Source organism: Eleutherodactylus coqui, chromosome 1 (genome assembly GCF_035609145.1).
Source record: "Eleutherodactylus coqui strain aEleCoq1 chromosome 1, aEleCoq1.hap1, whole genome shotgun sequence".
Lineage (NCBI taxonomy): Eukaryota > Metazoa > Chordata > Amphibia > Anura > Eleutherodactylidae > Eleutherodactylus > Eleutherodactylus coqui.
In genome coordinates, this window is record NC_089837.1 from 316,545,258 (window position 1) to 316,617,346 (window position 72,089).

The 72,089-nt window shown below is 43.8% G+C and overlaps 1 protein-coding gene across 1 annotated transcript; it reads left to right on the forward strand.

Annotated features, from left to right (window-relative positions):
- Window positions 1-3,429: 3,429 nt before the first annotated feature.
- On the forward strand, window positions 3,430-31,901 carry PTP4A2 (protein tyrosine phosphatase 4A2). Its single transcript, XM_066575035.1, has 6 exons — window positions 3,430-3,571; window positions 16,837-17,496; window positions 21,898-21,990; window positions 27,590-27,720; window positions 29,121-29,195; window positions 30,045-31,901. The coding sequence occupies exons 2-6, from the start codon at window positions 17,401-17,403 to the stop codon at window positions 30,151-30,153; spliced, it is 504 nt and encodes a 167-aa protein (XP_066431132.1). The 5' UTR covers window positions 3,430-3,571; window positions 16,837-17,400; the 3' UTR covers window positions 30,154-31,901.
- Window positions 31,902-72,089: the final 40,188 nt, after the last annotated feature.

Below are 72,089 nucleotides of genomic sequence, written 5' to 3' on the forward strand. Positions count from 1 at the left end.
TAGAGGCTCTGTGTTTGGAGTATATCCAGCATTAAAGCTGGGCCACAATAGCTCAGCATGCTCTACGTATTCATCCAGGAACATTTCTCCATGCGTGTTGGAAATTGGATGGACCTCATTACAGTCAGTGGGGTCTGTTAAGCGCTGTCTGAGGTCGACACTTTGGTCAAATAGTGGGAAGAAAAGAACAGTAGAGTGTGAACCTAGCCTTACCTGTGTTCTAGTGTTAATCAGTAGTGATCATATTGAACCTCAGCGACAGTAGTACACTTTATAGTCACTGCAGAGGCTTTTTTTAAGAGTACGGGGCGATATGAAGATTTCCAATCTACTCTTAAAGGGAAGCTGTCGGGTTCCTAATGTTGAGTGGGCTGCACCGCTTATTGGCAAGCAATAATTTTGGTGATCTGTTATGTACAGTGAGCCGTGAAAGACCGGTATTAGTGTATCTTGACACCACTGGAAGCTAGGGGTTTGACAGGAGGAACGCCCCTCTCACACCCCTAGCTCCCGATTTGTGCAAGAATACAAGGTCCTGAAAGGTGCTAGGATGCATTGTTGTGAAGCAGCACCACAACGGACGTTGCCTGTCATTGAATGTCCCCTAGCTCAGTGTGGTTCCTGAGGCCATGAGTGACTGTCACCGCTTGCGGTGTAAGGGCTCCCTGCTGTCGCCCTCCTAGTCCTACAGCAGTATAAGGATGCGCACAGTGCCTGTAGCAGCTGTCCCCAGCGCCGCTCAGCAGCGCTGCAATGGGCCGCCGGCTCTGGCCGCTGCCTTCGGCGCCAGAGCTTCAGCCACCCCAGGGACACTCAACAATTCCTCCCCCAAATGCAGGCCACCGCCGCTGACCATATTCTCCCCGCAATGTACCCCACCGCTGCTCCTCATGTTGTCCAACATGCAGACCAGCAACACTCACCATCACACTTCTGTAACTGTGCTTCGAAAGCTGCTGCAACGCTTGCAGCGCACAGATGTGCCGATCACCGGATGGCTGTGCTGGTGGCGTCAAGATACACGAATACCGGAAAGACCTGCTAATTAACATCTGGAGAAAGGTGGTTAGTGGGGTAGCACAAAGATATTAATATTAATGTGCCACATCAAAATCATCTTAAGCTATCAACTTGCTCTGTTTGCAAGTGGTAAAAACAATTCCAACTTCGCAGATAAGTATAAGGTCAGTTTCACATCTGCATTGGACCTCCGGCCGGGGGTTCCATCACAGATGTGGCTACAAATACCAGAAGAAAAAGCGCTGAAAGCAGGCGGACCCTATTATAGTCAATGGGATCTGGCTGGCACTGTTCGGTTGCGTCCACTATTTAGCCACGGGGATTCCCTCTTACCTGCTCCCCGAAGAAAGCAGGAAAGCGATATCCCCAGTGCAGGAGTGAAAAGTTCAAAAATGCAACGATTTTTACAAACGCCTGTGTGAGAGCAGCCTAAGGGCTCACGTCCACAGCCATGTTTTCACCGCGTATCACGTGTGCATTGCACGTACACACGATACGTGGCGCATGAAGGCCATAAAAGTCAATGGACATATGTGTGCAGCATGCTTTATTTCCCTACGTATCATGCAGCGTGAGCCCTATACACTTGCATGGGCTGCGTATGATACGCTGTCCGTCTGCACTACATTGCGTACAGATAGCATTTCCATACGTATGCCCACTCTGAACAGAGCGGAGAATTAACAAAAAGAAAATCACACTATGCATGTTCGTGACGTGAATGTCAATTGCGGAAAGGTCGCGGATTGGACGGTTTACATTGACCTTAAAGTGAGCCGTCCGCGCAAAAAATGAGCATGCTGCGACTTTTCCTCCGCTTGCAGAAACCACAATTGGTTTCCGGAAGTTTGCAGGAAGAATCCATTTCCCATAGCGTGCTAAGGGCGCTATTTATTGCGGATCCGCGGAAAATATCCGCCCGTGAGCAGGAGGCCTGAGAGCACTTCACATGTTGCCAAAATATTGCAGATCCATTACAGAATTTCTGCCGCAGAAATGCAGAAAAATTGCAGGTTAGAGTTCGGCCGCTCTCACAATGGACGCTTTTTACCACGATACGCCGCCATTGATTTCAATGGGGCCTCACAGACCAGCGTTTGAACATGGCGTCTAACTACGCAATTTTCTTGCGCGGTCTGCTCTATTTTTGCGTTTTTTTTACCCACCTCATCACGCATCACAATAATGGGGTGCGTTAAAAAGTGTTGACGACGATGTACCATGCATCCAAAAGCGCTGCTTGAAATCACGGTACAACGGCACGGTTTAGAGCGTTTTCTGAACGCATGTGTGAGTGGCCTTAGGTTGTGTTTGCTAGACATTTTGTTGCGGATCTACACGCAAAATTTGCCCGTGCAGAGTATCGACACAGAAACACGATTTTCCGTGTTGGATTTCCATACGTGTATTTCACCCATTACCGGGGCAAATTCCGTGTGCGGATCCGCAACAAAATGCGGCAGTTTTTACCATTTCTAGAGGCAGAAATCGCACTGTAATTCTGCCGTGTGAACTGATCCAAACTGTAACCTGCGGTTTTGCGTCATTTCCGCTGCAGCTAGTGTTTCCGCAATGTGCAAACGCATCCTAGAGGCGCATTCCAGTTCCATCACGGAAATGTTATTTTGTGTATACTGAATACGTTTATCCCGTGTACTCTCTGTGTGCGCGCTCCTTGCGCCATTTACAACAGATCCGAAGCGCTTTATTCCCTTTACATGTGAACAAGATTGGCTTAAATCCAATTCACTTTAATAGAAAACGTGTCGGCTGCGGTTTTGCGCAGCGTTTCGGCGCCCCCTATAGGACTACTTGGCTGCAGCTCATCGTTTCACTAATAGGGTCACATTTTGCACACTTTCATCTCTCTTCTGTAAACTTTCACTAATGACCAGCCGTCCTCCATGCTGCTCTGCATGCAGTCGCTCTACCATATTAGCTCCTGCCATGGCCACTAGTTATCTGCCCGCAGCAGTGAGTGCTTATCGCACAGAATGTATTCCATGACGTCACAAGTTCCGGTATCACTACGTCATTATCAGCAGACGGAAAATGACATTTACAATAAACTCATTGAGAAGGGATCGGAAATGACGTCAGTGCCGTGAAGCGGTATCGGCAGGAACTGGATCACGTGAATGCGGCGGCTACGTCATCCGACACTCTCGCCTATGATTGGCTGTTACCTTCGCGCTTTGCTCTCACGCTGTTTCACCCGACTCGCTAGTTATTGCGGATGCTGTTGATTGGCTGAAGCACGCCGCCCACTCATCTCGCCCAAAGCCTACATGGATCTTAAAGCGCTTTCCATTGGCTGTAACCAGGGGGTGGAGACACATCCTATTCTGCCTCTTCAGAACTCTGCCAATTGAGAGACGCTCTGACGCCCCCTCTTTCTAGATTCCAATTGGCTTAGTCTGCTTTGTGGGCGGAGCCGGTTAGTGCGTTGTGTCAGAGGTGTCATAGCGGCCGGAACAGTCGGAAGAGAAGTGGTAGATTGGAGCTTATATCGGCCGACACTGATAGCCGGACTTCAATGAACAGCTCGCCTGTGAGTACCGGGGGCCGCTCTTCGACGGACGGGGCTGTGGCTTACGGTGTGGCCACTGGTTAGCGCTGAGAAGTAGGCTAGGGGTGCGTGCCGGCATCTGCTCGGCAGTGTGAGACGGAGTGGGAGGCACGCCCGGTGCGGGGGAGCTATAGTCGAGCAGGCCGGCTGCGCCGCCTCTTGGTCCGGGCTCTCGCGCTGCTGCGCCTGGCCTTACAGTGCTGGTGTAGCTGAGCGACGCTGTCCGCGGCCAGCCATGCCGGCCCTCTGGAGGCAGCAGCAGCGCTCTCAGCCGGTGCGGGCAGCTGCCAGGTCGCGGCACACACGTGGCGTCCGCCTCTGTACTGAGCACCGTCTGGGGGCCTCTGGGCCCCAGTGCCGCCGTGTAAGCCTGCTTGGACGGAGGTGAGTGGTTAGGCCGTGGAGCAGTGTCTTGTACCCCACCATTGGCTGCTTTCACACGGGCAGAGCTCTTCCCATGAACGTCCCAGAATTCCGCACCTCTAAATGCTGGGTTTTGATACAGATTTCTGCAATTTTCATTCTGCATCAAAATTGACACATTTGCAGTGCTGAATATTCTGTAAAAATGCAAATTCCACCAGATTGTTGCAGAATTCCTCCCGTGTGACAGCGCCGATTATATGGCAGTAATGGTGGATCAGCTGTATGTACAGCCTATATAACCCTGCCGACTGTATCTAACCTACTGTCACACCTGTTAGGGTCAGTTCAGTGTTTCCGGCCCTGCTCCATTTTTGGAGGAGAGAAACTGAAATAAAGGCAAAAAAAAAAAAAACATAGCTGAGATGAAAGCCCTGAACTGACCCTAACACCAGTGTGACGGCAGCCTTCGTCATACTGCAGGTTATTTGATGACACACTGTCACAATAATGTAAACTATACCAATAGTCATGATGCTTGTACCGCGGCATCCTCTCCTGTGTTCAGCCTCCTGCCGGCTCTAGTAGGATCTCTCCCGCACTCGGTCCACCATTCTAGTCTAGGCTGGAGCCGTCACCTGTACCTGGCCTTTCACTGTTGGCCAACACTTGATTCGCTAGCTCACTTCTCTCCGTTCACTGATGTTGGGCTGTCATGGTAGACAGTAGGGGGGCAGCTAGATGGCGTGATGAAAAGCTAATGGGCATAGGGGCTCCTTTATAAAAACCTATATGGAAATGAAAGTGATGTGCACCAAACTCTAAAGTGTCCTTTTGCAGTTTTCTGCTTGCTTTCCTTGTTTAAGCACAGATTAGAACAGGTAAGCAGGGGTCTCTGGCTGCAGGAGGTGCATTCAGCCTTGGACACATCTATTGAGATCTGCTTCCTGGAGGTCATTCAGACTCGCTTTGGTGTCAGATTTGGCAGTATAAAGCCAAAGTGCTCTTGGTCGGCCTTTACCCCTACTTCCACTGACCATTCCCATCACTATGCCGCCTTGCAGGAATTGCTGCATGTGACATGGCCAACGTAACTTGTACTTGGTGATCTTGGCCTCCAGCGAGGTCTTTGCCTTGTTGCAGACTCTCGCTGTCCACGGGGATGCACAACACCACAACTCAAGGGTGTTGATCTTGCTTTCTTCTTGTTGCCCACATTTCTCAATTTTTGTCTGCTCCACACTGTCGGGGGCTACTTGCCTTCTAGATTGTTACATAGTGGCAGAAGTGTCCAAACTGTCTTGTGATGTTTCACTGAGTACACTCGAAAGTATTCTATAGCGATGGGTTTCTTGATGCCCTGAACTTTTTGGAAATCGCATCTGATTGTTTGGTGTCACCTTAAAGCATCAGGCCTCTAAAACTCATGGGAAATGAAGAAAGGAGGTGGAGAGTTTTGGGGGATTTTCGGTCAGTGCCTGGGGCATGGAGGTGAGCCGTGTCCTGTGAAGTCTTCTGGCTGGGTTGTGGCATGTAGCTATCATGTGATCTCTGCTTGTACTCTATATGCACCTTTAGTCGGTGACTTGTGCATTTCTTCCTCAGGGCTAACGCTGTCATTATCGTCTAGCAGCACACACAATTAACTCTGTGACAAGAGACTATGTTCCCTAGAAGCAACGTGTTGGCAAAGCGCTAGTCACGTGGCTTCCAGAGAGAATCCAGTGTGTTGATGGATCACACAAGTAGAAGCGTTGGCCCGGCAGACAATGACTTTCTATACTGTGGCAGGCTGATCAACAATTGCAGCTCTCTTCCAGCTCCCATCCACCCACAGGAAGTGGCTGTGCCCTACTTTAAGGCTCTACCTGAGAGCGTGCTGACCTTCTGCATCCAAGTATGACTCAATCACAGTCTTCTTCCTTCTGCAATTATTGCCTCGTCCCTGAGATGACTTTTGTTCTGTCTTACTCACCATTCTTGCTGTATAGCAGCTGACAGGAGCCGAGCGGTGTCAAGGACAAGTCATGTCGTGTTTGACTTTACCTTCGATAAGTGTTAGAGCTAAACCAGTTCTCTACAGCACGATCTTGCTGGCTGTAAGCTGTGACAGCTGGAACACTTGTCGGAAACTAGTGACCTGGTGAATATATGTACAGCGTTCACTGTGTATGGTAGTATGTCGCAACCAAACGTTGGTTATCATGTTATATGTGAGTGGGGTTGAATAAAACCCACATAGCAGATGTGTCCAGAAGTTGCCACCTAGGGCCGGGTTCACACGGCCGGATTTGGAGTACTGATTCCGCAATCGCCGTCCGTGCGGGAAATGCAAGGCATGGAAAGACCTACATTTCCGCTTATTCGTTCACACTTGCGGTTACAAATCTTGTATTCCGTGAGCAGAAGAAAAATTGCAGCATGCTCTATATTGCCGTGGATGGCCTCTATGTCAGTAAAGCCATCCCAACAATCATCGCTCTTGTGGCTGGAGGTGGGGTTGGCTTGGTATACTTCCAGGCTAGCGCCGTCTATTCGCAGTAAACAGGCCATCCCTCGTCGATGAACGACTGCCTGTTTACGCGGACCGGTTGTCATGTTTTTTTTGTTTAGTTTTTTAATGCCTGCACGATCCAAATGACAAACAAAAGATCGTGTGGATGTTTACACTGGGCGATTATTCTGTTTCCTGCGATCCAGCGAGAATCTGAATGATATAATGGCTCAATGTAAGAGGGCTCTTAGGCCTCATGTCCACTAGGAAATTTGGGCCCGTGCGGATTCTCCATGCAGAATCCCTCAGCGGGTCCCTCCTTTCCCGCGGACATGAGGCCTGAAAATTGATTTCTCTTACCTGTCCAGACGCAGCGGATCTTCCCTCCGTCGCAGCCGGATCTTCTTTCTTGATCGTGGTGGATGTGCTCGGCATGCCGGAAGCGCACCGCGCGCATGTGCCGTGCACTCTTCTTATTTTTCTAATTATTTTTATTTATTTATTTTTGAGCTCATGCTCTCCCACGCCGGAGAGCAGAAATTCAGTTGCGGGTGTGCCGCAGATACGAATGGCTTCCATAGGCTTCTATGGAAGCCTGCGGGACACCCGCAGAAAATGGAGCATGCTGTAGGTGATTTCCTGCTCATGTGATCTGCGCGGCAGGGAAAAAGGACATCCGCAAGTATTTACTTACCTGCGGGTGTCCAATGCATCCCTATGGCTGCGTAAAACGCGTGCCGGACACCCGCACAGATTTTTTTAATTATAATTGTCCAGTGGACATGAAGCCTTAGTTTTTGGCCTCTCTTAGGGTATGTTCACACTTAATAAAAATGCTGCAGATCTTCAATGAAAAATTAGCAGGATTTCCTGCTACCAGTAAGTGTGGATGAGCCTTTAAGAAATGTCATGCTTGTGCGGCACAGAACATGACCGTGTAAATGGACCTGCCGGGCAGGCTTACATTCTGCAGCATGTTAGTTTATGCTGCAGTTTTTCAGCCAAAAAATGCAATAAGCAGGTACAATCTTCACAAAAGTTACATGGGGAGTTTGATGTGGAAATTCTGCAACATGTGAACGGAGCCTTAAGGTACCTTTACATGGAATAGCTGTCTGGTGCAGAAGTGCCCCCTCCCCATCTAATGTCCCCTGTCATTTCAGTGACTTCACTGTTTCAAGTTATCAAAGAAGATGCAAACTTTTGGTTTTCAGTGTAATATGGAACGCAAATCACTAGTGTGAAGGAATGCATGTCAGATCGGCATTTCCAGAAGGATTTGGGGAGCACAATGATGTGCATGTGATTTGTGGGACTTTGCTCCACAGTGCCAGTATTCAGCCTTACTTAACCTCATTCGGTATCACATGGGAGCGGCAGATTACAAGAGCCTCATGCTTAGCACAGCGCTCAGGAAATGGGTTTGTGTAGCCTCCTTTATCTGTGTGACTGTAGTGTTGTTGGAACTTGCTTCGGAAATACCACTTCCTTTTTAAGCAAGTTGTGTCTGCTTTGCCTCTAGGCCCCTCGCACACGAGCGTATGGTCACCGCTATAGTGTAATGTGCAGTCCCCTATACATTTTAACTGTGCCTCTCGCACAGCGTGAGAAATGTGCGCTCAAAAAAAAAAAAATCAGCATGCATGATATTGATAAGCTATTGTATGGGGTTTATCAGCAAGCATGTCACTGCGTACGCCCCCGAGAGAAATGTACACGTGGCGCGCAGCAACTTGCACCCATCAGACACCTTAGACTGGATTCACACGGTCGTATTTGCTGCTGAATTTCTGTTCAGATTTTCCGCACAAAAATTCCTAATCCCGGGTTTAGCCTGCAAAAGTTTTTTGCAACAATCCCGTCCACACGCCGTGGCCAATCCTTTGTGGCCAAAGCGAGCGAAAATGGCCATACGGTGTGGAAACTAAAGACGCAGCTTGTCAATTTTGTTTATTTTTTTTCTCCTGCAGCGGCCTCTCTCCTCTCTATGGGGAGAGATGGCCATAGCGGAAATGCTGGCGGTGAAGATGCTCCAAAACCCGCAGCTGCAGGTTTCCAGCGTAATTTTCGCAGATTTTCAGTGCACCCAATCAGCAAGAATTCTTCTGGAAATCCGTCCCATGTGAACCCAGCCTAAGGCCTCCCCCACACAGGGTTGTACAGCGTTTAGCGCTGCCTTTTCAGTGCTGTGCTAAACACTGTACGCTTCCTTTCATTTCAATGGGGCTACTCACACAAGTGTCTATACGCAGTGGGAATGGCGCTTTTTGCGCACTGCAGAAATGAGCTTAATGCATGAAGGCAGAGGCATACCTTGAAGCTTCTGGGCCCCAATGCAAAACCTGTAACAGGGCCCCCAACTATAATGCTTTATTCATAGTACTGGGCTCCCTATATGGAGAAGAGGGGCCTTATGAGCCCCCTAAGGCTCCTGGGCCCGGGTGCAACCGCATCCCCTGCATCCTCTATAGTTACATCAGTGCATGAGGGTACCGACCCAGAGAACAGCTGAATAGAGAGTCCTGAACGACTGTAAACTTTCCCACCCTACTTCCTTCACAAATTAATTTATTGGGATACCCTAAGGGCTCCTACCCACTTGTTTTTTTTAATATGATTGTCAATGGAACTTTTGTAATGTTAAAAACGCATTGCACACAAAATGCGAAGCACAAACTCCTGTCCACGGGCGATATTTCACTGCGTTACCCACAGCGATAATCCACATGCGAGTAACGCAATGACCACTTTCCATAGGATAAGTATGGAAAGCGCAGCCCGATGTACACAAGCCGAAAATCGCGGCATGCTGCAATTCTCTGCAATTAACCTATCATAATGATAGGGTCATCGTGGAAAATTGTGGTGACAGTGTTCTCCCCCGGTGGTATATCGCAACGCCTCCTCAAGTTGTTCAGCCTTTCAAAGTCTGCACAAATGCTATTTAAGGCCTCCTGCAGACGGCCGGGTTGGATCCCGCTGAGAGAATTATCACATTGGATTCCACTGTGTAAACGTACCCCTCTAAACATAGCATGGGGGTCCTACAATACACTATACACATGTGCTATCACTATGCATTATAGCATTGGAGGACTCCTTGTTAGTGGAAGAACTACCACAACCTCAGCAGAACGTGACAAGGAAAATGGATTTTTGTTTGTTGGCTTAAATTTGGAACAAGAAAGCCCTGTGTACCACGGGAAAGAGACAATACAGCGCCCAGAGAAATCTATGGGGCCGTACCGTACCTCTGTATGTGGATTACCAAGTGGCAGAAATAGGAGAAGTCTTTGAATCCTGAAGGACAAAATTGTATAGGAGCTTACGGGGTTAAAGAATTTCAATAAAGTAACCTTGACATGGTGCAAAATATTGTATTGCTGTAAAATGGGCTATAAGAAAAGGCGGTATTGATGGCAGATGCTCTTAATGTAGGCTCTTGGTGCTTAGTGATGCACATTAGACATATGATTACATTGTAGTGTGCGGCTCTTATCCCACTGCCTGTCACTGATGCCTCCTCTGGGGCGGTCTGCTTAATGCTTTGTTTCTTCCCTAGAGACCCATCATTTTATCTGCAAAAACAATTTACTCAGCTTACGCTCATTGAATTTCCACACAGAATAAGTCCTGCCGTTTGGAAGCGCTTGCGCTGTAACGCAGTAATGGAGTTGTCTGTCCTCAGCTCTGTGCGCCGGGCCGTCCTCTAGAGCCCCACAATGTACAGTGCGAGCGCCGACTGCCATGTCTTCTGGCTGTAGGCTTTACATTATCCTGTCTGGCACTCTGAACTTCCTGCTCGCTTCTCCCTTCCACCTCTAATCGGTCTGTCTGCAACAAACCCACTATGTGCACATGGGTTAGCCATGAGAAAAGGAGATCACACCGGATGTGGGGTGGCAATTAGCAGCATGTGGGTCATACAAAAGAGGTGAACCAGATCTACTGCAGACCCTGCGGCTAAGGGGCCGACCACACTGACATGTTCTTTCGTGAAAAGTACTTTTTCTTTGTCGTTTTTGGGCAACAAACAACAGAAGCTTAGTGTTTCACGAATCCATAGGCTGTAATGGGTTAAACATAGTCAAATTATGCATACATATGGCTACGTTTTAGTCTAGTATCCGCTTCTTTTTTTTAAAATTTTTTCTGTCGTGGGATTGAAAAACGTCGCCTACAAGTATAAAAGTATGGAAATGTGCAATCAACAAAAAACGTATGGCTGTACATTATCATACACTTAACATATAACATATGTTTTTGTGATTAAAAGGGGTAAAAGAGCACTGAACTACAAAACTTTGTTAAAAGAGGGAAAAAGTTTACAGTGGGACACGTATACACTTTAAAAAAAATAAGTAAAATGCATGCATTTTAAGCACACCCTTTTTTAAAATCTAATCTGTTCCTGCACCTGTCCGCCATTGGTGCCGAATGTAAGTGCTGCACACATGACTTCTTCGTCCGTCCGGAGCCTCTGACACAGATGTGAATGGAGCCCAGCCACTCTTGCTTTTCGAGCTCCTTTGCTCACAGCTCTCAGATTTCTCTCCCTTCCCCTCTTGTCCTTCTTGAAGCAGATGAACGACCTTGTTTGTTTGGCAGAAGACCTTTTGATGTTCGTGTTAGACAGTCTCACAGGAATAGTAACCCATTTCGCAAGACTTCTGGATATAGAAGTAAATGCGTTGGCCGGGATCACATTACAACAGTGCACCTCTGTTTGTGGGGGTCCTTCATCCACCACACTGGTCCTGAAGCTTCCCTGGATGCACATGTGGATGGTCACTCAAGTATTAACTCCTATGCGGGAGGCTTGACTCTACCTTATGTATCCTCCCTAACCCCGAAAAAGTCAGTGAAAAAAGTTAGAAAAAAATAGCCCTACATGTCACAGAAAAAAATTGCAGCAAAGATAATTTTGGTAGCTGACGGGGAAAAAGATAGGGCAGTAAAATCCCTAAAAAGTGTCTGGTTCCTTTAGGTGCAAAACAGCCTGGTCCGGTCATTAGAAAAAATCATTACTTGCCTATTTTTCTCCCCAGGCACATCTTCTCCAGGCCTGGAGTCAGTCTGCCAGTATCCTCTTGGGATCCATATTTATCCAGTCCCAAGAGTGGCGATCTACCCAGCCTGACTGATGAAGGGGTTCATCCCACAACACATATCTCTTGCTGGTTTTTAATCTATTCAATTAGAGAAGGCCATCAGTTACATCGGTGATGTCCTGTAAACCTGCTACAGAACTCCTACATTAGAAGCCCATGACATCACTTGTCAAATCCCACAGCGCTGGACTGCTGAAATGAGTTTTTCTTTTATATAGTTCAGCCTCCCCCCCCCCCCCCCCCCCCCCCCAAAAAAAAAAAGAAAAAGTATAAATAGAAACAAAATCCATTGTAGAACGTCCCTAGCATTGTGGCTTATCATCCAAAACAAAATCCAGTTCCTCCCTGTTGATCAGGGTGGGAATGCCCCCACAAGTAAGCAGTACTCTGGAGTCCTGAGGTTCGGTGTATTAGTACCAGGATCCCCCTCCACGTCTGGGACGTGCTTGCAGGATCTGCACATTGGTATTATTGGATCCCTACAGCATCTCCTCTTACTACTTCCCCGGTCTTCCTAGAACATTGTGTTTGTGCACGGCTCGTGATTTGAAAAGTGATCACTTTTAGCACCTGCACTTCATCCACCTTGCAGAATCTCAGCTGTTGCTGCCTGTAAGCGGAGCCAGCCGCTGGTCAGTTGTGTATTGGAAGCCCTCCAGCACAAGGTAGTAAAACAGGACCTGCGTGCATGAGGGTGGGGGCTTGAATCCTACAGTCCTAAATTCTTGGCCTTGCGTTCCTCACGTGGACTTTGTGGCACTGCATTATTCACATGTCACTGATACTCTTAAATATGAGAAACCTGATTATTCCGGTACAGACTGCCATTGTACAGCAATAAAATGACAATACCATTACTTCTAGTGGAATCACCGCATGATCTCTCTTAGCTTTGTAGTGGCTGGTTTGGAGCCGCATATCTATTGTCCTACAACTGTAAAGACGAGGCGTATCCATGATACAAACAGGTCTACTTGGTGCTAATCCTAGGTTGGCACTCCAGATCCCTCAGGCTAGGTATTGTCACATGTTTTAACCTCGCTTCATGAGTTCTTAAAACTAGTTGCTGTTTTATCAAGTCGTCTGCTGTAAAGTCAGTTTGGGAACAAATTTGCATGAAGATCACTCTATTTACGAGATCTCAGCAAACGACTAGTGAACAATCACTGTGTATAAGCAAACAAATGACTCGTTTGTAGGTTTGTCTTTTCCAATTAACTGAACGATAGTCGTTCCGTGTAAAGGTCATGCTGAAAAAGTAGCGTGCTCCTATTTTCCTGTGAATTTTGCACCAAGGGTCCCCATAGAAGTCAATGGGGGATATATGCTAGGTGATGTATATGATGTATACGCTCGTGTGGATCTGGCCTACAGTGGGTTTACACTACGCTTCTGACCTCCAGTTAATGTATACACCGGAAAATGCTCCCACTATATCCATTAAGTGGATGCCTGTGGCTGATGCTTCTACGCTATCCCATTCCCGAAGGACACCAGCCCAGACAGTCCAAGCAGACACTATTCTGACCCCTGCCTGACGATGGACCCCAATGGACACATCTAGTGTGTTCGTCATTACCGTTCCTGACATGCACACTAAGCGAAGGGGGGAGCCGTGTCAACCCAGCCTTACTGTAATGTACATAAAACTCTGATTCTCTACCTAGAAAGAAATAGATGCCCGGAGACTGTATGGTGGCACTCTGCCATCAGTTACATGTTGTACCGCTGTACGGCGCAGTGTGCTACCATGTAGCATGCATCATGCACTGGATCATGTGCCCGCAGCTCGTGTAATAGCAGCCTTATGAGGATCATCCAGTAGTGATCATCTAAATTAAACCACTTAATTTGTTGCATAATCTATCAGTTCCTAAAGAGATCTGTGGTCAGTATTCTCCCAGAGACTATTTCACCAGGATGGAAGAATACCTGCTGCCGATATGAGGGGAACTCCGATGATAGACCCCATTATAAGTACTGTTGTAGGGAACAGAAGCCACACAGCGGATGTGATGTCTTCTTATATGGCAGATATTAGACCTAAGTGGGTGATGGGGTCCGCTGTGTCTTTTACTCTGTAGTGCTTTTTAAAAGCTGTTTTCTAAAGAGGAAAGAAAAGCTCCATTTACTGAAGAGAGATTCTCTTTGGAAACTTTTGTGATTAAATTACAGCTAGTCATAAATCATCTGATCCTCTCTAATGATATAATTCCCCAACCTCCTTCCTGCATATCAATACTATGGTTAACCACTTCATGTGTGGGTTCTAGCTTTTCAGCTGCACGTAAAGGAACTATCACCATTTACTGTATATAGTCGAGTATAAGCCTAGTTTTTCAGTTGTTTTTTTTTGTGCTGAAAAAGCCCCCCATGGCTAATGTTCGAGTCAGGGAAGGCTTAAAAAAAAAAACAAAAAAAAAAAACACCTCCATACTCACCTCCCAGCCGGCGTCTGTGTCTCCGGCAGCAGTGCAGTAGGCTGCTTGAATTCTCTCTGCTGTCATCCCCCGCCGTCAGCGCTGTGTAAGAGCTGTGATTGGATCGAGCGTCAGCCAATCACAGCCGGTGCTCGATCATTCGCAGCCAATCAAGCTGCTTTGTCATCTCCCTGCTCTGCTTTCAAATCCCCTGCCGTCAGTGCTGTGTAAGTAAGTGCTGTGATTGGATCGAGCGCCGCCAGCTGTGATTGGCTGGTGCTTAATCCAATCACAGCGCTTACTTGCACAGCACTGACAGAGCCAAGCAGAGAGAACGGCGGGGGATGACAGTGAGGAGAATTCAAGCAGCTTGTCGCACAGACGCCGGCTGGGAGAGGAGTATGGGGTTTTTTTTTTGTTTGTTTTTAAATCTACTTGAGTATAGCTCTGCTTATACTCGAGTCAATAAGTTTTCAGGGTTTTTTTTTTTGTGGTGAAACTTTTTGTCTCGGCTTATACTCGGGTCGGCTAATACTTGAGTATATACGGTATTTATTTATTTAATAGCCAGATGAACAAATTTCAGTTTTCTAATATGTAGATTTTAAAAAAATAAAAAAATAAAAATGTATCTGCTTTTTCACTATGCGGGTAAAACAAAATCACAAAAATTCTTAAATGTTAATACGAAATTGTGACTGATATGATAGGTGTTTTGTGATGCCACCTCCCTGTGGAGGTTGCATGTGTATGTAATGCACTGTAATCTTATTAACCTTTCCAGCTGATTGAGGAAGAGCGCAATGACAGTGAGCCATGTCTGGCAGGGTGATTCCTGGCCTTTCTTGGCCTGTCTGTAGGCCTCCTACTCACTAACCTATTAAATCATTAACTTCCTGCTTTGCCATTGACCCGTTACATGGATGCACAGGCTATATGAGCAACAATGTCATGGGTCATAGTACGGCGGCACGTAGCTGGTGCTTCTGGGAATTGCTGATACAAAAGGGTATCTGTTCTGTACATATTCCTGTTGGTGACTCTTGTCTGTAACTTATATTGACACTTGTCTAGATGTTTAGTGTTCAGTTGTTTTCAGTCTCTTGTGGGTGTTTACTGATAAAACCTCTTTACAGAAGTAGTTTCTAATTCCTGTTCCCTCTGGTGTTTTTGCTGATTGCTGGGCTCTTCCTTTTTACCTTCGATGGCATTTTCTAGGTTAATGTAATGTGCTTTGCATAGGGCATTTCTGTTGGGAGCTTTTCTAAAACACACAAAGATGATCGTTCAAAATTTGTCAGAAACTGGCAGTTTTGAGCGATCATTTTGCGTTTAGTAACTAACTAGCTTTATTTGCATGTATTTAGAGAACAGCTGGTAATATGTTCTCTAAATATATCTGCTTTGTTCTCCTGCGGGCTGCCAACTGCATACAAAGCTATCAGTGCTGCCTGTGGAGAACACAGCATGCTGTCCCTGTTATCAAGGACAACTGATTTCATGCTAACCTGAAATCAGTGATGAACGAAGAGTGCACAATGGGCGTGCATTTACACGCAATGGCTATTGCTCCAAAGCCATTGTTTGGACAAATTTTGAGCGATAAGTTGCGTGTTAATCAGCCTTAAGTGAACATGTCATTAGAAAATAATGGGGCAGATCTATGAAACTGTAAAAGAAAAGCTAGTTGGTATGGGCAGCTAAGTCGGTACTGGTGTATCTTGACGCCACCAGGAAGTCCTGGTGGAGACAAGATTTAGAGGGCACTGACTGCACCAGTACGTAATTGACTGCAGAGCTGGCTGGGCTGCAGGTCCTGGTAGCCCACTAAGGTAATGCAGTAGCTCTGTAACCACGTCCCCCGCAGCAGCAGCGCATTGCCCCAGCACAAAGGGCCCTCAGATCCCTTCCTTGCCATGCACAGCCCCCGCTGCAGGCATGCATTGCCCCATCTGAAAGGAACTTCCGCGGCGGCAGCACTCCCCCTCCTTCCCCTTACCCTGTGTGTTAAAGTGCAGAGCGGGGTCCGGCTCAGGTAGTGCAGAGCGGTGTGAAGCTGCTTTGGCAACGCCTGACAGCAGGGAGGCAACAGCAGGGGGACAGGCGACTAACACACAGGCACACGCGCGTCAGTGACCTCCCACGGCGCTTCAGGCAGAAGTTGTTTTTCTTTGTGCACCTTCTAGGACCTTCAGCTATTGATCCAATCGGGAGCTAGGGGTGTGACAGGGGCGTTCCTCCATCTCAGCCCTGTCAAACCTCTAGCTTCCAGTGGCGTCATGATACACCAGTACCAACGAAGTCAATCAGAGCTCAGCTTTCATTTTACCAGAGCAGAATACAAAATAAAAGCTGAGTTGTGATTGGTTGCTATGGTAAACTGCAATAGATTTCTTTTTTTAAATTAAAATTGTACCATTTACATAGAGGTAACTGGAGAGAAAAATAATATAAAAATGATGAAATAGGAGTTGCTGGACAAATTTGTAGGCATTCATATAGTACAGCCAATAGATATGTACACCATTCAGCCTATTAATGACACCCATACTGGTAGCTCAAGCGGCCTGTCCTGCACTTTATAAGTGACACCCACAAGGTATATGACCCATAACGTGGTTTGTGACAGCAAAATATTAACAGTAGCAGATATTTATTGGTGTTTTTACAGGAAGCAGACTGGCTGGAGTGTCAGTAAAGGTGTAGGCAAGCCTGCCCGGTCTAGCACTATGGATGTCATTAATGGGCTGTAACTTTAAAGTGACAGTGACATTCAAGTTTAGTAATTGTGACCCACAATGCATATATAACCGCTTGATTTATGTTCTAATGGCATTTTCATTTTTTTTCTTGTTTCAGGGTTACTCTTGGAATATATGTCGAACATTTATGGCGATTCGGCGTGTAAGGACAGAATACTGCCAGGCTCAGCACAGCATTGGTGCAGACAAGTGAGCTGAGAGGCTTCTCAGTTGCCATCCTAAGCCCACCCCTCCAGTCTCTTGTCGGCTTCAGAAAAGCATATGGGAGTTCTTATTTATTATCCGACCTCAAAGCTCAATTTTTTTCACTACTTAATTTTTCCTTTTGTGAAGGGAAGAATTTTGAAGGGAAAATCTCCTTTAATACGTGCCTCACTGTAGTGGAGACCTTTGGTTGCAATATATATATATTTTTAAGTCCCCTTTTTTCCCTCCCAGAAGTAATGTGAGAGGTTTCTTTTGGATGCTTTTCTGCATCCCAAAAGTGCTTATCTGTAAGAAATAAACCTCTCATTTGGGACTTTGCAATAATTTTTTTTCCCCCTCTCCTGCGAAAATATATATTTTTTTTCCTTTATAGAATTTTTTTGAATATTTTGCTGTGAAATTTTTCAAATTTTTTTTTTTTTTAAATAAACCTTATTTTTTTAAACTTATCACAATGAACCGTCCAGCTCCAGTGGAAATATCATATGAGTGTATGCGTTTTCTAATCACCCATAATCCAACTAATGCCACGCTCAACAAGTTCACAGAGGTATGTAGTTGTTAACTGGTTTCTTGGGGCCAGTGAATGTTTTAAATGGTTTCAGAGTTGTTTCTAAACTGACATGATTTTTTTGCAGGCCGAGGGACCGTTGCCACTTGTTTTGGCTAAATTACAGGTTCACAGATTTACTGTATATTTTAGGAGGAGGTTACACCAGTCAAGGTGTCTAAGTGAACTTTTGTAAGTTTTTGTAAGTGTTAAGGCAGTAGTAATGCAGTCCAAGCTTCATAACCTGAAGGTTGTGGGTTCAATACCTGCATGGTTCAGGTAGCCATCTCAAGGTTAGCTCATCCTAACAAGGCTGGTAAAATGAATTCTCAGCTTGGGGGGGGGGGGGGGGGGGTAATCAATGAATTACCTGAAAGCGCTGCAGAATAAGTTGGCGCTATACAAATAACATTTATTTATACGTATTATAATATATATCCCTGTGTTATGGGCTTGGGTACCTAATGTTAAAAGCGTTTATGAAAGTCTTAAAAATTGATGGTCTAGCCTCATGATAGGTCATCAATATCAGATTGTGGAGGTCCAACTCTCAGAACACCTGCCAATCAGCTGTTTGAGAGGGGCCCCTTCACTTGTACAAAAGCCGAGGCCTCTTCAATGTTTACGTCTGTCCTGTGATGATCAGTAGGGATGTAGCTGCTTACAGCCCATGAGATATACTGTAATCTTCATCAGATACTGACATACATTCTAGCTGAAATCACCAACCCATAGCTGGCATAGATGTCAGATTGGTGCATCTTTGGGCCGTCCTTGCACCATAAATGTATTCAGAGGTGATTGTTTTTCACTCCGCCGTACTGTTTACGTAACATATAAAAGGCCTGTCTAAGTAAATCTCCGTTGTCCTTTCATAAGCTCTCCTGGTTTATTTAATGATGGTAGTTGCGTAAGTAAGAACAAATAATCCAATTACGTAATTGGAGACGATACAAGCTTTACAATAGAAAAAGTTCGATAAGGATAGAATAGTTTAAGCTTGTGCGTTGATGTCAATCATAAAGGGAACCGATCATCAATTACCTAGAATTATTGCCTACACCTGTTCTATAAACAGATTTTCCCACGGCTCTATAAATAGGCATACCTGAGGAATCGTTTAAAAAAAATTCCTGCACCATATGTAAATCGTGCACGGCAGTCCAGATTAGCTCTCTCGCCTGCAGGCTTTTCCCCCATGTCCGCCTCTCTCTTCTCCTGCAATGCTATGTTTACTACGCTGCACTTCAAAATCTTGCGGCACAGTAGATGGCGCATGCGCAGATGAGCGCTCCCTCTTGTGGGCAGAAGCATCGCACTCATCTGAGCAGTGTTGAGAGTTTGAAGAAGAGAAGGGAGGACATAAAAGAGTTTACAGACGAGCTCATCCGGTCTTCCCACTAGACCGGTCTGCATGATATACGTACAGTGGGAATTTAAGTGGGAATGTAAAGAGCCATGGGAAAAGTTAGTTTTCAAAAACAGTTGTAGGTAATGATTCTAGCACTGGGTTTAATTTAGCATAGTAAGAACTGATGACAGTTTCCCTTTAACGTGCATTTGGATCCAAGGGCAAGCGGATGTCTTGCTGATCTGCCTAATATTCCGGATCTGAACAAGACATAACGTGCAGGATGATCTGGATTACAATCTGACCTTATCGTGATCACGGTAGACTCTTACTATTGCACCTGCTGAGAGATGCTTACACTCCTAATCCATGCCAAACGTTTTACAGAGTAAATATAGTTCACTTCAGATTAAACTTCATGGTATGGCTTATGTAGAGTTACCGAATTCTGTTCATCATTTAATGGATAACTTTATTACTAAGCCTGTAATTGATGCGTTTTATCAACTCCATAGGTAAAGGGCATGGCTGCTAATATATACCTAATGTATATTTTTCATAGCTATCAACTTTATTGGCACCCCTGGATATTATGAACACTATGTAAAATATCTCTTGGAATGAAGTGTTTAGTGTAGCTGCTTGGATATGTATAAACTGATGTTTGATACAGAAACACAAGACACAAAGATAACAAAATAAATACTTTGCAGGCAAAAAGTTACAAAATCGAAAACCATGTCAGGACAGCATTAATGTCACAAAGGACAAAAATCGGACTAATCTGTTATTGATTAGTAATGATACTTGCTGGTCCATGCTCACGTGATTTTAATTAGCTTGTGAATGGTGGTCTTAATGCTTTAACCAGTTTTATTCTACTCATTGGACTGTCAAGAGCCCTTTAGGACGTGGTGCAAAGAGGGAAAATTGATGAGAAAAGCCCATGCAAGTTGGTTCCAAATGTGTCAGAGAAACCACATACAACATCTGAAGAATTGGGGCTGAGCTGGAGACTTCTGAGTGATAGTTTCAAATGCCGCCCACTGCAAGAGCAAGAAAACTAGGTTTGAGTTGAACAAAATGGGTCCTACAGCCAGCTAATAGCCCGAAGTGAACATATGAAAGTGGTAAAGAATGGGTTAAGAAGGGGAAAAAATGGACTTTTAGACTGGATAGGAATGAGTCCTGATGTCTGATTGAAAATCTTTTAGGATCTGAAATCTGCTGTTGGAAAAAGAATCCTGTAAGCATTCGAGAAGTGCAGTGAAGGGCATTACAGTAGACTGTTGTGAGAAGCTCACAGATGGCTGCAAAAAAGACTAAAAATGTTTGGTGGCTATGGCTGCCAAAGGCTGTATAGTGCAGTACTAGGGGAGGTGACTTTAATCTTGTCTGTCATGTCGGAGCTTATTTACTAATGCTGTATAAAAAGTAGTCCTAAAATGCGCCAAATACCATGGAATGATACATTTGGTATATTTAAAACGGGTCTCCGTTTAGACCACCTATTGGCTTAGTTTATACAAAAATGTGACAGTTTTTGACCTAATTTAGGCCACGAACCTTGTAGTTCAAGCACATAAAATAGTTTTCTGGTGTAATTTGCGCTAGAAAACTGTCGTAATCTTTAATAGTGAATAAGCATATGCATGTACAGTATGCATCATTATGCCCAAATTTGGTACATATCCACTTATTTCTCAAGATATTAGTTTTCTTATACTAAATAATCAAAGGTGCCAATAATGTTGACCGCAGCTGTGTATAGAGATGATAGATTTGTATAGAGTGGGTACTGAGAACACTTACAACTGACTAATATATAAAACATATAGCCACGCCCCCTCACCTTCTCTGACTACTCCGTCCTTCAAATGACCTCTGATAGAGGGACGTGTGGCATGATCAGCGGCTCCTTAAAACGCACTAGGTTTGCACGAATTTCCTACTTGTCCTGGAAGGGAATTGGCACAGTACATCTCAGTAGGAGCCACTGATGGATGGGTTTGTTACGTGCCCCATTTACAGATATCTACAAGACAGTGGTCAGGGGAGAAGGTTGGGGGGGGGGGGGCAGGACCTTAGAAAGAAAAGAAAAGCTGCTATTTTGAAGGTTGTATATGAAGCTGTAAATGTTCCCAGTGTCCTGACATGACTATATACACTATAAGGCGGCCGACCTCTTAGGCTGCATCCGCATGGGCTACAAAACATCACCAATGTGAAAGAACCCATTGGAGACCATGGGCTTCACATTGTAGGGATGATTTTGTAGGCCGTGCGGATGCAGCCCAAGTCTCTTTTGTTTTTTGCTTTGACTGTTCCTCTTCTGCATTGGAAGTGAACCTGCTGCTAGTGGCGGCATGTGTGCTATTACTATGAAATCAATTTCTATAAATTGCATGGTTACATGGAGCTCCCTTGAGTGCCAACCGTAACTTAGTGTTTCTCCACTGCGGGAATTAAAGGGTGAGTAACCCTTTTTAAGGTTCTAAAATCCTAATCCGTTATTTTTAAATCTTTAGCAGCTTTTTTAATGCAGATTTTTAATCGTGTTAATGTGGCTTTTAGTCCCTTGTGCTGTTCTCACCAAGGGCAGCATAAAGTTGTCCAGCGGTCTGTCTCACTTCTAAGGTAATGTGCAGGAGTTTTAATCTCTTACAACTTATCTCCCAGCAAGAGGGGTCCAGCTTATTCATGAGCTGCTGCTGGCTCCGCCCATCCGCTGTGATTTGCATTTTTCTCATGAGGTGTAAGGACAGTCAGGGTGGATGGGCAGGGCTCAGTGAGTACAGGGTAAAGTTTGACGGGTTCCCTGTAGCTACTTTAATGAAGGGAGCAACTCTAATTTTATTTTTTTTATATTTACAATTATAATACAAACAGACTTTTCAGGGTTCAAAGGGAATCCACCTACTGGTTTATGACTGGTGAAGAAATGGCTCAGTGACCAATGAATGTAGACATGTAAAGCATTCTAGAATCTTGTTGATTGATGCATTTTCTTTGTAGTAATGTGATTATTTTTTTTTCTTTTTCTTTTTTAGGAGCTAAAGAAATATGGAGTCACCACTCTAGTGAGAGTTTGTGAAGCCACATATGACAAGGCTCCGGTGGAGAAGGAAGCGATTCAAGTGCTAGTAAGTAAATCTCCTATTCTCTATGCTCTTATCTTGCATTTGGAATACTAGACCTGAATATAGGAATGCTGAAAAGCTAAGAGAATGACATGGAAACTTGCATTGAACGAAAAAGGCTTATTCTAAAATGGACTATCATGTAGCCACAGGGCAGGTGATACTTCTAGTTGGTGGGGATCTCACTGCTGACACCCTATTGATCCCAAGAACAAGGGTCTCATGTACCCCTCTCCCTCACAGCAGGCTCACTGCCATGAGGATGAGATTGAATGGAGCACCAGTCGCATATGCGCAATGCTGCTTCATTTCGCTTTAATTGAACTCTGAGATGGCAAAGTGCTTGTGATTGGCCATTTCCTTCAGTGTTGTTGAAATTAATGGAGTGCTGCTACACATGTGAGACCATCTCTTCTCACTGTGTAGGCGCAAGCTTACAGTGGGGGGCATGGGACAATTGTTTTTGGGATTGGTGGGGGTCACAGCAGTGAGACCCCTACTGATCAGACTTTTATCACCTATCCTGTGGGATAGGTGATACGTCCGTTTTAGGTAAACTCGTTTAAAGGTCCACTTTTTTTTTTTTTTTTTTTTTTCTTCCATTATGTAGCTATCCCCAGAATATATGTTGACTAGTGTTTATTTCCTTTTATCTGAAACTCCTGGCCTCTTCCTTGTATTGTCATGTGATCTCCATTCTGACCAGCTCAGATCTACTTGGCTTTATGCTCTTGAAAAGTAGCTAGTTTCTCAGTCAGAATAACTCTTGTGAAGAATCCGACATGCATGCTCTGCAGAGGGGGACACACTGCTATCACAGTTACTGATGATGATCACACAGCTCCAGTCACACAGCGCTAATAGAGGAGTTCACAAATCATCCTCCTGACTGTATACTTATGGTCTGTAGCTTATTTAGGTGAATATAGAATACAGATGCCAATGGCAGGGTTTACCCTGTAGCAGAACTTGTAGTCTCTAGCTGCTCATGTAATGCTGCACTGATTGCATTATGGGATTGATGGCACAGAACAGTGAAAGTGAAGGCAACATCAAGCTGGTACCTGACAAGCATCAGACAGGAGGCTGCACTGCATGCAAGTGACTGCAATATACATAGGAGACACTCATAGTGTGACAAGCAATCTGATGAGGCGGCAGAGATGGAAAAATGTGTTTTCGCCAGAGTGGCCTTTAAGAGAGAGACCTAATGACTTGTTGGTTGGAGAAGGGATGCTGTTAATACTGTGCTACCAAAAGATTAAATACAAAGTGACTTGGTCACCATCACTTCCTTTTGTAATTATAGAATTAACTTCCCTACATTCGCAGATAACATTCAATCTGCATAGTTTAAATTCTTACTCTATCCTTATAAACTCCCTGTATAGACCTGCAGCCACCACTAGGAGCTTATCGCAGTGTTGGAGATGGTGTAATTCCCCAAAATTGCTGCAAAAATGTTAGGTTTTTTTGGTTCTTTTTCCTGCAGTCTGACTGTGATGTGCATTTTTAGACACTGAATTCTATCTATATTCACAAAGCTGTAAGCTCCTTAGTGCCCTCTAGTGGAAGCTTTAGGCAGCCAGTGTGTTAAATCTTAAATGTGTGTATGCCGGGGATTTGGAAATCTATCAGGGAAGCAAAGTTCAGACCGCTATAACCTATATGAAGAAACTAATCAACATAGAAATTTGGGGCTAAAAAAAAAAAGGTAGTTTCAGTTAAAAGCTAACCAGTCACTGGTGACCAGTAATGGTGGATTAAGGCTTTGCTCACATAGCGTTCTAGCTCATCACTTGTTGTACACACCAGGGAGATATCACTAGGACTCCTGCACACTTGCCGTTTTCTTGCGTGTTTTTTTTTTTTTCCACACGCTATCGCTGCTTTTTTTTTTTTCACGAGATTGTCAATGGGACTTTCTAATGTTAAAAACGCATCGCACAAAAATCGCAAAGCACAAACTTGTGATGCGTTTAACATTAAAAAGTCCCATTGACAAATGCGTAGAAAAAAATGCAGCGATATCGCGTGATAAAAACGCGCAAGTGTACAGGAGCCATCAGGCGTCACATTCCCCACCATATAATGCAGTGTGACACTAGCAGAAGGTGTACGATTCATCTGAATGAAGGCGATGGACTAGAATGTGCAGACTGATATATTTGCTGAATTGTTTTGTAGCCTCTTGTTTACTGGGGTTGGGGTTAAATGGGTAACATGGGTCTTTTTCCAATAAGGATTGGGCCCAGCAATTACTATTAGTCCCATATGAGGCTGAAGCTCCTAAGTAAAACCCGCTTGGTTCTCTTGCTGATGAGATGCACAGGTAAAGGAGATGGCACCTATTTCAGACCTTCTTTTTCCACTTTAATGTTTTTATAATGGTGTAAGGTATCTGTCATGTCACTGAATGTTGCATGTCTTATCTAAATTGTACAGACCTATTTGGCTATTAGTAATGCATTGTCACATCCTGCCTCTTGATCAACCAGCAGGTTTGTAGATGTATTGGTTGTCAGTCATCTTTGAATCTCCAAAAAGTTCTGATTTAATGGAGATGCCTAATTGCCCATTTAGATTGCATGATTATCGCTCAAATTCCTTTCGGGTGAACGAGTTTTGAGCGATAATTCAAAAAAATGCTCACTATTTGTTTGCGAGTGGTTATCGCTAACTTTAAGTCAGCAATAAACCGATCACTGGCTTCCTGTTGCGTGCAAACGCTCAGCGCTGCACATAGGAGGTGAAGCGCTGAGCAAGGACCCAGAGATCCAGCAGTGAAGTCTATTTAAACGCTCTCACGGGCACGAACTACCTTAGTTGCTTAGCCAACTGTCGTCCCATGTAAAAGGGCCATAAGACAGTATGGCATAGTGATGACTACCACACTGCTTCTCCCATTCACTGCTGTCAGTACAGTGCCTATCCAGCTGTGAGCTAAACTGGCGAATAAAGGAAAAAATTCCAATTCTGTCATTACCTTTTTCAATTACTTTTAGTGTTCAGCATGCAAGAAATAATACTTTCACTGTCTGGGTGGTTAAGACTATAATGCCTATCCTTTTTTTTTTTTTCTTTTTTTTTTTCCCTTATTGCTATTTTATTAATTTAAAATGTGTTTTTGTGGGAGAAAATTTTTTATCTTTTTTTTTTTCTTCTCCAATTGGATATTTTTCTTTAATTTAAACTTTACTGAATTTTTTTTTTTTTTTACACACTGTTTTAGTCCCTCAAAAGGACTTGAAGATACGATCATTCGATCACAAAGACAGTACATTCCATTACGTATGTAGTTCATCCTGCTTAGCCTATGACAGCAGCCTATTAGACTGTCAAACTGAGTCTAATAGGCTGGGTTACATGGCAGACATGGAGGCCTTTGTTTGGCTTCCAGCTGCCATGGGAACCAATTGTTACCTTGTGATCGCACTGTGTGGTGCCGATGGGTGACAGCAGCCCCTGTCCTCTGCGTACATGCTGCTGTTGCTATTGATTGCGGCATGTAACTGTCAGAATCTGAGATTTCTTCTTTTCCTGGCAGTTACAGCAGGAACTTGGCTGTCAGTCAGCCAAGCCACTGCCTTAAAGACTTATTGTGCAGGTTTAAAGCCCATTAGTGCGGTCAGTGTAAAAGGTGTCTTGGCAGTCACAAGGGGTTAAAAAGAGTTGAACCACTCTTACTTTGGACCTCTAACTTGCACGGGTCTGCCTTAAAGAGAGGAACTTCATTCCTAGATTCTTAGTTATAACAGGTAGTGTGGTCACATGATTACATTACTTGACCACATGAATGTGACATCACAAGCAAGTCACCATGGCAGGATTAAACTGCTAGGACAGACTTGGTAATATTTATGGACTTCAAGTGAAGCGGTCAGTCCCCAACACTGTGGTGGCTGTAGGCAGTATAGTGACAAAGACGGTGATCTCAGGCCTGACACTTATACCGATATGTCCAGCAGTTTTGTAATGCTTTGTAAACTTGCAATGGCTAGCAGAGAGGAGTCTGATGCACCTCATTAATATTCATTTTGCACTATCCTCCCACCCTGTCACTGGTTGACAGATCTCCCCATATTACTGTGCATATATGGAGACTACCAATTATTAGGAAATTATAGTACCAGTGTTTCTGGTGGCGCCACACAGCTGTGCTACATGGTACATCCATTATGATCCCCACACAGCTCTACTACATGGTACAACCGTGCTGATTTCCAGACATCACCAGCTCCGCAAACTCCTGGATACAGTGATTAGCCCCTGGTCATGTGATCCTTGACTCCACCCACACAGGTGATCACATGATGGTGACATAACAGTTCCTGGTGGCTGTCAGCTTATCCAGTACTTGCTACCAAACTGCACACTGGCTCCTCCCACAGCAGTGACATCACCGTAGGTCCTTCTGCCCACCAGATCTCGGTGGTGGTGGTAGATCAGTGTCGTCTTCTGTCGGGACCGCTGAGTTGTGTCTGAGATGAGAACGGCTTAGTTGTATTCTCACTTTATTTTTATCCTCTCCCTCCAAGAGCCCAAACTTTGTTGTTCTTCTGTCGGTCAGGCTCTGTCTTTTTATATATGTCGTAAGACCTGCGATGATGTCACCAGGGGCGGAGCATGAGAAGCACACAAATGTATACTCAGTCAAGTTGTCATTAGTAGTTTGCTCCAGTTGATTGACAAGTCAGTGAATATATGAATATTAATTAACTGCATTGAACTGATCTGTGGAGCACTAAGAACTTGCAAAACTGCTGGATTTAGTGGTTTAAGTCAGTGTTTCTCAACCTCTGTTCTCAGGGACCCCAACAGGTCATGTTTTCAGGATTTCCTCAGTGTTGTACAGGTGATGTAATTATTGTCGGTGCCTCAGACATTACCACAGGTGTTCTTACTATAGGATATCCTGAAAACATGACCTGTTGGGGGTCCTTGAGGACTGCAATTGGGGTGGCAGTTTTCTAGCAAGCGCTGTGACTTCTTTATTGCTTACTAGGCACAGCTCCATAAACCTTGAAGTACCTGGTACTGCAGCTCAGTCCTGGTCCCCACTAATCTAATATTGCTGCACTATTCTAAGGATGCCTCATTAATACTAAAATGGACCTGAGTTTTCAAAAAAATTTTCATAAGCAGCCTAGGTTCTCATTGTGGTTCCTACTTTGTTACTATTTGCACCCAATTTGAGCTCTATCATTTCTGTTTTCCATGTAGATTTGTGTATTTTACTGCTGTCCTGTTTGCAATTCAGTTGTTCTACGACCCCCCCCCCCCCCCCCCCCCAGTGGATTGCACTAGAGACTGGCACTTCAAGTGAGACTCCACCCAGCTGTGGCTGCCAATAGCTGCACGAATTTGCCAACCTTATCAGTAAAATCATTAGTAACCATGGCTGGATGAAATGACAGCCACAAGCTGGTACTCTAATGTGGGAACACAGCCTAAAGGTGAACTGCAGCTCACATAGTATTTCCTGCTTTTGGCCAATCTGTTAACTTTTTTGGTTTTCCATTAGTTATTTTGGTGTATTGTTAATAATTTTGCTTCCTACTTACCTTTTTCTTTATACTACTTCTGTGACTTTCCCATCTAGGACTGGCCGTTTGATGATGGCGCACCACCTCCTACACAGATAGTAGATGATTGGTTGAATCTCTTAAAAAACAAGTTTCGTGAAGAACCAGGGTGCTGCATTGCAGTACACTGTGTGGCAGGACTGGGCAGGTGTGTACATTGTCCCATTGTATTATCCAGATATTTGGGAGGGAGGGGGTTGCATAACATTTATAAAATATGAAAATTGGTAATGTGTATGTAGAGGATATTTGATTGTGACTCTACCATACACCCTCCTGTATTTTGTACCATTTTAGACTCCATGTGTTCTTTTGCATTCATACAGTATTTTTAAGATTTCTGTTTTTTAAAGGGGTATTCCGGGCACAGACTAACACTTTACAATTTAATGTAATAGAAAATGAAGAAAGTAGCTAGGCCAGGCACAGTGAATTTATCTGTCACGTGACCCTCCACCTAAAAAATATCTCCACTTCCTCTGACATCTTGTCCGCATTTGCTACTTCCTCCCCGGTCCATAGCCTCTAACATCCTGTGAGCAGTGCATGATGGGAGGACAGGAAGCACTATTGCTCATGTACAGATCAGAGTGCCGTAAGCTCCTGTCTGTCGGCTTCAGCACCTTTCTCAGCACTGTGAGAGGTAGGTTGGTGCTGGTAAGTTGTAGGACCGGTGAGCTGTGGGCGGAGCTACAGAGCTGGCGGTAAACAAGCTCTATGCATGCTGGGAGTTGTAGGTAACAGTCTGCTGCTGTGTTTACTGTGAAAGTGATGCATATATACACAGCGGCAGACCGGTGGCTACATGTGATGAAGAGGGATTCGGATAAAAGGTACAGATGGCCACTACATAGCTATACCTACTAAATATCAGCATTTGTAGAATTTCCATTTGGTGCCCAGAAAACTTCTTTTAAGCCCGAAGCGGTGTATTGTAGTTCTGTATGACTGCTTGCGGGGCACGGCTTGGATGCGTGTAGGATAATGTCAGACAAAGAAATTGAAGCAGCATCTGGTGGGTCTGTGATGGATAATTGGTGTGCCATGGATCTGTTTAATTAGCATACAGCAGTTATTATACCAGAGCTGGCAGCACTGCCTCGTGGGCACAGGGGGCTCTGAGTGTTTGTAGAAGGGGATGTGGCAGGACTCAGACTGGCAGCTTGGTAAGATGCAGATGATAAAGTGTCTGGCAGCAGGAATGAAGAGATCTGTGGCCCGGGCTGCACTCATTCTGATGCTTCTCTGCAGTTGACTTTATAGGATGTTAGCAGAAATCCTCTAGTCTGAAGGGCGGTATGCAGGGTGCTTTAACCCTTCACAGTACGCTGGTGTATGTGAAGGAACACTAAAGTGTCAACCATTTACATGTCGCTTTTTAGACCCAGCCAAATGATAAAAAAAGGGCAGTCAGGCTGAAGAGCAGATGTGTCGCATTAGATGTACTGCGCTCAATTGTTTTTAATGGAATGAATCCTCTTTCCCTGCGCCTGCACGGATCCGGTCTGACTTGTACATACCACTAATCCTTGCACTGTTTCCTTGCAGGGCCCCGGTGTTGGTCGCTCTAGCGCTGATTGAATGCGGGATGAAGTATGAGGACGCCGTGCAGTTTATCAGGCAGTAAGTGAGCTCATTACCAGACGCTCTCTCCTTCGCCCTCCCCGTCTGGCTCTGACGTTACCTCCTGAGACCTCTGCTCCTGGTAAACAAGGCTCTGCAGAAGCTGCTTATTAAACCCTTTTATTCAGACGTGCCTTGCTTAAACAGGGGGGCGAGGATCTTCCTGGAGACGTGGAGCTGCACCACCCGCTCCGATGTGTGGTTGGCTGCTGTGTATGCCTCGTACATTAGCTCTGACGTTCTACAGCCAAATCCTTGGCTTATCTTAGAATACACAATCTGTTTGTCGTATACACATCCACAATTCTGGTCCAATTTGAGTGAAATTTTGCATGAGTGTTTTTCAGCACCTGCTGGCAAATACTGGCGGAATTAAAAATCAAAAACTCACCAACTTTCCCTGTCATTTTTGTTGCCAGTAGCAACCAATCACAGCGCAGCTTTCATCTCGTATACCTCTGAGGTAACATAAAAGCTGTGATTGGTTAATATTTCCTATACCACTGCAGTAAAATGAAAGCTGTGCTGTGATTGGTTGCTACAAGCAACCGTTTTTTTTTTCTTCCAGACAGCTTTCATAGCGGTGCTGGGCTCATTGTTGTAGCCCACTTTGTATATTCCGGGACGGTTAGTCATAAAATCGATGTGCAACGCACCGGTATATCATAGTATAAGCTAAATGTAACCGTTGTAAAAACATTTTCTTAAACCTTTCCATATATTTGTGGTTGCTAAGAAATTGGCATTGAAGTCCATCTTGGCTCATGAGTTACGAATTGTGTTTTCTCTTGGAGACGGTGAATACTTGCTAAACCAGGTAGTTTTAATTTTTTTCTCCCCTGCTGTTAGGAAAAGAAGAGGAGCGTTTAACTCCAAACAGCTGCTTTATCTGGAGAAGTACCGACCTAAAATGCGCTTGCGATTCAAGGATGCCAACGGCCATTGCTGTATGCAATAGAACGCGAATGGAAACAACCAGCCGACCAGACTCTTGTGACCAGGGCAATGGATCAAGTTGAAGAATAAAAATAAAAATGTCCAACATCCGTAGACTGGTCTCGCCTCCGTCCCATCAAATCCAAAACCACATTAAGTGCCATGATAGGCAAAAAAAATAATCACAGCAGGCTTTTACACTTTTTATTTTCTTCTCCCCCTTCAAGCTTCATTTAGTAGATGACCATACGGGAGAGAATATAGGTCCATGTGCAATTCACCTTCAGTGTCCCAATGTACCTGGGGAGAGCTGCAGAGGACTGGTGTTGCTGCCATGTGTCTTTGCTCCAGTATTAAACATCAGCAGGGCACCAACATGTATTTTAAGGACTTGTATAGAGGGTAACTGCAGAGCACATACAAAACACCTGTATTTAGGCAGAGGATACCGGGGTGGTTGACTGGACCAAATGAATGTGATGCTGGCTTTTTTTCCCTTTCCTTCGAAAATGTTAGTGCAGGTGGGTGAGCACTTTATATGTGGGTTGTTTTTAGCCAATTTCCAAAAGGTTAGTCCTGTCTGCTGTGTCTACAGCAGGTGATCCAAAGTAAGGGATACAGGTGATGGAGAGGAGTACTGCTCAGGGCCCTTCACATCTCTGCTGCCCCCCACAGCTCTAATGATGCTTTGTTTGAACACTGCCTCTAGCCTTAAGCCAAATCCTTTTTGCTATCTGTTTTTTATGGCAGCTAATAGTCCAAATAACATTAAAATACGTCTTCTAATCCTCCCTCTCTTTAAAACAGTTTCACGTTCAAAATGGCATTTATTAAAGGCTGATGCCAAAAAAAATGGGTGCATTTGTGAATTTTAGAGTTGCAGCCATATTTTGCACTGTCTGTATCTAAGCTGCTGCTTGAGACAAGTTTGTGTGCGATTTACATCTCAAGCCTGTCCATTTCCTTTTTTTTCCCCCCTTTCTCCTTTTCTTGGATTTGCTAGCTGCAGTCTAATATAAAATGTATTATCTGTAATCCACACGGTATGGGGTAACAGAGCTTTTTGTTATAACTTCTAGTTAAATTATCTTGTGCCGTTTTACCTTTTCGGCAATCTGAATGGGATTTAGTTTATTAAGCCCATTCTCGTTAGTAATAGAAAGCTGCTGTTTTGTATTCCAAGTCAGAAATGCAATCTTATAGCAGAGCCTGACTAACAGGGCTGCTCCGTACATTAAGCAGTGCAGAATTTGTGTGCCTCAGACTCCTATCCCCAGTTCCTTGGTGAATACAAGATTGTATCATATGTGCAAATACATAAGTTTTAATGTTGCAGTGGATCCTTACACTGTTCGAAAACCTTATGGACTTGAAAGAAAATATATTGCTGCTCAAAAACATCAAGGGAGTGATGCCTATGTACTTGTATGTGATATCAGTCATGCAGGTGGTCTAGTCCAGAACTGGCTGCATATTTTCTACAATAACTATGCCCACTTTAAATTCGAACTAGTCTTCTCCCTTGTACTTCAGACAGTGGGAAACTTGTGCCTAAATCCCCCTTTATTCCCACTTGTGAGGCATTATGTCATGCAGGGGTCGATTAACAATTTTAAAGTCCAATGTAACTTTTCACACTGTTTCCTGCTTCAAAGATACATTGAGTGAAGGAGGTGTCGAGACAGAAGTGATCTAAGTGTAAATCATTAAGTGCTGAAATTTCCTTGATCTCATGACATATATGTTAAATAAAATATTTTACACATTCTATGCTCCAGTCCTTTTTATTGTATTTTAATATTTTTTTATTTATGTGTACATACTCTGGATACAGGTACCGGCATTAAATATTGATGAATTGTTTTTAAACAGCTCTTCTCAAATACACCAAGATGACATGCATGCTATATAGTGCTCAGAGACCTGATGGGTCATGACTGCGTGCCGCCATGTAGCACTCACCACAGTGTAAATAATGGACTTTCTAAAGTGACTTAGTTGTCTGTAGCAACCAGTCAGGAGTCTCGTTTTTATTTTCTTAGTACCACACTGTTCAGAATATTAAGGGAACACGAGGCCCTTTTTAAATATGTATCCTTAAAAAAAAATCATCTAAATAGGTGAAATTAAACGATAATTGTATAGTGTAAATGGAGTCAAGGATAACAAATTTGTGTGCTTACCATTCATAGTTCATGTCGTGTAAGGATAAAAATCCTGGTTGGCTTGTTCAGTTTAAATACCGATCAGTCATTTGTTCTTATTCACTGGTACAGTCAACGATTTATCTGCCTGTGTAAACAGGATGCACGAGTGAGCTCTGACATTGTTTGCTCCTGCAAATGATAAATTGTTAGGTGTAAAAGGACCTTTAAGCATCTCAGTATAACCCGAAGTCACTAAAGCTTCAAGGATATCAATCTCTCTATTTAGAAAGCATAAGTGATTGTGACTCAATTTCTCCTGCTTTGGTGCAGATAAAAGATGCCCTGGAGAGGCAACAGCAAGACAACCCCCCAAAATGGACTGGGTTTGCAGGTAGTGGCCAGACAATGACTGTTTATCCTTTCTGAAAGATTCTTCTCTAGTTTTGCTTGATGCCAGTTTCCTTGGAACTACTGGTGGTATCTGGAGCCCAATCAGGTAGTCCTGCTCCTCGACGTGCCATCACAAGGTGGCTTGCTGTGTGTCTCAACAGGCTCAAGCATGGAGAAGATAACAGGCAATTCCACAAGATGTTGACAAGTCTCTAAAAGAGCATTAATGGAGGATCAGGATCGGTATCGGCTACTTTGTGCAAGGAGGGGCACTGCCAGAGCCCTACAAAATGACCTCCAGCAAACTCTTGGTCTGTAGCTTTCTGACCAAAATGTTAGAAACCGACTACAAGAGCACCCAACATGTTGCAGTGGAACTTGTACTCACAGCTCAGCACTGTGCAGCTCGTTAAGCATTTGCAAGAGAACAGAGCAAAATCAGCTCAATCGACAGTTTGAGTGACCGTTTTGAGCGATCATCTTTGCACAACTCTTAGCTACTTAAAAGTTAATGCAGGTGGAGCGAAATACTTCCTTGATGGCTCAGAACAAAGCAGCTGTTTTTGTATATGCAAATGGCTGCATTGTTCTCAGAGCTTTTCAGCTGAAAGAATACCATCAGCGCCGCCTGGTGAGAAAATCAGCATGCGGCACTGATAAGAGTCATCCATGATAAGCTAGAAATCACTGATGAATGAATGGTGCACAAACTGCGCACTATGGCAGCGTGTTTAGACGCAACTGTTATTGGTCAAAAGATGGCTTTTGAGTGGTGATCGTTGTCTAAATGGGCCTTAAGTCACATTTTGAATTTCTGTGGTGAAATTCATGCAAGTTCTGTTTTAAATGGTTTTCTTTATTAATTTCTTCTTGAGCAGTGTATTTACAGCATGAACTAAATGGTAGGTTCTAATTAAGTACGTTTATAAAATTCTAGTGTTAGATTTTGCCAAGTCAGTTGTAAGTTTTATGAAGTAGAAGCCACTCGGCCATGAAGTACTATAGCTCACACGTTTTCAGAACTGCATAGCCTGTATAAATAGTCTGTTCATGACATATTCCAAAGTGCCTCTAACCATTAATGCTGGTTTGGCTGGAGCATTATTGGAGATTTCTAGAGTAGCCCACAATGCTAGCTGTTATCAGCGGTTTAAAAAAAAAAAAAAAAAAATTGTAACTTGGTACGAAAGCAGAGGAAATGCTCAACATCTGAAAGTTTTAAGGTCTAATCTGGGTTTGATAAAGATGCTAGACTGTTTCCTGACAATGTGTAGAGCTAATGCAAGTTTTGATAGAGGAAGAATAATCATTTTAATCCTTTTTTGTGATGCTCAACACACGTGTCTTCTGATATCATATGATATGCTTTCTGTGAGGAATCTGAAGCTTGGCTGTCATTGGACCTTCCAATAGGACAATGATCCCAAGCATACCTCAAAGTCTGTCAAGGCTTTGTTTTGGAAGAAGTCCTGTAGGTTCCGGAGTGGCTGTCAGTCGCCTAATTTGAACCTCGTAGAAAATCTTTGGTGGGATTTGAAGACACTGGTTGCAGCAAACATAACCGAAAATATTAAAAGGAACCGGTCACCATCTCCCCCCTAAAACTAACTTCACGGGCTGCCAAAGGATGAAGAAAAAGTCAATTCTAATGCCTTCTTTTCATAATGAGTCTACCTCTGCAATTAGGTTCAAAAGTTCTCTATCCCTTGCTACATGCAAATCAACCGAGAGGAGTTATGCTGATTCATGAGTTGCCAGGCTTAACCACAATTCTTTCTCTTAATAGACAGTTTCTTGTGTATTAGCTGATGTAATGAGCTGTCTATAAAGCTAAAAGTGGTATGGTTAGCATGGCCCCTCATGAATCAGCCTGACTCTTCTTAGCCAGATGTCTCTTCTCTTTTCACTTGCATATGGCACAGAAACCATTTGGAACCTGATTGTGGAGGTACATTGGCTCTGCCTGATATCGCATTTGTCAATGTGGTTTTGTTTTTAAGGCAAAACTGCCTTGCCTGTGTGCAGTCAGCCTAAGGTCTTATTCAGACAACCATATTAACGCTGGTCTTTAGCCGCCTTAACCCCTTAATGACTCCCCATTTGAATTCACGTGCTAGGTGTTTGGGCTTTAATCTACAGGGCCATAAAAACATGCTTGCCCTGTAGAGTAAAGCCATGGGATCTATATGTGACAGTTCCCTGCTATCAGCTGGCAAACGTAGCCGAGAGCCTGGAGCTGTCATCAAGGGTCGCAGCGTGTGATCGCTGTTAACCAATGGATAACAGTGCTTGTATAAAAGTAAAAAAAAAAAAAAAAAGTTGAACTTGCATCTCCCCTCACTCTCCTCCGTGATGTCCCGCAGCGTTCTGGTCCTGCAAGGGCCTGACGCCATCTTCTGCGCATGTGCGCCAGATGAAAAATATCGGGCACATGCGCAGAAGTCCAGGGAACCCGGGCAATTTACCGTCAACCATGGAAACTAAAAAAAAAAAAAAAAAGTTAGTTTCTTCTCCCCTCAAGGATTGTCTCTGTGAGGGGAGATGAAATGGGTGCCTAAGGCCCCCCGTGATCGTCTCTTTATCTGCAGACCTTCCCTGGCTTCTGTGCATGCGCTTGCTGGCAAAATGGCAGAAACATGCAGAAAACCCGGAGAGGACCTGGGAAATTAAAAATCTCCTTCTTACTGGCTACCAAAGGTAGCTGAGAGCCTGCAGCAGTGACCAGAGGCCTCGTTGAGCGGGCCCTTGTCGCGGGATAAAAAGGTAGCGATCTACCTTAGACCGGATAGGAATTGCGGATGCCCCATGCGCTTGACACAACTCCGCTTACATTAGTGTCAAAATTATGTAATCCACTCACAGAAAAAACAACGCAGCATGTTCTATTTTACCGCAGATATCGGCAACATAAAGCCCCATTGTGCTCGATGGCTGTGCATATACCTGCAGCCTGTATGCAATTACATTGTGTACGGACTGCGGGTACCCATCTCATCGCTAAGCAACGGTGTAGTAAATATAAACAAAACAAGGTGTACTCTGCATGACCGCCTGTGTGAGTACGCAGTACATTACATGGCTGTACGCAGGGCCACAGCCGGACTTACTACTGGGATCCGCCACAGGCGGATTCCACATTTTGCCGTGTGAGTCCGGCATTATTTAGATCGCTACCTGTAATGCCTTTGCAATTTCCAAGACTCCCCGGGAACGCTCAGCTTCCTGCGGTTCCAGGAACAGCTTGTTTAACGCCTTCTGTGTGAGACCGCCGCGCCTCAGCAAGATTACGAAGTTTCACAGAGCGCAACTTTCTACACCCCATCCATGCCACTGAGGTCAAGAAATAACACCCCCCCCCCCTCCTCCCACATGCTTTATAATTTTGCAAAAAAATGGATTAGAATGCTCCATACACTCCTAGATAAATGGGCTAAGGGGTCTAGATTTCAAAATAGGGTCATTTTTGGAGGGTTCTCTGTAGTTTTGGCAGACTAAGGGCTCTACAAGTGTGCTATGGGGCCTGAAATCCACCGGCTGCTCCTTTCGGTTTGGGCCCCGTTGTGCATACAAACATAATATTAGGGCCACAATGGGTATGTTTCTGAACACAGGACAAACAGGAGCATCCATTTTGGGATACAAATCCTCATTTTCATGTGCACTATAGAGAAAAAAAACTGTCCTTTAAAATGATATATTTGCAAAAATATGGTATTTTATGTTTTCTCCTCTAAATTGCATTAACTCCTGAAAAAAAAACTCTGGTATCAAAATACTCATGACACCCCTTAGTGAATACATAAAATGGGATCATTTTGGGGGGTATCTATCATTCTTGGCTTAGTGTAGAAGAACAAAATGTTACTCAAAATGTTAATTATTGTTAAATTCGTATGCCTCCTAAATGGTTAAAATAAAACTAAACAGATAGAAATATATATCTTTGCACATATTTGAGAAAATGTGAAAAAAAAATTATTTTTTTTTTCAAAGTTTTCCCAATTTTGGTGCTTTTAATAAATATACGCATACTCTGTGGGTCTTTTTTTGCTACCAAGAAAAATATGTGGCAAAAAAACAATGTCAGAATTACGTGGATATGCAAAACCTTTACGGAGTTATGTTAAAGTGACATATGTCAGATTTCCAAAAATTTGGCCTGGTCATTTAGGCCTCAGTCAGACGGGCATTTTTTCGCGCGTTTTGCGCATTGCATGTCGGATGCGCATGCGCAAATCGCGTGACCGGAGGCAAAAAATCGCGGGAAAAATCTACACCTACCCGCGTTTATCGTCGCTGCAAAACGCCCGTCTGACCGGAGAAAAATCGCCGTGCGCATCAAAATGCGCATGAAACTTCGTCTGACCGGCGAAAAAAATGATTTTGGTGCGCACATAAAACGGCGAACGCAGATAGGCGCGATTTGCGAATCGTCGTGTCCTATAATTTTTCGCAAAAGCGGACATGTGACCGATATCATAGCGAACTATTGGTTCTATATATGCGCGAAACGCATGCGCAAAACGCGTGAAAAAACGCCCGTCTGACTGAGGCCTAAGGTGTAAACAGGCGTGGTCACCAAGGCGTTAAAAAAACACCCAAAAATCGTGACCATCCAGAGCATTGGATTCCATTGTGTTTATTCAAATGAACAATTTTTGGGCGTGTTAAAAAAAAATAAATAAAAGATAAAATCGCGCCAGGAAAAATAGCACATATGCAAGCGGTTTCAGACACTTATTTTATACGCCGCATCAAATGATAGATCTTGCCGTATCTTTTGCTGAGATAGGCTAGAAGCTCATAGGCTTCAATGGGAGAGGGGAAAAAAGGGAGGAGGGAGTTACCCTGCGTACAGAGGTGGGAAAATAACACAGCCTGCCCAATTTTACCCATTATTAGTCATTTTGAGTATGTTACAGCAATTGATGGTTTTCTTCTTTTTTTTTTTGCCAATACACAGCAGCAGCCGCGTGAATGGCTGACAATACGCGGCTTAAGTTCGGGACTCAATTGCAGCAATTATTCATTCATGAGATTTTACGGCACGTATGGGCGAACGTAAAAAAGCATACAGTCGTGTGAAGGAGGCCTAATGCTGAGATTTCCCTCTGCCTTCTTTCAGTATTCTGTGCTATCGATCCCTTGATTCATCAGCACAACATCACGTGACCAGCAGAGCCAGTACCATCTCTGCTGGTGTCTGGCTATGCACCATGTTTGCAGCAGGTCAGCCGCAAAAAAGTGCTCTACTAAGGCTGCCTGTCCACGGGCGTTGCAGTATCCCGCTGTGGATCTCCGCCACTGGAGCTGCCGCCCGGGAGCAGGAGCCTGCGGACAGATCTCCGCGGTCAGTGTATCTGACAGATAAGCTGACCGCAGAGAATCACAGCAATTCACAGCATGCTGCGATATGCTGGCCGTGAGTGGAGAATCGCTATGGTTCTGCACTCGTGGACAGGCGGACTGCGCTTTTCCATAGCAACGCTATGGAAAGCGTGCATTGTGTTCCCCGTGGCCGGATTATTGCCGTGGGGAACGCAATCCAAAAACGCCCGTGGACAGGCAGCCTAAATAGTAAAGATGTTTGTCGTGAAGGGGCTGTAGAATTGTGAAATTGCGGTAGTCAAAAAATTGCACTTTTTGTGTTGAAATTGGATAAATGACTGGTTAGTTTGAATTGTTCTTGACTTTTTTTTTTTCTTTTGCAAACTGGTGAAAGTTTGTAAATTTGGCAAATAAACCTAACTTAAAGGGGTTGTCTCGCGGCAGCAAGTGGGGTTATACACTTCTGTATGGCCATATTAATGCACTTTGTAATATACATCGTGCATTAAATATGAGCCATACAGAAGTTGTTCACTTACCTGCTCCGTTGCTGGCGTCCCCGTCTCCATGGCTCCGTCTAATTTCGCTGTCTTCTGGCGTTTTTAGACGCGCTTGCGCTGTGCGGTCTTCTGCCTGGTGAATGGGGCCGCTTGTGCCGGAGAGCTGGTCACCGCGTCGTCATCGTAGCTCCGCCCCGTCACGTGGTGCCGATCAGCCAATGAGGTGGCTGTATCGGCAGTGGAACGCAGAAGAGAGAAGAAGAAACTCCACGGTGCACCGTGGGAGAAGACCAGCGGCGCCATCTTTAAAAGAAGAAATGAAGAAGCTGCAGAACGCTGATGCAGGTAAGTGCAATGTGCTTTTTAAAAACTAACAAATGCTTTCTTTTTCACAGGGCATAATGCAGGGGTCCATTTAAAAAAAAAAATTCGCTTTCGCCGCGAGACAACCCCTTTAAGCTTAGGCCTCTTTCACACAAGCGTGCTTTTAGCGCAGATAGGTGTGTGAAAACAGCACTTTTAAAAGAATTAATGGTTTCCTATAGAAGCATTCACATGAAGGAATTTTAGATGCGCAAAATACTCGCACCTAACAGAGATAGGACATGCGTGACTACAATGCCCGCATCTAAGGTCTGTGGTGCATGAAAAGACAGGACCTGACCTATCTTTGACTCCTATGGGAGCAGAAGTCTATGGAAACTCCTGCTCAGGAAAATAAGATTACAAATCTCATTAGGAGAATTTCTGCTGACCGAAGGAATTCCCAGCTGCTTACAGCGGGACATTTAAAACGTGCCGGCCTAAAGCACATTTTAAATACCCCGCTGTAAACTCCTTTCAGCCCCCGCGGGGATGAGGAGAAGCCCCGAGGGTTCCCTTCTGGACGGCACGTTTTAAATGTCCTGTTGTAAGCAGCTGGGAATTCTTGTGAGAAGCCCTATAGCTACGCCCCCCTCTCTCTAGCCCCGCCTAATTTCTCTGCGCTATGGGAATATGAGAGAGAGAAAAAAATAAAATAATGGATTTTCTACATAAAGCTCATGCAGAACTCGCACAGAAATAGGACATGTAGTGATTTTTCAAACTCCAAGTGAAAAATCATTCGTGTACATGAACCAATTCAGAAGAATGGGCTTTTCCCTTATGAGTTCTATCCGTATCACAATTGTACGGAACTCGCATGGGAATATTGCCCGTGTAAATACACCATTAAGTAAACAGGAGTGAAATACAGGTTAAACCTAATTCTGGAAGCTTTAAACAAAAGTCCACAGGATTAATTTGGGCCACAATCTTGAATGGTTCAATTAATTTCTGAGCTTTAAATTACTTATGTAAAGCCATACTTTATTTCCTACCTTTATAAGGATGAGATTTTATGAACTTATTCAACTTGAACCTGTAGCAATCTTGGGCTTCGCGCATAGTTTTGATCAACTTTGCATGAACTTGCTAATGGCAGGATATGAAGAAGATATAGGGAGATTAGGGCTGAAACTGGGATGGAAACAGAAATTAGCCAAAAAAAAGGACTCTGCGAAATAGAGGAATGTAGAGAGTTGCTATAAACAAATTCCACAATATGCAGGAAGTCAATTCAATCATCCTGGAGATAACTTCTGTAAATACTGTTCCTAACTTTGGTTGGTATGCTCAGTCTGACCACTAGACAGTGGATGAAAGGCGGATGACAAGTTCACTTCAGACCCCAAGAAGGCACAAAAGCTCTTTCAAACTTAGAAGTGAACTGAATACCACGATCAGCAAAATCAAACTATTCACTGTAGGGTTCGAGAAGAAAACTAGTTTTAGTTTTCTTCTCGAACCCTACAGTGAATAGAATACCACGATCAGAAACCACATTGTCAATTTTGCCATAGAAGTGAAAAACTTTGTGGATAAATAGTTCTTCAGCCTCTTCAGCAGAAGGCAGTGCCTTTGCGAGTATAAAGTGAGCCATCTTGGTAAGATGGTCAACTATTACAAAGATAGTGTTCATGTCCTTGGAAGATGGTGGTTCGAAAATAAAGTCTATAGAAACAGAACCCCAAGGACCAGTGGGAATAGGAAGGGGGTGAAGTAACTTTAAGCTTCTTATTGCTAGTACATAATTGTTAAGAAGAAACATATCACTGGATATGAGTTTTATAGCTTGGACACTAAAAAGAATGAGATAAAAGTTCCTTAGTTTCATATACTCCCATGTGACCTGCAGATCTAGAGTCATGAGAAAGATAGATGTAAAACTTCCAGTCGAGCAGTCTTAAGGCCCTTTTATACGTAACGATTATCGCTCAAAATTCCTTCAAATGGCCAAAAGTGAGCGATAATCATTACATGTAAATGCAGGTACTCGAGCACTATTTGTTCAATTGGGGTTTAGGGCTGGTTTTAGAGCTGTTCAAAAGACTTATCAGTGTACTCATTGTGTTTGCTTTGCATACATAATGAGTTCACTGTTTACTCTGCCAGAAGGAGAACAATGGAATCTGCTTGCCAGATGTTTGCTCAGCTGGGCATGTGTTTATGCGATAACCATGGCATAAACACACACCCAGTGGAGCAAACAACTTGTGGAGGAAAATGCAGATGAGTAAAGACATTACCTGCAAGAGTAATTTTATTAAAAAATGCCGGCAGTTCGTTCAGTCGTGTGGTTATTTAAGCGATAATTATAGCATGTAAAAGGGCCTTTAGAAAACATAAAGACAATGACCACAGGTCCAGTCTCCATCATTGAAAGTTAAAGGGTTTGTCCACTTACTGGACAACATTCCTCCAATAGCTGTATTTACCCCTTCTCTGCTGCTGCAACTCAGTGCTGTAACTTTGCTGTGGTCCTGGTGTTAATTGTAGCAGATGATGTAACAGAAAGTCACCTGACCACTACAGCCAATCGGAGGCTAAAGGGTCACTCTTCTGAACTCCTGGCATCATGGCGCCCATGATGTGAGTGCTGATGCCAGGAGAACGGCCGGTGATGCTGCAGCCTCTGACTGTCTGTAGTGGTCACCTGCTTCTGGTGACGACATCAGCTACAAAAAACACTGGGTGGACAGTGAGGCTTCAGTGCTGGACTGTGGCATCAGAAATGGGGTAAATAAAGATCTTTTTGTTGTTTTAGCACAATTGCAGCTATTGGGGGGATGATCTCCTGTAAGCAGTCAACCCCTTTAAATATATGTATTTGGAAGGATTATATAAGAAAGGATCTCTGTTATAACCCTCTTTGATGTATTGTAGTATATCGCTGGGAAATATGGCCTCAGAAAGTGCTTAGTAAGTAGAATTGAATGTCTCTGATATAGAATCTTGTGAGGTTACAGGGAACATCCTAGACAGAGCATTTGCCTTTCTGTAACCGAATCCAGGGCTGTAAGAAATCATAAAATTAAATCTTGTAAGAATAAAAGCCCAAGGTGCCTGTCTGCCAGAAAGTCTCTTAGTTCATCTAATAAATTCGAGATTTCAAGCTCAGTGGTTAGTACTGCTGCCTTGCCGCACTGGAGTCCTGGGTTTTAAATCCTACCAAGGGTACGATCTGCACGGAGTTTGTATGATCCCTCCAGATATTTTGGTTTCCTTCCACATTCCAAAAGCATACCAATAGGTGATTCAAAAATGTGAACCCTAATGGGGACAGAGACCAATATCAACTGAGAACACTGTGTGTACAACAATGCAGAATATGAATTCAATATATAAAAATGAGCAAAATAAATTTTGATGGTCAGTAAGAACAGGATGAGAAGTTCCTTCAACAAGATGTGTCCATTCCATAAAGGCATTCTTTAGATTGCAGGTAATTTTTAGTTCCCTGTTTCCAATGCCATGCTTTCTGTCCGAGAGTGACATTTGGCAAGAGAAAAAGCCACATAGATGAAGTAGCTGCTTATCACCAACTCTTTGGGACAACATTGTTCCCACCCCTGAATCTGAAGCACCCACTTCAATAACAAATGGTAAGTCTGGAATAGGATGACCCAAGTTAGGAGCAGAGGTAAAAAAAAGATGTTAATTGGGAAAAGGCAGCTTTAGTACTTGAAGACCGCTTAAAAAGAATTCCTTTCTAAGTAAATTGCATTCATAAGAAGTTTCTAATAAATTTTGCGGTAGGAATTGGCAAGTTCTAAAATCTTTGAACCTCCTTCACAGTTTTGCGTGTTTTGCAGTCTAATATAGCTTGATTCTTGCCGGTGTTTATGCACAATCTCTTAGGAGAAAGTATAAACCTCAGGACCAGAATCTCTGACTTCTCGAATTTTTCTGATTGGTGTACCCCAGCCAATCAACTATTAATGACCTATCCTGAAGATAGTATTGCCCTGGAAACCCCTCTAAGCTCTGACTCAGAAAGTGGGTAACTGTGTCCAAAAGTTATGTCTGCACCAGGTAAAAGTTCAAAAGGACAATCGTAAGCACAATGAAGAGGTAGATGGTCAGCATTTTTTTGTTCCGAACATCCTTAAATCTTTTATACTGTAGGATTTGGGCAGTTGTATTGAGTTGGTAGTTGATTCTCCATAAGCTCCCAGCTGACATAGAATAGAATTCTTCAGCTGACAATTTATTTAACAGAATTCAGAGGTGAACATTAGTTCTCTTGTTTTGCAATCAAATGCTGGATTTTTAAGTGAAAACTTCTCATAATTAGTGGTGAGCGATTAGTCGAATAATTGGTTCATGTTGATATCATGAATCGGGACGGTCAATTCTGACTCCCAGTAAAGTTAATGGGAATAAAAATCGGGAGCACTAATTTGCCCTCCAGAAGTTCCTCAATGCAGCCCAAATGCCCTCCAAATTGCATGGAAATACAGCCACAAATCTAGGGAACACTGTGCTCCTCCCAAAATTTGTCAAAATAGCGTACAGTGGGGTAGGGGTCAATCAGAGCACAGGGATCTCAGTGGAAACAAAAGAAGGCCCACATTGGGTCTCCTAGAACAAGAATTGCACCAAGGTAGACAGCAGGTATATATTTTACAAGGACAAAATCTGCCAGATGAACACTCAACCATTGCCCTGCTCCAAGAAACAGCTGTAGAGCTACCAAAAATTTCACTCTGCGAGACAACAGGTGTGTTACTTGTTTTAACAGCAATGTTATAAATTTTACAAGGATAAATTTTGCTGCGTGAACACAGCACTCAAGCATGGGCTGATTCCTCCTCCTCCACGGAGAAGCAGTAGAATTATCAAAAGTTATGCCAAAGAAAACAGCAGGCAAGCTACTTGTTTTAAAAGCAATGTCATAAAGTTTACAAAGGACAAATTCTACCAGGTGAACAGAACAGCCGAGCACCGGCCTTCTCCAAGGAAAAGCTGTTGAGCTACCGCTGTTTCTTATGCTTTCAAGAAACGTTGTTTTGGGAGAATGATGAAGGGGAGGAAATAGAGTGGAAGCAGGTGAAGGAGAGCAGCACCATGACCACTAGCAGCAGTAACAGCACCTTAAGGGCAGAGTGTGCTCATTATGGAGCCATGAAAGCTGTAGCTCCATATTTCCATATTAACCTGTTTTTCATTTTGGAGGTAAGTAGGAGGAAACATGGTGGAAGCTGGAGAGGGAGCGCAGCAGCGACAGCACCTTGAAGGCATTGAGTGGTCTTTGATATAAATCTATGATCAGTCATATGTGAGTAAAAATTGCCAGTGTGCTAACTAATCAGTAGAATCTGCTATGGGGTTTCAGAAGTAAGGTGAAATCCAAACCTGGTTCATATTTATAAACATTAGGCGATCCACATTGTCTATGGACAAACCCCTAACTATGCTGAACATCCTTTCTGGCAGTGGGGCAGGCAAGCATCTCCAAAGCATGTTGTGCAAGCTCTGCACTCGTTCAGCTTAGATACCCAGAAGTCAAAAGGGCTACCACCATGTGTTAGTACATCCATGCGTGAGCTGACATACTCATGGGCCATCATGAATAAGTGCTGCCTGTGACTGTGAGTCCTTCCCTGTGCTGTTGCTGCAGGCTGCAATGGGCTGAAGAAAAAAAACTATTTTACCTCTGTTGGACTTCCCCTGCCACCAGTGGTAGTACTGTTGCTGCAGCTTCCTGCTCATCTGCCATGAGCCACAGAGCATCCCCACAGCCATGGAGAAATGCTCTGCCCAAACTGCTTAACAGTCTGTTCTGATACTGCTGCATTTTGAGGTCTCTATCCACTGCCAGAATTAGATTCGTCATTTTGGCTTTGTATCTGGGATCAAAAGGGGTGGCCACTCAGTAAAGATCTGATGTTTGGTTTGTTGGCTATGCGATGGTCCTTCTGCAAGCACTGCAGTATAACGTGCCTAAGGGTAATGACCCTCATTCTGTGGGGTCAGGCCCCAGAGTGTTCTTCGGCTGGTCCCACCATCCACGTAGAATAGCTGGGGTTAGTGATGGATGGAAGGAACATTGCATAGCCGCTTCTGAACCTATATAATCCTCCTCCTCTTCCTCATGCTCTTCCTCATACTTCTTTTATGGGTGGAAAAATGTGTTGGAAAAGACACACCCTTTTTTGCCCAAAGCCACTCTCCCTATGATGTTGAGTAATGGTGGACTGACCAGACAGTTGGGAGATTGGTATCCCTTCCTCCTGTGACAACAATACATGGTTATCCCTGAGGCCTCATAGTGTTTATTCCAGCAGGCAGACAACAGGGATGGTCATACTGATTAGTGTGTTATCATGATTGACCATCTTTTTTTATAAGCAGGCTAAAACAACAAAGGCTAAAGCAACATGTTTTTGATCTGCAATTCTACAGCCGTCAAGTGACCAATCTCCATACAGCGCCTGCTAACGACATACACCACCTGCTACTCTGTTATTGCTCTCTGCTGCTGGCTTATCCTCTGCAACATAACCAATGTGGAGTTCCAGCATGTAGGTATATCACAGATGAGACGGCAGGGTGGTAGCCTGAACTGTCACTACACCTCCACCAGACGAGAGGTAGCTTGTCGTGAATGCTGAAAGTGTGAGCACAGTTTCCTGACCTTTTCCAGCACTGCATGTAAACATTGGTAATTATTTAGGAAGCTCTGCACTACAAGATTCATCACATGGACCAGACAAGGTGCATGTGTGATTGCAGAGGCTAAGGGCTGCCAGCAGGTTGGCCTCATTATCACACATTACCTTGCCTGGCTTCAGATTGTGGTGGGTAAAGGCCCATTTACACAGGACAAATGTTGGGTAAACAATACCCGACACTCGTCCCTGTGTGTCCGCGCTCCCGTGCTGTCACATGGGAGCTAGTATTGCTGGCTCACTCACAGAGCGGCCAGCAGGGGGGGGGGCAGTGCAGGAGATTTCTCCCCTTGCTCTCCCCCGCCCCTCTCCATTCACTTAATACAGCGGCTGTTCAATACTGAACGGCCGCTATCTATACTGAACGATGAGCTCATTGTCCATCGTTTATGCTGCATAAATGATGGATGATGAATTCATCGCTCATCATGCAGTTTAAATAGTGGCCTTTCAGTACTGAACGGCCACTATATTAAGTCAATGGAGAGGGGCGGGGGGAGCGGAAGGAGAGAAATCTCCTGCACTGCCCCGCCCCCTGCTGGCCGCTATGTGAGCTACACGGGAGAGACGGTAGAGCCACCTTGACAAGGCTCAAACTATACCCCGCTGTCTCCTGGGCCGTGGCCCGCTTCTCTGTTAGTGCATGGGAAACAGAGAGCAGAAGGTGAGCTGCCACCATCACCACAATCTTTACTGACATTGACATCTACCCCATATTCCAGCATGTCCTAGGTCAGCAGCCAGCTCTCCATCCCACAGCTATATGAATGTAAAAAAATATATATATCACCCCAATCATCCACGAGCACAGAGCCTGAACGCAAATCCTCTCCCGTGTAGCTTCCGTGGAGGAACTCCTGGGTGACGGAGTAAATCCACACACACATGGGTACTGTTTAAGACACAGCCTCTGGAAACGAACAGGTGACTGGTCGTTTTACTTAACTTCAAGGACAGAAACAGTTCAGCAGCTTATTGACAAGCGATGTGACAGGGAGAACTCATGGGGTAACAGGAGAAACCACAGGCATGGTTATCTGTAGGTCCTGGCCCGGTACCACACTTTTCCCTCTCTCTATCAGTCTCTACTGGTTCACATTCACGGACGAAAACACACTGCAGAACTTCTGGGGAATAGTCCCCAATATTCACTAGGCCATCCTCTCGGCCTCCTACATTCTGTGTCTGTGGTTTGAAAGTACCCACAGACAGCTGCCTTGTACTGCTCTCTCTGACCGAACTTGACAGAACTCAGAACAGATTCCCCTCTCTCACACCTTGCAAACACCTATATCAAGAATCATCACGTGACAGACAAAAAAATACATTTGCCAAGCAGTCAGCTCACATACCAGGCACTTAACTCATTCAGTGCTGCAGCTATGCAATGCACACCATTCTTGCAACATGAATTGACAACACAATACTGAACATACACACCATTCACGAGAAGCACCCTTGTACTGAGCCACTACAGTTCCCCCTACTTAAAAACAAGCCACCCCGCCGTGCATCTCTTAAACAGAGTGCAATTGTCTAGAGTGAACTAGCTTTCAGTGTGCTACGCAATAACATCTGTAGCAAAATTTACACAGTCACTGAGTGTGCAGGGCGAAACCTGTTAACACAACTCACCCTCCGGTGCTACTTTAGAGCTTACCCATCAAAGTGTACTCATGATATCATGTTTTGTGTCTAGCCTTAATTTTTATGATGGTATGTGTGGAAAGTGGTATGGCCATTACCATAAAAATCTGTTATACTGGACAGAATCCAGGATGCATTAACATTGCCATGGGGCACGTACATAATTCTTCTCCCCAAGGACTAGTAGAAAGAGAAATAAAGCATCACACTGCTACTAGTCACAAAACTGAGAAAGGATTGACTGGTAGTATTAACACAGAAAAAGTGGAATGATTTATCACTATTTCGGAAGACTATCTCATGAAGGGTAGTAACCTTAGATAAATACTCCCAACTGAGTGAAAATGAAGATGTATATTGTGGATGCTTCCCCTGGGACCAGTAAAGAAACATGCCAGCACACCTATGCAACTAGGAAGACTCATAGACAGGGAACTCCCTCTCGATTTGCATACAAAAGCTCTAGGAAGCAAACATGAGAGAGGCAAGCAAACTTTTCTTGAACATTATTAATGTTGCAATGAGATTAGCAGATAAATGCAATATAAATCACATTACTAACGATTCTTGGCTAAGAATAAGACAACTTTCAGTGCAATAGAAATTTTCAGTAGCGTTCTCCTATCTCTGAGCTCTACAGGCAGCTATTTCCTCCTTATGGCTTGATTTTGGCTCTGATATGCATTGTGAGCTGTTAGACCTTATATAGAAAGGAGCGTGTCTTTTAAAATTATGTCCAACCAATTGAATTTAGTACAGGTAGACTACAGGTAGAATGCATGTAAATGCAGTACATTCAGTCCCTGACAGGGAATTGAATAATTTTGATTGCATCTGTATATACACTATTTGTAAAAAACATCAAGCACATAGAAGAAATTGTCATTTTGCTGCAAAACTTGGCATGCGGGAACTTCATTGTATAAGACACAAGAACTTTTTAGCAAGAGTTTTTTATTGTTAAAATTTGTATCCTATAGTCCACAAATACAGTATAATATATAATTAAGTGAAAAAGTTTGGTATAAACTATTAAGGAGATTGGAGAGTGTGGGTTTCACAGAGACTCTGCTCATTAAATGCACGCAAAGCTCGATTACTGACAAATTTTACCTTCTCAAGAAAAACTGGTGAACCATGCCTTGATGCACACAACTTTCATAAAACCTCATAGGATGTGTTAGTTACAGAGACAGATGAAGTTGAAAAGTCTGAAAAAAGCATTTTAAAAAGTTAGGTCTGTGTCAGTGCATGGTTATACAAATTACCTAGAAATAGAAAATATTCATGACTGTTGCTACTTTCCTTATCAGTGGGCTTACTGTTAAGATCACCCCAAGAGCACAATAGACAATCCTAAAGAAGATATAAGTGAACCCAAAAATAATGGCAAAAGAACTACAGAAGACAATACAAACTTCAGATGCATCAATTTATGTGTGAACAATTAGAAAAGCACTGAACAAGAATGGTGTTCATGGAAGGACGATGGAAGCTGCTGCTAACCATACAAACATGCGGCCTGTCTCAAGTTTGCCTGAGATGACCTGGGTATTCCACAATGCTACTGGGAAAATGTTGTATAGAGAGATGAGATAAGGTGCATCAAAAGATTTTTATTGTGGAAAAACCTAAAAAAATTTAAGAATTTTGGTATCATTGCAATCATACTGACCCGCTGAAAAAATGTATTGTGTCATTTATGCAGTGTGATTAACAATGTAACCCAGCCAGAAAGAATCTATAGCAGAATTGATGCGTTTTCTCTCGCTGCTCTCATAAAAAAAAATAAAAGTTTTACAATATAGTCTATGTACCCAAAAATGGCACCAATAAAAACTACAGTTCACCACGCAAAAAACAAGCCCTTTACGGCCCGTCATCACTCTGCCCCTGGTGACATCATCGCAAGTCCTACAACATATATAAAACACAGAGCCTGACCGACAGAAGAACAACAAAGTTAGAGCTATTGAAAGGGAGGACAAAAATAACAAAAGGAGAATAGAACTAAGCCATTATTATCTCAGCAGTTTTGACAGAAGACACTGACCTACCACCACCAATCAGATCTGGTGGGCTGAAGGACCTGTGGTGATGTCACTGCTGTGGGAGGAGCCATTGTGCAGTTTGGTAAAAGATTCTCAAGGAGCTTGACAAAGACTGCGGCTGTGCAGTCAAAACATCGCTGATTTTATGCCTATGGAAAAATAAAGTAACGTTCCTAGGGATGTAAATTCTTATTATTGCACCAAAATGTGCTGTTCATCCTTTGCTTTGCCTGGATTGATTGTTGGGGAAGTGGATCCAACCCCATTTGGTGAACGTGCACACAACTTGCCACAGCTGGCATATGTTGCCTGAAAATAGGTGCTGCTGTGGAACTCTCTATTTACATTGGACACCACCAATTCACATTTACCGTCTTCCAGACTTTCACCGTAGAACCAAGAACAGCGGCTTGGACTTCATGGTAGTCTCCTCTCATCCAGCTCAGGAAGGACAGCAGACTTTAATGGCTTGGCGTTATGTTTAGATGTCACAATACTGGGCAAACGTTTTAGGCAGTTGCGGAAAAAATGCAGCATTTTGTTAATTGACGAAAATAAACTAATCACATTTCTATTTTTGAAAGCATTCTTATTTTGCAGCATTTTTCCCGCATCTGCCTATGGCTCATTCACTTGGGCATAAATATGCTGCACATTGCAAGGATATTTTTTACGCGTGTAATACGCTTTGAATAGTAAGTGTTGATTTCTATGGGTTTATTCACTTTATGCAGTGTAAAAAAATGCAGCATGCTCTATTTTGTTAGGTATTATATACCACAATAGCCCATATTAAAATCATTTGCGCATTGAACTCAATATATGGCAAATAGAGATGAGCGAACCTACTCGACCACGCCCCTTTTTCACCCGAGCGCCGCGATTTTCGAGTACTTCCGTACTCGGGCGAAAAGATTCGGGGAGCGCCGTGGGTGAGTGGGGGGTTGCAGCGGGAAGTGGGGGGGGAGAGAGGGAGAGAGAGAGGGCTCCCCCCTGTTCCCCGCTGCTACCCCCCGCTCTGCCACACCTCCCCCCGCCCCCGGCGCCCCCGAATCTTTTCACCCGAGTATGGAAGTATTCGAAAATCGCGGTGCTTGATCGAGTAATTACTCGAAACGAGTATGTTCGCTCATCTCTAATGGGAAAGATATGCAGGTAATTATTCAAAGCCATGCATTGTATAAAGCAGCAAAAGCATTAAATCCTAGATAGTTTCATAACAACTGCCCAGCAGAGGTCAGAGTTGATCATAAATACAGTAAAACTAATAATCCAGCACACGCTTATCCAATGTGTTGCTGGACTGTTTCCTCAGACCAGCATATATTATTCCCCAGCCGCAGGCTAGTGTCCTCCTCACTGATATTCACGTTCTTAACACTTCCATGTTCAGACTCTGACACTATGTTATATCTTTATTATACAAGCAACAGAAGAATGTCACTATTTTTGTGTTGTGTTATACATTTTTCAAAAGTATGCTGTGTTTAGATTTTTTCCAGCTGAAGTGGGATGTAAATAAGCTGCAGCGTTGGTTAAAGCAGCAAATAATAACCCCATAACATTTAGGAAGTTTGCGGTCTTAGCACTTTGTGTGGTGTACTAATAGTTTGCTAGGAACCCTCAAGTGCAACTGATTGTTTCACAGATATGTAGCCCTTTAATAATAGCTAATTTACCCCTTGTCGCTGCCATCTTCGTTTTTTCATGCCACATCCAAAAAAATATAACTTTTTAAAACTTCTCTTTATAGCCACATGAGGGCTTGGTATTGTAGGATGAGTTTTATTTTTTAATGGTACCATTTAATGTACCGTATAACGTACTGGAAAACGTTTATGGGTTTCTAAGTGGGGTGGAATGGAGGTAAACTCAACATTTTTTTTATGGCATTCACGGTGAGTCGGTACAGCAATACCAAATTTCTATCATTTTTTATGGTGCACTACTTTTAATTAATAAAAATGCCATCTTATGAGACCCATAACTTTTTTATTGTTCCAGTTTTTCGTGTGGCGAGCTGTAGTTCCTATTGGTACTATTGGGGGACATGGAAAGCCCAATGACAGTGGCATCTAATGGTAAAACATGGTCAAACATTCGGGATCAAAGTTATCCCCGATCCTGGCTGCTGCGGCTGCATTTCAACTGTGTTTTACATACTATTGGAATCAGGTTTTTTTCTATAAACATATTTCTAAACAATGTATGATGATGGGGTGTTTTTTCTTTTCTGTTTTCACACTAGCCACAAGAACAGACAGATTAGAATAACACAAGTTAATGAGAGTTTTATTGTATTGCTGGAGATCTAAATAAGGTAGAATAGTATAGGAGTCCATACATATTAGATGATCCCATCCCGAACCTTAAGCCTGTCCATCTCTTGTAGCCCAACCTGGTCATTTACAAGTGACATCATGAACAGGATGGGCCAGGGGGCAACAGAAGCACCATGCCAGAGAAACAGGGAGCTACTGGACCGTCATGCTCAATGCCCCAGGCGGACTACTGCACTATATGGAGTCCAACGAGCCATGGCGATCTGATTATATGCTTGTGACCGAGCCAGTGCATGATCTCTGCCATTAGGAAGCAGAGGCTTCTCTGCAACATCAAAAGGACATTTCTGACTTCCGCAAGATTTGAGATAGGACTGAGCGACAAGTGTGGGCATATCTACAGTAGGCATCTTCAAGGGAAAAGAAAACGTACCAAAGCATCAGAATTTCTATGATGAACAATATCCTCAAGGGTTATGGGTTTATTAGGGAAAATGAACACTTGGACATTGTTTTTGTCTATTAGGGCGCAGCATAAAGGAATGGACGTCACATTGAAGTTAACAATTTAGCTGCAGGCAAGTGAGTTTATTATTCCTGCATGGTGGAACCTAGAGGTATCTAAGCAGCTATGGTTGTCTACCCTCATGAGGTTGGAGGAGAGCTCCCTTGGAGAGATGCTTGGGAGGATGCTGGATTAACTAATTGGCCTCAGAAAACCAATCGACTGTACCCAACATGTCCCCTTGCAGGGGATTGGCATGCCAGCTTTTCTATGCCCTACCCAAGGCAGCGAGAAGCTGTTTCCCTTAGGGAAACCAATATCTCACCCCCAGGTAGTCTACATAGGGCTTAGGGCAGACAACAGGGTTAAAGTGGCTATTTATTCTAAGTGTGCTGTCCTTCCCACTACAGCTGTGCCTGCAATTACCAACCCAGTCCACTGCAATGCAGGCAGAGCTTCCAGCTTGGTCCATACTGACAACGGGCCCAATATTAGCTGAGTGGGGGTCCCTGCCAATTAACTATCAATGACCTTTCCTGATGATTGGTTATTAATAGTAAAGTCCTAGAAAATCCATTTTTTAAACATACATTTGCTACAATATCAAATTGTAAAGTAATTTAAAAATTGGGAGAGGTAAAAGAGGAGGGGGAAATGAATAAAGAAGAGGGAAAACTAATATTCCCATAAAAAGTGGAAATAAATAAAGCAAAATGGTTACATTTGCTGAAGGAGAATCCTGTAACAGATTTCTATAGTCCGCATATACTTGGAACTCCTTCCAATATTAGAATGTTTTGAAACACTTGTCCTAGGTACCATGGGGAGAAGATACATTTTTCATATACATAATGTAATTAACTTTGAACATCCAAAGGAAAATCAAAGGAGCCTCCCTCGTTTTTTCAGGTAATGGCATATACAGTATGCTTGTGCTGCCATCACCAGGTGGCACAGCAAAGATCATTTGTAGACTGAAAGTGGGATCTTGCAGTGGTGGAGAAGGAACAAAATCAGGTCAAGTTCAATAGATATACCTGTTAATTTTTGAATCACTTGTATCACCTTTCTCCAGAAGGGGGATAGGATTATGTAAAACGAGAGGGTATGAGAAAAGCGCCCTTGCCATCACTGCATTTCCTGCATGCAGGGTCAATCTCTGGCATGAGAGCATAGAAGAGTAGTTTATACCAGCGATCCCAGGTAAGAAGAAATAAAAAAATGTAAGGGCAGAGCGCTTCTATGGGACCATGGACATAATGGTGGTGGATGAGCAAAAGGATGCGTATTTTTTAGAGATGAGCAAGTGTACTTGGCCATGCCCCTTTTTTGCTCGAGCGCCGCGATTTTCGAGTACTTCCGTACTCGGGCAAAAAGATTCGGGGGGCGCCGTGGGTGAGTGGAGGGTTGCAGCGGGGAGTGGGGGGGGGAGGGAGAGAGAGAGGGCTCCCCCCTGTTCCCCGCTGCTACTCCCCGCTCCGCCACGCCGCACCCCGGCGCCCCCCGAATCTTTTCACCCGAGTACGGAAGTACTCGAAAATCGCGGTGCTTGATCGAGTAATTACTCGAAACGAGTAGGTTCGCTCATCTCTAGTATTTTGCTTAGAGTAGGTATAAGTGGAAAAAGTGCTGCCAGCCAAAGCAGTTTGTAATTAGCAGTTCTGCTCTTTTCTCTTGTTTTATGAAGCCACACCCCATTTGCCAAAGACGTCTTCTTCCGGAACAGCACTATCCTGAAAATGGCTTACATGCAAAGCCCTTCCCTGAAAAAGAATGCAGGGGTGCCGGCAGACCATTGTTTTCAATTGAGCCGCCGGCAGCAGCCGCGGCTCCGTTGAAAACAATGCACGGACCTGCATTCACGCATATTTTTGCACCTATGTACGTGCAAAAACACGCTTCTGTGAAGCCACCCTTTGTAGTAGTTTTTATTCAGTAGTAGTAGGGTGGTATTATATCAATACTATGTCATGGTAATATGTGGTCATTGTGTGCTGTATAATTTAGTCTTCATACAGTGAAACTGCCCTTAGCTCTGCCCCACCCCACCCCCTCGCATTGCACAGAAGGAGCAGGGAGGAACAAGAGGTGAGCCTGCGATGGGGAGGGTGCATTTGCACCCGCCTCACCAAGCCATATGAACAGGAGCACAAACGTTTGATTTTTGCGCCTGTTCACCAGTTTTCTCTCCCGAAATGTAGCGTATATCGGCTGGCCGTGAAAATGGCAGCCAATATGAGCTCGGGGGAATAAAGCCTGAGGCTGCCTGTTCATGGGCAGATTTGCATTATGGAATCCACAGTGAGCATTGGCAGCATGTTCTATTTTTGAGCGGATTCCGCACGGACAGCTTCCATTGAAGTCAATGGAAGCCGTCCGATCCGCTGCTGCCAGGGCCGGATTCTGCTGTGGGATTCCGCATGTGGAATCCGACCCGCCCATGTGCTGGCGGCCTTAAGGTAAGGCCCACGTGTCAGGTTTGCTGTAGATCTTCTGCAATAAAAAATCTGCAAAGGCAAAATCCACAGCAAATGTGTGTGAATTTTTCTGCATATTTCAGCCCCTATTTAAAGGAGTGATACATGCTGTGAAACTGCGTAGCATAAATTGACATGCTGTGGATTTAAAAATGCACAGTGTACGTCAATTTATGCTCCTAATTTTTTACATAGCGTATGGATAGGATTTCTTAAAATCCCATTCACCATTTACAATGCTTATACTGCAAAATGCTGAGGATTTTCTACAGCCAAATCTGCTAAGGAAAATCCATGACGTTTACGCAACATGTGGACATTGCCTGTCACCACCATCTCATCCCTCAAACTGATTTCATTCAACTGACAGAGGATGGAAACTCTATTACTTCTAATGCCCTCTCTTTCTTCCTAATGAACCTGTATACCCCCATAGTTAGGTTCCAAAGTCATCCTGCTCTGTATGCTAATTAATGGGGAAGTGTCATCTTGCCAAGAAGGGCCATGCTGATTGATGAACTGCCGATCTAACCATATCCCTTTTCTCTGGATTGACAGGATTTCCTGCTTGACAGGGGATGCGATGAGCTGCCGATCAAGAGAAAAGGGGCATGGTGAGTTCAGCCACTCACAAATCATTGTTACTCTTCTTGGCCACATAACTCTTCTCTGCTGACTTGCATACAACATTGGATAACTTTGAAACATAATTGTAGAGGTACATTAGGAAAAGGGAGGGCATTAAAAGGGATTGATTTTTCATCTCCTATTGCACAAGGAAGTCAGTTTTAGGGGTGAGATGGAGGTTACAGGTTCATTATAGCATTGGGGAGTAGGGGGAGTAATAGGCTGAACTGGATGGACATATGTCTTATTTCGGCTTTACATATTATGTTACTATGTTTAAAGGAAGCTCCTCTTTTTTTCATTAAATCAATCATACAGTATTTGACTTTTGAACCACAACCGCTTTTACTGAAACTACAAGTGTCAAAAAGTGGTGAGAAACTTGATAAAAACTTGGTCTGATACTCTAATAATATTTTGTCTACCCCTGACCTTTTGAGATAATTACTATACATGATTCACTGGCGTAACAATAGGGGATGGCACAGACCCAATGAACACATCAATGTTTATACACCACACAGAACAAACATGCAAGCAAAGAAAACCCGAGGGTGAAGGGAAACTCAACATCCTCTGTTCAGAGAGGCTGGTATATATGAGCAGTAGACCAGGGGGATTGGCTGCCTGGAGAAATCCACATCCAGCCAGCTCTATTAACCCATACCTGTGAAGCTATGCTGCTGGAAACCTGTAGAACAACAGGTCCCAGCAGTACAACCTGACAGGTGTTTTCACATAAGCTGAATATTTCTGCAATGCACACCTAAAGACACAGAAGATTCCACACTAAAATCTGCATGTATGCTCATACATGAGGATAATGGAGTGGAAATCCACAGAAGCAGATTAAGCTCATTCTTTAAATGCAGATTGCGGAAATATTTTCCTCATGTGTACACAATAAAGTGGTATATAAGCCATGCACGTATACCAGGATGACAATACATTTTCATCAATAATGTCTTCCTAGACAACATAAAAGCAAATTATATTGATAAATTTAAGTGTAGCTAAACTTTTTAAAAAACTTCTGAAATATGTAAGATGTCAGAAGTTGTGATCGGAGGGGATCCAGGTGCTGAGACACCCTCTGATAGCTCTAATAAAAGGGCAGAAGTGTTCATCTGAATGCTGTGCTTGATTGGCTGTTTCTGGCTTTGCTTGGAGCTGTGTATGGGTTCCATAAAAAGTCTATGAAGTCAAGCACTACTACACACGGGTACACACACACTCAGCACTGCTAGACGCAGGCACACACACACACACTCAACAGTGCTACATGCAGGTACACACACACTCAGCACTGCCACACGCAGGTACACACACACTCAGCATTGCTACACGCAGGTACACATTCAGCACTGCTACATGCAGGTACACACATTTTGCACTGCTCCACACAAGAACACACATTCAGCACTGCTCTACATGGAGATACACACAGTCAGCACTGCTACACGCAGATAAACATTTTATGTTTGTGTAGCGAACATCAGGTCAATCTAGTAAAAATAATATTAATAATCTTCATACACGCTTGCAAGTGACCCACTGCTCGCAGTCAAGTGGCACAACAAAAAGGACATCTACATGCTCTCGACTGTGCATGGAGACACCTCGGTAGCAGTAAGGGAGAGAGGGGCTGCCACGGATAAAAAAAAAAACTGTCTGCATCACGAACTATAATAAATTTATGGGTGTAGTAGACCTGTCTAACCAAGTGCTTCAGCCATACTTTATTCGGATTGCTACCTATAATGACTATATAATTTACAAGAAACCCCGGGAACGCTACCTTTCCTGCAGTTCCAGGAGCAGCTTGTTAAATGCCTTCTGTTTGAAACCACCGCACCTCAGCAAGCTTACGATTCTGAGGAGGTGTGAAGGCTCATAGAGCGCCATTTTTAACATCCCTGCCACTTGTATCAAGAAATACCCCTCAAAAAAGTGTCAGGTTTGCAGTAAGCATGGAATGAGGAGGAATACGTGGTTTTATTGCCCCATGTGCCTATCTGAACCAGGCCTTTGTAATTACCCTTGTTTTGAGACATACCACACAGTTTTACATCATTAATTTAATCTAAGATTTAGGAAATGCCAAAGGAGGGGGGGGGGGGTGCGTCTCCCAAGTTTTTCCTGCTATAAAAAATGAAAACTGTCATGAAAGAGACATATTTGTGAAAAAAATAAAGTTTTATTTATTTTTCACCTGCTTCATAATACTTTTGCAAAAAACTGCATGGTCAGAATGCTCAGTACATACCTAGATAAATGTGTTAGATTTCAAAATAGGGTCATTTGTGGGGGGCGTTCTATTGTTTCGGCAGCTTGATGGCTCTACAAGTGAGCAATGGGGCCTGGAATTTATTCAGTTCTGCCCTAAAAGCCAATGGGTGTTCCCTCCATTACAGGCCTTGCCATGTATCCAGTAAACAGATTAGGGCTACACTGTAGATGTATCTGAACACAGGACAAACAGGGGTATCCATTTTGGGGTGCAAGTCTTCATATGTGTGCTGTACAAAAAAAACTGTTTTTAAACCCTTCCCTCCCCATGATGTAAGGGTACGTCATGGGAGCGGGGTACTTCCCGCAAAATGACGTACCCTTACGTCATAGGGATAGCGCGAGATCATAGCAGATCTCGTGCTATCCCGCAGCAGGAGCCGGCTGTCGCTAGCATTTTGCCTCCCAAAAAAACGCAATAAAAGTGATAAAAAAAATGTGTGTACCCCAAAATGGTACCAATGAAAATTACAGCTCGTCTCGCAAAAAATAAGCCCTCAGAGAGCTCCATCCATGGTAAAATAAAAAATTTATAGCACTTTGAATGCAGTGAGTTTAGAAAAAAATTATAATTTCCAAAAAAAGGTTTTTTATTGTGGAAAAGTGGAAAAACCTAAAAAAATATAAAAATTTTGGTATCATTTACCATACCGACCCCCAGAAAAAAATGGGTTGTGTCATTTATGCTGCATAATTAACGCTTTAAAAAAAACCCAAAAAAATAGAGTTTTCTCTCCCTACGATCATAAAAAAAATAATAAAAGTTTTACAATGTAGTCTATGTAACCAAAAATGGTACCAATAACAACTACAGTTCGCCACGCAAACAACAAGCCCTTATACGTCCGCGTCGACGGAAAAATAAAAAAGTTATGGCTTTTGAAAAATGGAGATGAAAAAATACCAAATCGTTTGATCCTCAACGCCAAAATAGGCCATGTAATTAAGGGGTTAAAATGACACAATTGACAAAAAATGAAAATTGTAAGATTTTCCTTCTGCTTTGCTTAGATTTATTCAAAAATGCAGTATACACCTAGATTAATTCGTTAAGGGGTATAATTTTCAAAATTAGGTCATTTATGGGGGTTCTCTGTCGTTTTGGCAGCTGAAGGGCTCTTCAAGTGTGCAATGGGGCTGGAAACACCTTCAAGCTAAATTTCTGTTCAGAAAGCCATCGGCTGCTGCTTTAGTTTTGTGCCCTATTGCACATACAGACATAATATTAGGGCCACAATTGTTATGTTTCTGAATATAGAACAAACAGGGGTATCCAATTTAGGGTGCAAATTTTGATTTCCATGTGCACTATAGAGAAAAAAACTTTAAAATGACATATTTACAAATATATGGTATTTTATTTTTTCTCCTCTAAATTGCATTAACTCCTGAAAAAGACCGTGAAGTAAAAATACTCATGACCCCCCTCAGTGAATACAATAAGGGGTGCATTTTTCAAAATGGGGTCATTTGTGGGGGTGTCTATCATTCTGACACCTATGAGCCATTGCAATCTTGGCTTGGTGTAGGAAAACAAAATGTTCCCCTAAAATTTTAAGAATTAATGTTAAATTTGTACGTCACCTAAATTGCTAAAAACCTAATTATTTTTCAAATGTGCTTCCAGAATAAACTAAACAGATGGAAATATATATCTCATCAAAAATTTGTATTTATTTGATATATTGCAGTCGAAAATGTGAAAAAATGACAATTTTTTCAAAATGTTTCCAATTTTAATAAATATACACAAATTCTATCGGTCCATTTTTAACAGCTAAGTGAATTATAATGTGTGGCCAAAAAACAATGTCAGAATTACTTTAAATTTGGCCTGGTCATCAATGCGCAAACAGGCTTGGTCACTAAGGGGTTATAGAAATATTTACTAAAATCAGCCTTTCAAGATAGCTAGCAAGTTTTCTATAACAAATCACATTTGTAATACAGAACATCAGAGAAAGTGGCCAGTAGGCAGCAATAACCATAGATGCTTCAAAAATGAAGTTATAGTGCATAATTCAATAAATCAACCAGGTAATTGAAAAACAGTCTTATGTAAGATGCATACAAGCCAAGGTGAATAAATCACACAATTTTAATTATCTGAAGATGTCCATTATTATCTTATCTAATTGTTGTATTGAATTATGTCCATCAGAAAATTAACAGAAACCATATCACTGTGCAAGGAACATTATGATCACAGAAGATACATTCAAGCGCCTCTTCCATTGAACATCAATCACTTTCCAAGAAAGTAAGTGAGCTCAGAGGAAAGGTTCCTTCACAGAGTCAATTGAGCAGAAGCAGCAAAAAAGATTCAAGGTACCATTGATCATGTAGTGTGTAGATCTCCTCTGAGCAGGAGTTAAATCACAGTATACTCAACTGAATTACCACTGCTATGATATATATATAACTATCCTTCAAGTAGAAGTACTGTCCTCACGTGTAGTATAGCATTTGCTTCAAAGTAAAGCCAATTCCAGTGTATTGCGTCCCTGAATGGGGATGAATGTGATGTCTTCTGCTATAGAAATATTATAACATGATAGTATAAAAAATTTTGCATGACTGCTGCAGAAAAATGTTGTCATGTTTTGTTCCTTAGAACAAAACTGTTATTTAAACACCATGTGGGGGGCATCATTTTGACATTGGATATATATGTCATGGTGATATTCCATGTACCCAGGAGATCAGCATTACCTAACTCCAATTTCGGCAGTCGAACCCTTTAGATGCTGAAACCAGTGCCAGCTGTAGCATCTATGTGGTTGACATAGTTCAGGAGCTCCTTCTCTCAGCCCTTCGCCCGCACATGATGAAGTAGTGAGGTATCAGGAGGTCGCTATATTATGTCTAACAATGGCCTCCATCTACCCTCAACAGAAGCCTATTAAACTATACCAGAAGCAGGATTTTTTGGATGTCACATGGATTAGAATATTGTAATATATGGATTTTTAAATAAAGGCATTTCTTTAAAATAAAATGTGGCTTTTGGAATGTGACAAAAAAGGAAAAAACAACTGCTGTTTCCTTAAGGCCAGAATAAAGAATAGTCCACTTTCTTAAGGGGATCATTTTCAGTTGTACTGTGATATTATATTTGGTCACCATTACAGGATTAGCACTGCTGCAGTACGACATGCCCTCTGACCGCCAGGGAGATGTCTGTTCCAGTAAGAAGGGAATAGGAGCGCAGGGCAGGCTAGACAGGTTCTGGTAGTGGGGGACTCAATTATTAGGGGTACATACAGGCTAATCTACCACTAATACTGGAATTGTTGAATGGTGTGTTGTCTTCCTGGCTCTCAAGTTCGACACATTGTGGATCCGGTTGACAGATTAGTGGTAGGGATTGGTGAGAACCCACTGGTCATGGTAAACATTGCCACCAATGACAAACGTAGAGGTGGTTGGAGGGTCCTTAGAAATGATTTCAGTGAACTAGGATATAAACTTATGTGCCACACCAGAAAGGCAGAGGAAGATTAGGGAGGAAAACAAATAGCTCAAGAGTTGGTATAGGAAGAAGGGGTTTGGGTTCTTAGAAAACTGGGCCAACTTTGCTGTTGGCTACAGGTTCTACCATTGGGATGGGCTGCATCTCAATGGGAAGGGTACAGCTGTGCTGGGTGTGATGATGGCTAGAAAGATAATGCTGTAGACAGTGATCTGGGACGAGGTAATGGAAATAGGGGTGGAGTGGTGGGAGGGGTTAGTACAGTTGGAACTGGCAGAACATTTAATAGGGATACACTTGAAATAAAAAATAACCCAAACTTTCTAAACTGTATGTTGACTAATGCTAGAAGATTGACCAATAAGGTTGATAAACTGGAAGTAATTATGTTTAAGGAAAACTATGACATAGCGGTAATAACTGAGACCTGGTTGGATGAAAGTCGTAACTGGGCATTTAATTTACTGCGTTATAGTTTGTTCACAAAGAATAAAAAAAAAAAAAAACATAAATGGGAAGAGGTTTGTCTTTAAGTAAAGTTCGGTTTAAGGGTGCATTCACACGAACGTATATCAGCTCGGTTTTCACGCCGAGCCGATATACGTTGTCCTCGGGTGCAGAGGGGGGAGGATGGAAGAGCCAGGGCCAGGAACTGAGGCTCCCGCCCCCTCTCTGCCTCCTCTCCGCCCCTCTGCACTATTTGCAGTGAGAGGAGGCGGGACGGGGGCGTGGCTAAAGTCCGGTAATTGGCACCGCCCCCGTCCCGCCTCTCCCCACCTCTGCACCCGAGGACAACGTATATCGGCTCGGCGTGAAAACCGAGCCGATATACGTTCGTGTGAATGCACCGTAAAGCCGACACTATGTGAAGATATATTTGAGAGAAATGTACAAATGGAATCCCTATGGGTACCACAGGAGCCACGGAAAATCTATTACTAAGGCAAATAGATGAAGCATCAAATCACAAAGTGGTAATTATTATGGGAGACTTTAAGCATTTGGATATAAACTGAGAAACCGAAACTTGTGGATATTATAAAGTAAATGAGTTTCTTTCAATTAATCATAATTACCTTTTCTCACTTCTGTAGGACCCAACTAGAGGGACAGCCATTTAGGACTTAATATTAACCAATTGACCTGACAGAATAACAGGGGAGCAGGTTGGGGAGCTCCTGGGGAATAGTGACCATAATATAATTCATTTCATCTTGTCTTTCAATAAGGAGTGTTATTGCGGAGCTACAAAAATAATAAACTTTAGGAAGGCAAAGTTTATTCAGCTTAAATATGCCCTTAACTTTATTAACTGGGACAATGTCCTCAAAAATAAGAGTAAATGGGACATTTTTAAAAGCATCTTAAATACTCTCTGTGAGCAGATCATAATAGGAATAAAAGGGTTAGGAATATGAGAAAACCAAAGTGGCTCAATTAAGATGTAAAGGGAACATATGATGAAAAAAACCCCACAGCAAACATAATTTTGGCCAGGAAAAAATAGGGCCATAAAACAAGCACATGACTAAAATCGCTGAAAAGTCCCTGGTCCTTTTGAACCAAAACACTCCGGTCTTTAAGAGGTGAAAAAGCAATGAGGGAAAATCAGAAGAGGGTAATGAGGAGAAAGCAAATTGGTTAGAATTAGAGATGAGCAAACCTACTCGGCCATGCCCCTTTTCGCCCGAGCGCCGCGATTTTCGAATACTTCCGTACTCGGGTGAAAAGATTCAGGGGGCGCCGTGAATGAGTGGGGGGTTGCAGCGGGGAGTGGGGGGGAGAGGGAGAGAGAGAGGGGGCTCCCCCCTGTTCCCCGCTGCTACCCCCCGCTCCGCCACGCCGCCCCCCGGCGCCCCCCGAACCTTTTCACCCGAGTACAGAAGTACTCGAAAATTGCGGTGCTCGATCGAGTAATTACTCGAAACGAGTATATTTGCTCATCTCTAGTTAGAATTTACACCAGTGTATTCACTCAGGATAATGAATTGTCTGATGAAATGCAGAGTAATGAAGTAGACTCATCGTTAGATATCACCAATCTAACCCAGGAAAAAGTGCAGAGCCTCCCTAAAAAGATTAAAATAGATAAATCGCCAGGTCCTGATATCATACACCCCTGGGTTTTAAAGAATCCAAGTAATGTGATGGACAGACCTGTTACGTCTTTCACACCTGAGAATATCTGCGGGATCCATGGCCTCAGAATACTGTTACAGATTTCGCAATTGTGGATCCACTGGACCAACTAACCAGGCCGAGGCCTGTCCTGTCTCCTCAAATAGAGCAACTGCAGCCAGGAATTCAGAACAAACTCAGATACAGGAATACTGACAGGACTCAGAACCAGGAATACAGACAGAACTCAGACTGCACACACAGAACTCAGAGAGTAGGTCAGAACAGAGAATGAATACATACTTGCGGACAGACAGAGGCAAGACAGACTGCCAAACACCCAAAGCCCTCACCAGCATACCTGCACGAATAAACGGATGGAATTGCTATAAATATGAGGAATTAGTTTGTGAATTGGCCAAGTCAATTAAGCAACGAGACCACATTAAGGGTCCCCATTGTCTCGCAGTCCCTACTCTAACAAGGCAACTCAATTAACCCCAGGATGCCTACCTGGAAGCAGGACGATTGCCCAATAGGGATGGCCCCGCACTGGAACCTAAGGGCCTAACTAGCCCTAGATGGTAAATGACCCAAGCAGCACAGGTATACACACACAAATATACAGATACAGAATCAGAAGTGACAACAATGCCAGCACAGACAGATTAGAAGGCCTTAAAAAACCCAGAACAGAGACACAGACAAATTTACAGATACAGAAACAGAAAGGCGACCATGCCAGCATAGACAGATCAGAAGGCTTTAACCCTTTCCAGTCCAATGTCGGGCCTGCCCCGACATCATCATTTTCCTCCACAGCTCCGATGTCGGGGCAGGCCCGACACTGCAGTGCAGGAGTGGATCTGCACCCGATCGTCAGGCACATCGGGTGCAGATGCACTCCTTTACTGGTCGTCATCGAGGACCCCCGAGGAGAAGGCAGAAAGGGTTTTTAACCCTTTCTGCCCACTTCTTTATACATTACATAGCGCTCAATTAGCGCTATGCAATGCATAGATTCCGGCCGGCGATCATGTGACTGCCGGTGTTACCTGACCCCCGGCGGTCACATGAACGCCGAGCCGGGAGCCTGCACCGTGCAAGGACCTGCTTACCTGACCAGCGTCTTGTGCATTCTCCTTCTGTCTCCCGACCCGGCGATCATGTGACCGCCAGGTGTCACCTGACCCCAGCGGTCACATGATCGCCGAGCCGGGAGGCAGAAGGAGAATGCACAAGACGCCGGTCAGGTAAGCAGGTCCCTCCCTGCACCCTCCTGAACTCTGTCAGATCAGGAGGGTGCAGGGAAAATGTATTTTTTCTCACCCATTCTCCCAGCTCCAATTTATTTGGAGCTGGGGAGAATGGGTGAGAAAAAATAAATGGATTGGAAAGGGTTAAAAGAAACAGGATCAAAAGACTGGCACACTGCAAAAGGAAAACCAGCAGACACTGAACAAAGGAGCTGGTATATATAAGCAACAGACCAAGGGGCGTACCTAAAGGCTAAGGGGCCCGGGTGCAAAAGTTCAGCTGGGCCCCCCCCCCCCTCCATCTGTACCCGTACCTATACCTAAACCGTGCTAATTTACAAACATGATGCAGCCCCTTGGCGTAAGCCTTCTCATTATGACTCCTTTCCTTGACTACCTAAAAACCTGTTGGTAATGTCTTAGACTGCTTTCACACGGCCGCAAAAATTGCGCGAGATGTGTGTTGCAAGACGCACAAATCGCACATGAATATGAAGCCCATTCTTCTGAGTGCAATCACACACAGGAGCGATTTTTTAGTTTTTTCTGTGCATCGCACGAGAATATGATGATGTGATGTGAGCTGGTTTTAACACAACAACCCCTCACATCCGTGGGCACAGCACACGTTGGCGAGTGTGATAGGGGGCATAGTCTCACGGCCCAATATCAGACTCACTCGTGTGAAATTAGCCTAAGGCCGGCTGCACACGGCTGGATCTGCATTGCAGAATATGGAGCGGGAGTCCGCCTACGGATTCTGCAGCATGTACCGCCCATAACATGCTATGGAAAAGCGTTTTTTCCTCTACACGAGCGGAAAGCAATTGCGGTTTTCTGCTCAGAGAGGAAAAATCACGGCATGCTGTATTTTAGTGCAGATTCTGCACAGACAGCCTCCGTTGAACTCAATGCAAGCCGTGCGACCCGCTGCCCTGACATTGCCGAAAAGTCGCAGGCAACCGCGTCATCTCCTAGCGACGGCGCTGGAAAGTCAGTGATTAAAGGAAAAAAAAACTACTGTATACCAGCTGCACATATATAATTATATACACGAGATACACAGGTTACACCAGCATGGTACATATCACTATATACAGGATGTATATCCCCCTGTATATAGTGGTATGTCCCATGATGGTGTAACCTGTGTATCTCCTGTATATAATTATATATATACAGGAGAGGTATAACTTATACCAGCTGCACATATATAATTATATACAGGAGATACACAGGTTACACCAGCATGCTCCATATCACTATATACAGGATGTATATCCCCCTGTATATAGTGGTATGTCCCATGCTGGTGTAACCTGTGTATCTCCTGTATATAATTATATATATACAGCTGGTATAACTTATACCAGCCATACATATATAATTACAATTCCTTCTCTACTCACCTCTGCAGCAGTCTCTGGGCAGCCTGTAATGGAAAGTCCCCCGTCTTTTGATCACATGACCAGGCTGATCACATGACCAGAGCCTGGTCATGTGATCTGCAGCCACAGGTCCTCTCCCAGGTCCTGTGCATCCAGCGCTCCGGAGGTGAGTAGAGCCGCATCAGCCCCCCCCCCGCCCTGGTAATCGCTGGTCGGCAGAGACTGATAGCCTATCAGTGGGAGGGCCGTGCCGTGGGAGTCTGCAGCCTGTAATTGGCTGCCGACTCCAGTTGTAACAGCCCTCCCCTCTGCTCTTGCCCCGACTTGCGGCGCTGCCTCCCGTCTCTCTCCTCTCCCTCCTCCCCTCTCAGCCATCATGCGGCCGATGGCGCCGGTCCCCTGGGCCCCCCCAGCTCAAGGGCCGGGTCGCAGTTGCGACCCCTGCTCCCCCCCACCGTACGCCAGTGAACAGACCTGAGAAATTGGCTCACTGAAGCAAACCACACCCAGCCAGCACAATTCACCACACCTGTGAAGCTGAGCTGTTGGGAAAACATGTAGAACCACAGATCCCAACAGCAAGCTCCAATAGTACCTCTCCCTTAAAGGGGTCCATCCGGGGCCAATGGTACCTAACACACAGGGGTCCAGAGCAAAAGGTCAGACATAAGAACAGAAATTCAGACGGAACCAGATGGAACTGGCAAGACTCAGGAATCAGACAGAATACAGACAATGGATTTCACATGGACTTCACACACGGGGATCTGAGATGAAGGAGAGAAAAACAGAACATGAATTCAGATGAAATCAGAACTATCAAAACTCAGGAACCAGAAAGATCAGAGAACAGACATAAATCAAGCTGACAAAAGATGTATAGGACTTATTCATATGGGCCTAGCAACTGTTGTAGTAATAATATAAATATGTTTCTTAAATCAGCCTAGGCAAACATATATATATTCATATATCTACCTTCATAGGAAATAGCTAGCGGTTAAATGGTTAACAAGCTCAATATTATACCCTGGTATGTACAAGTACAATGTTGAAGCTAAACCCCTACATATGTTTCCCATCGCTAGTGCACAAGGGGAGGAACGTGTTATCTATTTACTGCATTCCTTTGGTCCAGATTGGAATATTAATTACATTTCAATGCTACTTGGGTATATACGAATTACGTGTTCACATAGCGAGATACACCTGGGGTGTAAAAATATGTTAATCATTAGCGTCATTACATACTAGGCCAATCATGAGTTGTTATGATGTTGGGGGGCGGGGGTGCATGTAATTGGTGCATCATGTTCAATTATATTTGTATTGTATTTCCTTTAAATAAATCAGAAGAGTATTGGGGACTGACGGATAACACCAGTCAGTTCAAATACATATATTCATGCACGAGGCTTCTCATTATAACCAATCTGGAGCAGATCAGTGAAATCTTCTGGAATATAATTTATTCCCATAACACAACGCACCGGAGAACACACCAGAGCATGCACACAGTACATAGTGAATGTGCATGAACACACACACAAATGTGCATACAATGAACACGAATGACAGATAAGGAGAGAGAAACAAAAGCTCAGTTGAAACACGTCTCCTACTTAAGTCGTGTTTTCTCTGTTACATCTTTCACTCCTGAGGAGATCAGCAGGATCCATGGCCTCAGAATACTGTTACGGATTTCGGGGAGTGTGGATTTACTGGACCAGCTAGGCTGAGACCTATGCTGGAGTTGTAGGAAGCTGACTCCTCAGGTAGAGGGACTGCAGCCAGGAATTCTGAACAAACTCAGATACAAGACTACCGACAGAACTCAGAACCAGAAATACAGACAAAACTCAGACTGCATACACAGAACTCAGAGAGCAGGTCAGAACAGAGAATGAATACATACTCGCGGACAGACAGAGGCAAGACAGACTGCCAAACACCCAAAGCACTCACCATCGTACCTGCACAAATAAACAGATGGAATTGCTATAATAAATACGGGGAATTAGTTTGTGGGTTGGCCAAGTCACCTAAGCCGTGAGCTCACTTCAAGGGTCCCCATTCTCTTGCGGTTCCTACTCTAATGAGACAACTCAACTAATCCCAGGATGCCTGCCTGCAAGCAGGGTGATCGCCCAATAGGAACCTGAGGGCCTAACTAGCCCTAGATGGTAAACGATCCAAGCAGCATAGGTATACACGCACAAATATACAGATACAGAGTCAGAACTAGCGACAATGCCAGCATAGACAGAGCAGAAGGCCTTAAAAGACCCAGCACAGAGACACATGGACAAATATACAGATACGGAATTAGCGACCATACCAGCATAGACAGATCAGAAGGCTTTAAAAGAAGCAGGAGCACAAGGCTGCCACACTGCAAGAGGAAAAACAGCAGACACTGAACAAAGAAGCTGGTATATATAAGCAGATTTGAGAGATTGGCTCACTGAAACAAACCACACCCAGCCAGCACAACCAACCATACCTGTGAAGCTGAGCTGCTGGGAAAACATGTAGAACCACAGATCCCAGCAGAAAGCTCTAACAAGACCGTTGTTTCATATATTGAAGGAATATTTAGTTATGGGGTCTGTTCTAGTGGATTGGTGCATAGTAAATGTGGTGCCTATATTCGAAAAGGGGTCAAAAAGTGAACCTGGAAACTACAGGCTGGTAAGTCTAACTTCTATTGTGGGTAAAAGTTTGAAGTGTTTTTAAGAGATACTAATATGGAGTACCTCAATGAAAATAGCTGTAAAACTCTATATCAACATGGGTTTATGAGAGATCGCTCCTATTAAACCAATCTGATTCGCTTCTATAAGGAGGTATGTTCTAGACTGGACCAGGAAGTCAATGGATCTAGTACACCTTGATTTTTCAAATGTATTTGACACTGTGCCACATAAAAGGTTGGTATACTGTGTAAAATGAGAATGCTTGGTCTGGGTGAGACTACAATACCCAGAGAGGTTATCAAAATTGGAGTTATTTACCGTAATTTAGAAAAAAAGACAGCTGAGGGGCGACCTAATAACTATGTATTAATATATATTAAAGGACAACACAGAGATCTCTCCCATCATCTATTTATACCCAGGACTGTGACTGTAATAAGAGGGGGCATTCTTTATGTCTAAAGGAAAGAAGGTTTCCACCCCAACATAAAAGGGGGTTCTTTACTGTAAGAGTTGTGACTATGGAACTCTCTGCCTGAGGATGTGGTGATGGCAAACTCACTTAAAGGGCCCTGAATGCCTTTCTTCAGTGTATCAATATTACATGTTATAACCACTGATTACTTTAGAGGGGTTGTTGATCCATGTTTTTTTTTTGCCTTCCTCTGGTTCAACATTGGGGAAGGGGTGGAGAATAGGCTGAACTGTATGAATATATGTCTTTTTTCCAACCTTACACACTATGTTACTATGTTTTAGAAACTTTATTGAAAAACTATAATGGCAATGTATGTTGGTTTCATTTAAACACTATACTGCATTTGCAACTTGGCCACTATCTGGCACTCTTATTAGCTTTATGGGTTGTTCTCAATTTCTCTTTATCAAAACATGGTTTGCCTAGACCCCAGGAGTTCTGAGCATCTTAAAAAGGGTGTATTAAGAGCAGGGACAGATTAAGGGTGCCAATGGTATGGAGCACTTAGTTATGATAAAGCCCCTCACCAACATTACCCCCCATCTCAATCACATGAGGGAGAAAAGCTTGTGGCAACTTTTTTAGGCCAAACCCATTTTACAATAAGCTACGCCCTTTTTATTCCCTTACAGTAATAGTGCTTGTCATTGACACACTCATAGTAATGGTGCCTCTCAGTTATCCCTTCACAGAAATAATAAATCTCTAAATAATCATCACACACCACTACAGTGGCAGTGATTACAGTGCAGTTACTTATTTCCAGTGATCTTTGATTGGTATCATTCTTTCTCCTTTCTCAACTCTATCTGGATCCAGACAATCATGATGACTGCTCCTTGCCACAACTTGTCTTGCAGAATTTGACACACAGAAATCTTTGGCTCTTCCTTGTCCATCACCCTCCCTCCATTTTTCACATCTCTACACAATCCATAATAATAATCCCCCTTTACTGTGGCCACATAAATAAAAATGCCCCTTGTCTGACCTTTTTTGTTCCAGTAAAATAAAAACCACATACTCAACTGTTGTGCACTTTCCAAGCCACTCTGGACTGTATCTTCTTACTTCTGGGTAGCGTGGGTATGTTCTTGGCACTGGCGAATCCCTAGCCAGCCCACGTCACATGTAACAGCACATACCCACAGTACCCAAAAGTAAGATGATACAGTATAAAACAGCCGCAGAATCATCCCCCATGTTTAGTACAGACCCCAAAGAAGAAAACAAATTCCCCACAAGAACAACTCACTAGCCTGCATCCCTCATATCATATGTACTATCCTATGCCCCCACATATTCAACACTATTCTGCATCCCCTGCATCCCACAAATTACATTGTAACCCCAAAACTGTTGCCCTCCAATACTTAGGACCCCATGTTTTGCATTAATCTGATATCCCCTGCTGATACTGGAGTAGGAGGTATAGTACCTCTCCAGTGCAGGCAGAGTGGACACAGATGGCAGACCATAGGACTCACCTATGATTTTGAAGTTATATGGCTTTCTTGGTTGGCAGCTCAGGGGGCTCCCTCTTCTGCTCTGCAGCTACAGGAAAGACGGTCTTCTGCTCCACTTCCATTTTGTGAAAAAGCTTGAAAGTACTCACATTACAGGAATGTTATGTCAACACCTCCTAGGAGTCTGTACATTCCAGCCACTATTGGAGTGGCTTTCGGAGTGTGCAACAGGTATGTAGTTTTTTCTTTTTTTTAGCCACCAGATCAAAAAAGGGTATCACAACTTTTCACTGGAGTTACAGAACTGGTGAAAAGCAGTGTTGAGTAGAGATGAGCGAGCACCAAAATGCTCGGGTACTCGTTACTCGGGACGAAATTATCGCGATGCTCGAGGGTTCGTTTCGAATAACGAACCCCATTGAAGTCAATGGGCGACCAGAGCATTTTTGTATTTCGCCGATGCTCGCTAAGGTTTTCATGTGTGAATATCTGGGCAATTCAAGAAAGTGATGGGAACGACACAGCAACGGATAGGGCAGGCGAGGGGCTACATGTTGGGCTGCATCTCAAGTTCACAGGTCCCACTATTAAGCCACAATACCGGCAAGAGTGGGCCCCCCCCCCCTCCCAACAACTTTTACTTCTGAAAAGCCCTCATTAGCAATGGATACCTTAGCTAAGCACCACACTACCTCCAACAAAGCACAATCACTGCCTGCATGACACTCCGCTGCCACTTCTCCTGGGTTACATGCTGCCCAACCCCCCGCACGACCCAGTGTCCACAGCGCACACAAAAGTGTCCCTGCGCAGCCTTCAGCTGCCCTCATGCCACACCACCCTCATGTCTGTTTATAAGTGCATCTGCCATGACGAGGAACCGCAGGCACACACTGCAGAGGGTTGGCACGGCTAGGCAGCGACCCTCTTTAAAAGTGGCGGGGCGATAGCCCACAATGCTGTACAGAAGCAATGAGAAATATAATCCTGTGCCATCGCCATCAGGAGCTGCACACGTGGGCATAGCAATGGGGAACCTATGTGCCACACACTATTCATTCTGTCAAGGTGTCTGCATGCCCCAGTCAGACCGCGGTTTTTAATTCATAGACACAGGCAGGTACAACTCCCTATTGTGAAGTCCCTGTGGACCGATAGCATGGGTGGCTCCCTGGAACCCACCGGCGGTACATAAAAATATCCCATAGCATTGCCCAACACAGCTGAGGTAGTAATGTCGTGCTTAATGCAGGTGGGCTTCGGCCCACACTGCATGCCCCAGTCTGACTGGGGTTCTTTAGAAGTGGAAACAGATGCATTTATAATTCTCTGTGGACCCACAGCATGGGTGGGTGCCAGGAAGCCACCGGCGGTACATAAAAATATCCCATTGCATTGCCCAACACAGCTGAGGTAGTAATGTTGTGCTTAATGCAGGTGGGCTTCGGCCCACACTGCATGCCCCAGTCAGACTGGGGTTCTTTAGAAGTGGAAACAGATGCATTTATAATTCCCTGTGGACCCACAGCATGGGTGGCTCCCTGGAACCCACCGGCGGTACATAAAAATATCCCATTGCATTGCCCAACACAGCTGAGGTAGTAATGTCATGCTTAATGCAGGTGGGCTTCGGCCCACACTGCATACCCCAGTCAGACTGGGGTTCTTTAGAAGTGGAAACAGATGCATTTATAATTCCCTGTGGACCCACAGCATGGGTGGCTCCCTGGAACCCACCGGCGGTACATAAAAATATCCCATTGCATTGCCCAACACAGCGGATGTAACGTCAGCTGTAATGCAGGTG

Bases quoted from the DNA above. Each gene is read 5' to 3' on its own strand.
- PTP4A2 (XM_066575035.1), top strand. From the start codon at position 17,401: ATGAACCGTCCAGCTCCAGTGGAAATATCATATGAGTGTATGCGTTTT. The intron at 21,991-27,589 runs GTAAGTAAATCT...TTTCCCATCTAG, and splicing joins AGGAAGCGATTCAAGTGCTA to GACTGGCCGTTTGATGATGG. The intron at 29,196-30,044 runs GTAAGTGAGCTC...CCCTGCTGTTAG, and splicing joins GCCGTGCAGTTTATCAGGCA to GAAAAGAAGAGGAGCGTTTA.